This window comes from Spinacia oleracea, chromosome 2 (assembly GCF_020520425.1).
Source record: "Spinacia oleracea cultivar Varoflay chromosome 2, BTI_SOV_V1, whole genome shotgun sequence".
NCBI classification, from domain to species: domain Eukaryota; kingdom Viridiplantae; phylum Streptophyta; class Magnoliopsida; order Caryophyllales; family Amaranthaceae; genus Spinacia; species Spinacia oleracea.
This window is the reverse complement of record NC_079488.1, coordinates 11896367-11968455: the sequence shown is the minus strand read 5'-3', so window position 1 is coordinate 11968455 and position 72089 is coordinate 11896367. Positions and strand designations below refer to the sequence as shown.

At 40.7% G+C, this 72089-nt stretch overlaps 6 protein-coding genes across 6 annotated transcripts; 5 read left to right on the top strand and 1 right to left on the bottom strand.

Moving 5' to 3' along the window:
* The first annotated feature begins 24560 nt into the window (after positions 1 to 24560).
* Positions 24561 to 26861, top strand: LOC110777736 (uncharacterized). Its single transcript, XM_056835680.1, has one exon. It carries the CDS (start codon positions 24561 to 24563, stop codon positions 26859 to 26861), a length of 2301 nt encoding a protein of 766 aa, XP_056691658.1.
* A 565-nt stretch (positions 26862 to 27426) lies between these two features.
* LOC110777735 (uncharacterized) lies at positions 27427 to 28626 on the top strand. The gene has a single exon (XM_056835679.1). The coding sequence runs from the start codon at positions 27427 to 27429 to the stop codon at positions 28624 to 28626; it is 1200 nt and encodes a 399-aa protein (XP_056691657.1).
* An 11515-nt stretch (positions 28627 to 40141) lies between these two features.
* Positions 40142 to 54247, top strand: LOC130467231 (uncharacterized). The gene is made up of 3 exons (XM_056835675.1): positions 40142 to 40353; positions 53502 to 53558; positions 53642 to 54247. Exons 2-3 carry the CDS (start codon positions 53541 to 53543, stop codon positions 54245 to 54247), a joined length of 624 nt encoding a protein of 207 aa, XP_056691653.1. The 5' UTR covers positions 40142 to 40353; positions 53502 to 53540.
* On the top strand, positions 40349 to 41787 carry LOC130467233 (uncharacterized). Its single transcript, XM_056835678.1, has 2 exons — positions 40349 to 40875; positions 41062 to 41787. Exons 1-2 carry the CDS (start codon positions 40696 to 40698, stop codon positions 41785 to 41787), a joined length of 906 nt encoding a protein of 301 aa, XP_056691656.1. The 5' UTR covers positions 40349 to 40695.
* LOC130467232 (uncharacterized) lies at positions 52238 to 53478 on the top strand. Its single transcript, XM_056835677.1, has 2 exons — positions 52238 to 52427; positions 52547 to 53478. Exons 1-2 carry the CDS (start codon positions 52238 to 52240, stop codon positions 53476 to 53478), a joined length of 1122 nt encoding a protein of 373 aa, XP_056691655.1.
* A 1027-nt stretch (positions 54248 to 55274) lies between the features above and the next one.
* On the bottom strand, positions 55275 to 60785 carry LOC130467230 (uncharacterized). Its single transcript, XM_056835674.1, has one exon. It carries the CDS (start codon positions 60783 to 60785, stop codon positions 55275 to 55277), a length of 5511 nt encoding a protein of 1836 aa, XP_056691652.1.
* Positions 60786 to 72089: the final 11304 nt, after the last annotated feature.

Here is a 72089-nt window from a genome sequence, read left to right as displayed (position 1 = left end):
TGCTTTGTCATTTTGCCAAGTAAACATGATTCGCATTTACCATAATCCTCTAAGTCAAATGGTTCTAGAATTCCTTCCCTTTGAAGTCTTTCTAAGCGTTTCAAGTTTATATGGCCTAATCGACAATGCCACAGATAGGTGAGATCTGAATCATCCTTTTTGGCCTTTTTGGTATTTATGTTATATACTTGTTTGTCGTGATCTAATAAATAAAGTCCATTGACTAATCTAGCAGATCCATAAAACATCTCTTTAAAATAAAACGAACAACTATTGTCTTTTATTATAAAGGAAAATCCCTTAGCATCTAAGCAAGAAAATGAAATGATGTTTTTAGTAAGACTTGGAACATGGAAACATTCTTCCAGTTCCAAAACTAGCCCGGAGGGCAACGACAAATAGTAAGTTCCTACAGCTAATGCAGCAATCCGTGCTCCATTTCCCACTCGTAGGTCGACTTCTCCCTTACTTAACTTTCTACTTCTTCTTAGTCCCTGTGGATTGGAACATAAGTGTGAGCCACAACCAGTATCTAATACCCAAGAAGTTGAATTAGCAAGTATACAGTCTATAACGAAAATACCTGAAGATGGAACGACTGTTCCGTTCTTCTGATCTTCCTTTAGCTTCAAGCAATCTCTCTTCCAATGCCCCTTCTTTTTGCAGTAGAAGCATTCGGATTCAGAAGTGGGTTGACTGACCTTCCTCTTTGCAGATTTGGCGCCAGTTTGCTTAGTTGGGCTGGCCTTGTTGCCACCTTTCTTAGCATTCCTCTTCTTTCCAGATTTCTTGAACTTGCCCCCACGCACCATAAGCACATCCTGCTTATCACTTTTGAGCGTCTTTTCAGCGGTCTTCAGCATACCGTGAAGCTCAGTGAGCGTTTTGTCCAGACTATTCATACTGTAGTTCAGTTTGAACTGATCATACCCGCTATGAAGAGAATGGAGGATGGTGTCTATAGCCATTTCCTGAGAAAATTGCTGATCCAGCCGACTCATATTCTCAATGAGTCCAATCATTTTGAGAACATGTGGACTTACGGGCTCGCCTTTCTTAAGCTTGGTCTCAAGAATTTGCCTATGAGTCTCGAATCTTTCGACTCGAGCAAGATCTTGGAACATGTTCTTTAACTCACTGATGATTGTGAAAGCATCTGAGTTGATGAACGTTTTCTGCAGATCCGCACTCATAGTGGCGAGCATTAGACATTTCACATCCTTGTTGGCATCAATCCAACGATTGAGGGCTGCCTGAGTGATCCCGTCGCCTGGAGCTTCGGGCATCGCCTCATCTAGGACATACTCCTTTTCTTCCTGCATAAGAACTATTTGCAAGTTCCTTTGCCAGTCAAGGAAGTTTTTCCCGTTCAACTTCTCCTTTTCGAGAATTGATCGAATGTTGAATGAATTGTTGTTTGCCATATTAAAAACTACAATTGAAAAGAATAAACAAATAAATAACCATTCACAGTTTCTCTTAATAAACTTAAATTCTAGCATACATGCATAATTCAATGTTTATTAAGCATTTTATTCAAGTTATGTGTTCCGGCAGGTGTGAATAAAATGATTCCAAGATCCTAAAATCATTGAAGAACTAAGCACAGTTTGTCGACTTAATCCTAGAACATCTTAGGTAAGCAAAAGCCTTTTGCTAATAGTCTAGAAACTATTCTTGGTTGATAGGTACGTCTAAGAACTTATTAGGTAAACCTATCGAATTTGCCACGACATAAAAGGACTCCTTACTTATATCGTTGAGTTTCACCAAAACTAACATGTACTCACAATTATTTGTGTACCTTGCCCCTTTAGGACCAATAAGTAACACCTCGCTGAGCGAAAACTATTACTAGATTGATGTAAAGGATATCCAAGCAAGTGTATATTTTGGCATGGCACCTTTTAACTCAATTTTTAAGTTTGGAACTTAAGGCTCTTACTATGTTGGTTAGATTTTAAGTGAACTAAAATCCTTAATCATGCAACATAATCAAGCTTTTGATCTCATGCATTTTAAGACATATTTAAAGCAATAAATAACTTAAAACATGCATAAGATATTTGTGATCTAGTATGGCCCGACTTCATCTTGAAGCTTTGACTTCAAAGTCCGTCTTGAAAATCTCCGTGGGAGGCACCATTTTCTTCAAATAGGATAAGCTATAACTAATTACAACTATTTGATGGTTCGCAGACCATATTTGAATTGAAAAATAACTTTGGTACTTTAGACCAATTACATTCAAATTAATGGTACGCAGACCATATTTTCTATCCTATTTGGGCCATACTAGTCACTTCATAACCTGCAAAACAGTACATATACAATATATACCATTCACCCATTCATTATCATGAATGGCCCACATAGCTGGTTAGTAAAACACATTATGCATCACGTAAACATTTGCAGCAATTAATCAAGGGCACCAATAATCTACCAATTATTCAGTCCTTATTAATTCTAATCGAGTTGTTTTAACCTTAAGGATTTGTAGACCTAATCAAGAGTTTATGACTAAAAAGCGCTCCCACTCAAACCAATAAATTCATATGCTTTACTAATTTTAAACATAAAATTGTATTTCTAGTCTAACCGGAAACATACAAATTTAATTAAAATTTAAAGCTCATACAAATTTATAATTGAATCCAAAAATTTAATTTAATTTCAGTCGCATTTAAATTAATTCATGATTTTAATTTTAGTAAAATAATTAGAATAAATTCCATTTATTATAATTATAATATTCAAAATTAAAATCCAAGAAATTAATTCAAATTATTAATTTTAAAATTAATTAAAATTACGTGAACTGAAATTTTCAAATTAAACATTCAAAACGATCTAATCGTAACGCAAACACCCTACGCGTTGCACGCCCATGGGCCGTACGCACACAGCCATTGCTGGCCATGTGCGCGCAGCCCATGCGCTCGTCGCATAGCTGCTGCTGTCCTATCGCAAGCCTCCGCACAGCGCCCCATCGCACGCGAGCTATCGCTCGCAGTGCGCGCGCGAGATCGCTCGCTGGGCGCGCTGGCTCGCTCGCTGGGCGCGCAAGCTCGCTCGCTGCGCGCGCGAGCTCGCTCGCTGGTGCGCGCGAGGCATCGCTCGCTGGCGCGCGAGATCGCTCGCTGGTGCGCGCGAGCCATCGCTCGCTGGCGCGCGAGATCGCTCGCTGCGCGCGCGCGAGCCATCGCTCGCTGGGCGGGCGACGTCGCGCGCTGTGCGCGCGAGTGATGCTGTGCGCAGCGCTCGTGGCACGCGAGCTTGCGCTCGCTGCGCGCGAGGCTGCGCGCACTTGTGCGAGGCAGCGCGCGTTGTGGCGCAGCTCGCTTGCTGCCCACACGCGACTGCCTTGGCTCGCCCTTCGCCCATGCCCATTCGTTCATTGCTCGTGGCACACGACACAAGGCAGGGCTGCTGCCTTGCGCTCGTGCACTACGCCCTTGCTCATTGCATTCGTGCCGCACGGGCGACGAGCTCCCTTGCTCGTCGTCGCATGCCCGCATTATACAACACCCCTTAAGGGTAACACGAAGCGTCCATTGCTTCGTGCGTGCAAGTTATTTGAACGAATCGCATAAAAATTCAAAATTTATATTTAAAATTAATGACAAATTAATAAATATTATTAATTTCATAATTTTAGGGCGAAAAATCGAAAATTTATTATCCAATTGATTTCCGATTGATATGGATTCAAGTCTAGGTCATAAAAATTTAAAATTTATCATAAATTTACAATTTTTTATGGTGGTTTTTAATCATAGGTTTCTAATTAAATTACAATTAATTATGAAAATCAAATTAATTCTAAATTATTCTAATTTTCAACAAATTAATTATAATTACAAATTAGATTGCATAATTAACAAGACTAGGCATTCAAACTTGTTAAACATATGCAGTAGGTCAATCAAAAATTCAAGATTTATCAACAGGAATCGCAAATATTTAATTTAACATCTTAAATTTACGAAATTTTGCATCCGAAAAACTAAAACCTTCGAAAAGTCATAGTTAGGCTTCGAATTTGAGAATTCTGGGTTCGGCAGAAAAATACTATTTTTGTCAAAATTTTAGAATGCCTTTTACATACGGAATTGACACAAAAATCACTCAATTCGGATGAGTAATGAAGAAACTGCCGAAAAACTGCGTACATATAATTAAATAAACGCAATTTGCAATTAATTAACAATTACGAAAATTAATCACCCCTTTTAATTCTTGCAAATTTGTAATATTTAACCATGTTCATGCAATTTAGATTATGAAAATAATAAGGGGCTCGTGATACCACTGTTAGGTTATGATACATATGACATTTACATAAATCATGCGGAAACAACCATTAACCCAGGAAACATATTATTTACACATAATCATATAGCATAATTAGATGCATACTCTTTGTTGCGTGCCTTCCCTAGCTGCGCCCGAACCGAACAAGAACAAGTCTTTTAGGACTCCAAGTGTCGTCCCTCCGTAGATAGTCCACAGCACGTCCGGATCCGCCTTAAGATTGACCAACTAGAATCGCCCTTAAGGTACTAGAAAATTCGGCACTTTTATGAGCAAGATGTGTTTTAATTTTCTCTCAAAAAACTCACTTTTGAATACTTTGAAACTTGTATATAAATTATGACCCCTAGGCCTTTATTTATAGAGTTATGGAAAAGGAATCGTAATCCTAGTAGGATGCGAATTAATTGGAATTAGAATCCTACATGAATTCTATTTAATTAATTTATCCAATTAGGAATAGACATTTAATCATACACTGACTCTTGCAGATTCAGGAATCACGCATGAGCACAAACTCACACACACACGGCAGCCACAAGGACTGCCCATGCGTGCGAGCTGCAGCCCACGCAGCAAGGCCCACGCATCCGTGGCCTTGGCGCGCGCTGGGCTTGTGGCGTGCGTGCTTGCTGGGCGACGGCCTGGCTTCGTGCTGGGCCTTCGTCCGGCAGGCCTCGTCCGATGCTAATTCGTACGATACGCTTCCGATTAAATTTCCATTTCCGGAATCTATTTCCGATACGAACAATATTTAATATTTCCGATTCCGGAATTAATTTCCGTTTCGAACAAATATTTAATATTTCCGTTTCCGGAATTATTTTCCGATTCCGGCAATATTTCCGATTCTGACAATATTTCCGTTTCCGGCAATATTTCCGATTCTGGTAATATTTCCATTTCCAATAATATTTTCCGATACGTACCATGTTTCCGTTTCCGGCAACATCTACGACTTGGATAATATTCATATTTCCGATACGATCCATATTTCCGTTTCCGGCAATATCATCGTTTCCGGAGTATTCATTTCTTGCCTGTGACGATCTTAGCTCCCACTGAAACCAAGATCCGTCGGTTCCGAATATTCATAGATGGAGTATTTAATGCCATTAAATACTTGATCCGTTTACGTACTATTTGTGTGACCCTACGGGTTCAGTCAAGAGTAAGCTGTGGATTAATATCATTAATTCCACTTGAACTGAAGCGGCCTCTAGCTAGGCATTCAGCTCACTTGATCTCACTGAATTATTAACTTGTTTAATTAATACTGAACCGCATTTATTAGACTTAACATAGAATGCATACTTGGACCAAGGGCATTATTTCCTTCAGTTGGAACATACACTTTTTCACACTTTAAGAAAAAAGGAATCAAACTTCTTTAATATAAATGTAAAAATGAAAAGGGGTGCTATTATTTTATTTGGTGCTTGAGAGGTTATAGTTAATAAATAGAGTAAAGTGAGGATAAAATGTTAAATCATATACAAAGAGCTATCCATTTATTGTGCGTTGTAATTTTTCCGTTTTTGGAAAGTTCTGCAAATAAAAAAATAGATAGATAAAATACTATATTATATATTTTAAAAAAAATTGAGATTCTTATATTATAAGTACTACGTAGTCGGAGTACGTATAATTTTGTTATGGTCATATTATAAGTACTACGGAGTCGGAGGACGTATAATATAATAATAGTCAGATTATAATTTCACCAACATTATACTTTCTCCGTTCCATAATGTTTCTCATATTTAATATTCATATAATTAAATTTAAAAATGGTGACTATAATTAGTAGTATAAATAAAAGAAAAAATATTAACTTGTGAGAAATCATTGGATTCATGTAAATTTTCTAAATATTAAATTTTTATAATTTTTACTAATGCGAAATTAAAACTATTAATGATCAAAGTAGTGCATTGGAGACCGCAAATAATGAAAAAGTGAGGAACATTATTATAGAACGGATAGACTCCTACGCACTGTATACAGAATGCATTCATATATACCCATTTGAAACAAACACCTAAATTTTAGTACATCAAATTTGGTCATAACTTTATTTTAAGGAAAATTAAGAAAAATATAATTTTTAAACAACCTGATAAATATGTATTCTAGTACGAAGTATGTATATTTCATAAATTAATTTATCATAAGTTTTTGTTAAATATCTTATTATTTACCGTATTAAGTATATTATTTTGGTACTGTACACATATCTTTAAGTAATATTTTCCATAATACTTTTGTGATAGACAATAGAAGTCAATAATATCTTTAAGTTAAATAGTTTCTTTAATTTAATAAATAGATATTATTTTATACCGTATATTAAAAAATATAGATTGTGTAATCTATATACTAATAAGTTTGATCATAAGTTTTTGTTAAATATCTTATTAGTTACCGTATAGAAGTTGTGAAATAATAATTATTTTATTTTGATACTGTACATATATCTTGTCTGTAATATTTTCCATAATATTTTTGTGATAGACAATAGAAGTCAATTATAATATCTTTAAGTTAATTAAATACTTTATTTAATTTAGTAAATAGATATTATTTATACAGTGTATTCAATAATATAGATTGGATAATCTATATACGATATACATTTAGGGAGTACTTAAAAATAAAAAGTAACATTATAAATGACACGTGTCATCACCACATCGAGATACCCTCTCTTAGTCTCTTTTAGTTAATACTCTATATATACGTAGTAGATAGATAAATAGATAGGTACTCCCTCCGTTTCGAAATAATAGGGACACTTTAAATTTTGACACTATTCACAAATTTCAGTTTGACTATCATTTGTCATTTATGAGTAATGAAAAATATAGTCGTGTGAGATCCTGTTTGATTCGTATCGATATGTACTTTCGGAATATCAACTTTTTATAATTTTCACGATTACAAAATTAAAGATATTAATCTCCAAATATTTACATTTGCAAAAGTGAAAAGGTAAATTATCCCCATTATTTCGAAACAGAGGGAGTACATAATAATGTCTTCTACTCTTTAGCATATTTCCACAATTACTGATATAAATTTTGGGATTACTAAAAAAAAAAGGAGATATGACACGTGTCAGCTTAAGTAGTGTATGATAACTTAAGTAATACGTAGTATATATATGTATGCTATATTTCGTAGAATATTAATTGTAAATGATAATTTATTTAATGCACCATATTTACATACGTTTACATAAGCACATGAATAGAATATTATTTATGCATATTTTTTACATTTTCTATTTTTATTTAGTATTTTTAGGATGTTTTATTATCAACCGAATCCTTAAAATTTACATTGGCAAACAATAATATATTCTATAGTGCATATTTTCCTTAAATAAGACAAAATAAATTTAGCCTAATAATTATTTTAAAAAAAAATTAATTATTAGGCTAAATTTATTTTGTCTTATTTATGAATGACATTTGTCATTACCACATTGATTTTCTTTCTTTTAGTATAATATATAGATAAATTCGTCCCAATTTAATGGTCACATTAACTTTTCACAAAGTTTTATACGATAAGTAGGTTTTGGCTTATCTATTATATTTAAACACAAAAGTATTTTAATTGAATGAGAGAATAAGAGAGACCTTAATTTATGATAGTGAAAAGAGAGATTTAATTATATTAGTGAGTTCATGCCATAAAAAAAGTATGAAAAATAAATTGGGCGGTCGAAAAAAGAAAGTGTGACGATGAAATTGGCATAAAAGGAGTAGTAAAAAAATGTTGATATGTTTATAATGAATAAGATGAAGGATAATCAAGGTCCAATCTAAAATCCATCACCGTCTCATCACCCGCGTGAAATACACTGTTTAACCATATCACCCACCAAATTTTCCTCCATCCTCGCTCGGCCATGAGACGAATCCGCGGGGGGATTCTCAAAGAAACCTCCCCACAAGCAATCTAACATCCCTATATTTGGTAGATAATTTACTTTATTTTTCAGCTAACTTTTGAATATATTGACATAAGCTTATTACGAGGTATTATAATTGATTATGTTGATAAATAATTATAAAAAGTGACATACATAATTAGGATTTATTGAGTGTTTTCAAATCCAATCAACTTAAACTCGCTCTATCACCAAGGTGGGTACATGATATCCTTAAACCCGCTTATCAACCCCAAAACTCTATTTATTAGTCAATATTAGTCAATCATCTATGTCTATCTTCGTCGTTAGCCCAACCTAAAACCAAACTCGTCCGATCATAAAGTGTGATGCACGGTTTACATATCAAAATGTTAAATTTGCACGAAATTTTATATATAAGTGATATTGCAATCCTTTACAATAACGTATTCAAATTATTTATGTTGTTGCAAACATATTAATATATACTAATTGTATTACAATACTACCACCGCTTTTAAATAGTTGCACAATTTGACTAATTTTTTTTCAGTTTGAGATGAATCTCAACATTAGTTTTAGTCTAAGTTTTTTTAGAAAATTTTATCGTAAGTTATTTTTATTGATTATTTTCTATAAAAAAATTCACATCGTTGTAATGTCAACAAAATCATAGTCTCACAATCTTCGGCTTTAATTTCTAAAATTTTGCAAGGGGTGATGTCAGAAACACCATATATAGTGAATATACAGGTAATACATGAGATATTTATACACATTTTTTATAAGATTTTATGGAAAAGATTATTTGAACATGCATGGAATCTTTTTATCTCAAATGTTATCGATCGCAAGTGTACAAGTTAGATTAGCATATAATGTACTCCTTACATAACATGGAAAAGAGATGAAGTATATGAGTATATAATAAGTGTTCTTTTAATCAAGTTCCTTAAACTATTTTTTTGGCCAAATATTTTTGCAATTTCAAACAATGTTATGTTAAAGATTAGCTGCAACTTGTAGCTAAGATAAAACAATATCATTTTATTTGTAATTTTTCATAATAAGTTTGACTCCTTCTCAAAGTTTTTAATACGTATATATCTGTTATTTGAGTATTCTAATTTTGTAATAAGTAATCATGATTATAATTTTTTCTATAAAAAAATTATTCTTTGACTTTACTTGACTGCAATCATCACTACTATATTAAAAAAAACATGATTTGACTTTACTTGACTGCAATCCTCTCTAATATATACGAAGTATTAGAAAAATCTCACCTTTATATAGTGAAAGTTAACAAAAAAAAAAAAACCTACAACAAAATATTTTACTATTTTTATAGAAATAATCTCATAGAATCATTTATTTCATTATTTTTTAAAATTAAAAGAGAGGTCAATCAATGAGTGACATTTGTCATCACCATATTGATTTCCTCTCTTTTAGTATATTATATAGATTAATGTTCTAGAAAGGGAACCTTCATGTTCTAAAATTGAAATGATGAATATCACCCAATATGAAAATCTGCCACCTAATATATAGAACATATTATTGTCAATTTTAGAATTTCAATAATAATTACTTCAGAAATTATATATGTTCTGAATATATTATCTTAAGTTCTAAAATGTAAACATGTATGTTATGAACAATAAACCTTTATGTTCTAATAGTAACTATTTATGTGTTAAAAAGCAAACAATCAAAAGGTCTTGCGCGCATAAGGTGTACAATAAATTTATTGTACACCAAGATAACTTTTATGCAGTTTTTCGTAACTTTAACCTATTTTTCTGTAACTTTTATATTATAAAATTAAAAAGTGGATAGATAAACATTTTAAAGGGTTAAATGATTAATTTATACATTATTAGTGATTTTGAAGAAATAATTTTTATTCAAATGAAAAAAGTTGTCATTAAAAAATAGATAACTTTTACATATATAAATGTAACTTTTAAGCATTTTGAGCCAACTTTTACTCCGGTGTACAATATTTATTGTACACCCATTGTAAATAAGAATTTGTGGCAAACAATTACAAGTATGTTCTAATGAATTAGATGAAGAAAATTACTTAGATTTTATGTAGTGTGACTTTCTAAATTGATCGAATCTAGGAGTGACTTTTTACTATTTGAAAATTTTAGAACATATTATTATAAAGTTTAGAACATATAATGTGTAGTACATAAATTATAATTTCATAGAGTTAATCATAGCAGTAAATTCATAAACTAATTACAATTTGATTTCAAATCTCCACATGAATTTTCTCAAATAGATGCATACTAAGAAAATAAAATATACTCCATAACTTATAATTGAATATCACATTAAACAATTAGAACATCAAATAGAATTTAAAATTAGTATTTACACCTCAAAAAAGTTGTAGATTACTTACGAATTTGTAGGAGATCTTCTAAAGAAGTATTATTATAAGCCGAATTATATCCAATATCTAGCATTATAAACCGTATTAATATCCAACAACTCCTTTGTATGCATGTAAGTTAATATATATGTGTTGGACTAGCACTTTACTTAGTCAAGACAACTCCACGCTCATACGCCCATGTTTCAGATCCCCAAAGAAATAGATTTCAGAAATAAAAAACTGGGAAGGGAGGAAATCACCAGACCATGTACATGATAAATTCTGAATTTCGAAATTCATTCTGGAAGTTCATAATCAAATAGAAAAGAACAACACAAGTTCATGATCAAGCTCATTACCACATATACTAATATTGTAGCAATCTGCACATTTCACAGTAACACATCCCTATCAAACAAGTAAGAAAAGTTCATTTGTATACCTGGAGAGTCAAAGCACCGGTGTGTTTTGTAGGCCAGATTCACAAAATACGCCCGCGAATAATTAGAGATATCATACCTGACCAACCATCACAAATACATTTATTTGAAAATACTTAAGTTATGTTGAGATAATAATTAGGAAAGCTAAAGTATTTCCTTTCCTTAGTTGACAAAGTAATCAGGTCAGGAAGTTTAGTAGGTTTAGGGATTTGATATTTACTTCCTGGCTAATTGATATGCGTAAGTTTTTGAGTTCTTATAAGTCAAGGATGTCTTCTGTATAAATACCCTTACGAATAATAATATCTTCAAGCTTTTTGCCTCACATATATTTTACATGGTATCTGAGCAAGGTTAATCAAAACCTCGCAAAATTATCCGACATGACTGGTGATGAAGAAACGCCGCCTCTGTTGGAAATAATGCAAAGAAAGAGTATTACCATATTGTGAAAATGTCCCACATTGGTAGAAATGAAAAGGAGGCTTTTCAAGTGGAGTATTTAAAGAAAATGACTTTGTCCCACATGGAAAGAAAACAAGCTTTTCCCTTTGTTTAAATATAGGGAAGTAATGTTTATACTTTGAAGTACTTCCCCAAGTGTTGTGGGCTAGAAGGGGGAATCCCCACGCGCGCTGCCGCCGCCCGTCCGGCCGGTTCGGTTCGTGGCACGTGAACACGTGCGCGGTGGGGCCTCCTTTTTGGGCCAAGTCGTAGCTGACGGTCCAGTCTTTATGAGGCCGGTCAGTTACGTAGCTCACTCCACAATCGTAACGGTCGTATTTATTACGTCCCTTGATTTTCGCTTCCGTTTTAATTACTCAAATCAATTATGATTTTCAGTTATCAAAAGTTTTATTACATGATCAATTCTGATCAGCGGTTACAGGTGCTTTAATTACCCAATTGAATGTTAATTTTCGGTTACAAAATTTTAGTGGCTTTATAATCAGTTTGGGGATCAGTTTTGAAAACACATCGAAAATAAAACTCTCTCTACTCCTATTCTGAGCATTATTGTGAGTTCCATGTTTCTCCTTAGTTGAGTGCACATTTTGGAGAGACGCTGTGTAAAATCTTGGGGGGCAACGCCTTTTCCGATTGCACCATAGTCGGGGCGAATTTTGCTTCTAAGACAGTGTTTCGTAACACGTCACAGCTTTATTTACATCAAATATTCGGCCCACATTTTATTAACATTTTCGGATTTTACAGTCTTATTTCCTACAATTTAGAAGCAAAATTTTCCAACTGTGAAATCTGATTATGGATTCTTCTCTAATCAAAACTCTTCCTGATCTCTCCAAATTGGAACCTCTTGATGGTACCAATTACAAACGATGGGCACAAAAATTACTAATCTTTTTCGAACAATTGGAGGTTGACTATGTTCTGGTTCAAGATTGTCCTCAACGTCCTCTCACCGAGACATCTGATGCTGCCACTGCCATACCAAATGTTGATGAACAGATCGCCAAGTATGAGAAGCACAACAAGTTCGTTAGAGGTCACCTTCTCAGTCATATGGGTAACTCTCTTTTTGATCTTTTCATCAATAACAAATCTGCTAAATCTGTTTGGGAGACCTTGGAAAAGAAATATGGTACAGATGATGCTGGAAAAAAGAAGTATGCTACGGGAAAGTGGCTCCAGTTCAAGATCGTTGATGACAAGCCAATCATGGATCAAGTCCATGAGTACGAGAATCTGGTTGCTGACATTCTGGCAGAAGGTATGAAGATGTGTGAAGTGCTGCAAGCCAATGTTCTGATCGAGAAGCTTCCTGATTCATGGTCCAATTACCGCAATCATCTCAAGCACAAGAAGAAAGATATGTCCCTTGAAGAATTGGTCAGCCACATGAAGATCGAAGAAGCCAACCGGTTGAAGGATAAGGATTCTTCTCCTTATGAACTTTCTGTTAAAGCTAACATTGTGGAATCTTCTTTCCCAAAATCTGACAGGTTTAATAAACAAAACAAGAATTCTGGAAACTTCAAGAAGAAGAATCAGAATTCAAAACAACTTGGTGTTCAAGGCAAGAAAGGTGGAGACTTCAAGAAAAATGGGAAGTCAGAGAAAGGATCTGGTGGTTGTTATGTTTGTGGTAAGTCAGGCCATAAGGCTTGGCAATGCTACAACCGTAAGGATGTTACAAGCAATGGCCAGAAACCGGATCAAACAAAGAATCAAGCTCATGTTGCAGAAGATACTAATGAAATTATTGCTGCTGTAATTTCTGAAATTAATTTAGTTGATAATAAAACTGAATGGATTGTTGATACAGGTGCAACTAAGCACTTTTGTTCAGACAAGGAACTGTTTGCAGAATTCAAAGAAGCTACAGGAGGTGAACAAGTCTTTATGGGAAATTCAAGCAGTTCCGAGGTGCTTGGCAAAGGAAAAATACTCCTAAAGCTGAATTCTGGAAAATCTTTGTCCTTGCAAAATGTACTGTATGTCCCTTCTCTTCGCAGGAACTTAATTTCTGGTGCTCTCCTTAACAAAGCTGGGGTGAAACTTGTTTTTGAGGGTGATAAACTTGTTTTATCTCGTAATGGGGAATTTGTGGGGAAGGGATATTTGTCTGGTGGTTTATTTATTTTGGAGACTATTTCTGTTGTTGAATTTATGAATAAGAATTCTACTTCTGCTTACTTGCTTGAGTCTGTTGACCTTTGGCATGGTAGACTAGGACATGTCAATTATGGTTCTCTAAAACGCTTGCAAACAATGTCTCTAATTCCTAATCTGAATAGTAATGGTCATAATAAGTGTGAAATTTGTGTTGAAGCTAAACATTCTAGAACTCACTTTAAACCAGTTACTTCTAGACAAACTGAATTGCTTGAATTAATTCACTCGGACTTAGCTGATTTTAAAAATACCGAAAGCAGAGGCGGCAAACGGTATTATATCACCTTTGTAGATGACCATTCTAGATATACCAAAGTGTATCTTTTAAAGACCAAAGATGAGGCGGAACAAAAGTTCCTAATTTATAAAGCAGAAGTTGAAAATCAATTAGACCGTAAGATTAAAAGGTTTAGGTCTGATAGAGGAGGTGAGTATGGTACAACCTTTTTAAAGGAACTTTGTGAGAAAAATGGAATTATTCATGAATTTAGTGCTCCCTATACTCCCCAACAAAACGGCATTGCTGAAAGGAAAAATAGAACCCTTAAGGAAATGATGAATGCAATGTTGATTAGTTCTGGCTTACCTGATAACATGTGGGGGGAGGCCGTACTTTCTGCTAATTATGTGTTGAACAAAGTACCCCATAAGAAGTTAGACAAAACCCCTTATGAATTGTGGAAAGGTCATGGACCCAACCTAAAATACTTGAAAGTGTGGGGGTGTTTAGCTAAAGTTGGTTTACCTTCCTTTAAACGGGAAAACATTGGTCCAAAAACTTTTGATGCAGTGTTTGTTGGTTATGCTGAAAATAGTGCAGCTTATAGGTTCATGTGTTTGAGTGATAGGTCAATGTGTGAATCTAGAGATGCTGAATTTTTTGAGCATATTTTCCCTTTAAAGAATAATGTTGTTTCACATAACAATTCCCATGATGCTTCACATGATGTTTCTAATTCTGTTCCATCTTCTTCCTCTATACCTTCATCTTCTCCTATTGTTCAAACTGATGTTGTAGAACCTAGGAAAAGTAAAAGGCGTCGAACTGAAACTAGCTATGGTCCTGACTTTTTGACTGTGTTTTTGTCTGAACTCAATAATGTGGATGAAATAGATGAGTTGGTTGTATTTCTTCACTTGTTTGATGATGAGCCTAAAACCTTTGATGAGGCCATGAGTTCAATTGATGCTAGTTTTTGGAAAGAGGCGGTTAATAGTGAAATAGAATCCATTATGTCTAATCATACTTGGGAATTAGTTGAATTACCTAAAGGTAGTAAAGCCATTGGTTGTAAATGGATTTTTAAAAGGAAAAGAAAAACTGATGGTGCAGTTGACAGGTACAAAGCAAGACTTGTAATTAAAGGTTTCACACAAAAATATGGTGTTGATTTCTTTTATACTTACTCACCAGTAACTAAGATCGCCACTATTCGTGCTTTACTTGCTTTAGCTTCAATTTATAAGTTAATTGTGCATCAAATGGATGTAAAAACTGCTTTCTTGAATGGCGACTTAGAAGAAGAAATTTATATGGTTCAACCTCCTGGTTTTGTAGTTCCAGGACAGGAACATAAAGTTTGTAAGTTAAAGAAGTCTTTATATGGTTTGAAACAAGCTCCAAAACAATGGTACGAAAAGTTTCATAAAACTATTTTAAGTTTTGGATTTATTGTGAACCGTGCTGATGCTTGTGTGTACTCAAAAATGTTTGGTTCTGATTGTGTTATTGTCTGCCTATATGTAGATGACATGTTGATTTTTGGTACACATATTGATGCTATTAATGAAACCAAAAGGTTTCTATCCTCTCAATTTGAAATGAAAGACATGGGTGAAACTGATGTGATCTTGGGTGTTAAAGTCACCAAAACTAGTAATGGTTTCTCTTTGTCTCAATCTCACTATGTGGAAAAAGTGTTAAAGAAATTTAACAGTTTTGATGTTGTGCCAGTTAAAACTCCTTATGATTCTAGCATACACTTGAAAAAGAATAAGGGCAATAGTGTGTCTCAATCTGAATATGCTAAAATAATTGGGAGTTTAATGTTTCTCATGAATTACACTCGGCCTGACATAGCCTATGCAGTTAGTAGACTTAGTCGATATACCCATAACCCCGGTAGAGACCATTGGAATGCTCTTAGGAGGTTGTTAAAATACCTTAGGGGCACGATGGATTGGGGTTTGCATTATGTTGGATTTCCTGCTGTTTTAGAAGGTTATTGTGATGCAAACTGGGTATCTGATAATGATGAGGTAAGTTCCACTAGTGGATATGTTTTTACTTTATGTGGAGCAGCTATCTCTTGGAAGTCTTCTAAACAGACTTGTATTGCCCGGTCAACTATGGAGTCCGAATTTATTGCATTGGACTTGGCCGGGCAAGAGGCGGAGTGGTTGAGAAATTTATTGGCCGATATTCCATTGTGGGGGCGTCCTGCTCCACCTGTATCTCTACATTGTGATTCTCAAGCTGCTATTTGTGTTGCTAAAAACAGCGCTTATAATGGCAAAAAGAGACATATTCATGTGAGGCATGAATCTGTGAGAACACTAATAGAGAGTGGTGTAATTACTATGGAATTTGTGAGATCTGAGAGGAATATAGCAGATCCTTTAACCAAGGGACTAAATAGAAGATTAGTCCTCGATACGTCGAGGGGAATGGGGCTTAAGCCCGTTAGTTGAGAAATTCATGGTGGACACCCGACCTTGTTCACACAAGGTTTCTTGTGGTCTAACGAAGCCATGGAAAGACTCATTCTTGTACACTTCCCATTCCTATGACTTGTACATATTTATCATAAGGTTAAGCTTTGTAGCTTTCAATGAAACTCATATCCCAGAATCTGGGTGGTCCTAATGAGAAGGACTTGATGAGTTCACCGTATGTGTATTGAGAGGTTGAGCAATAACTCTTAATGATTTCATATCCCAGGATATGGGTGGTCTATGTGATAGACTTGATGAAATCACCTACTTGAGTGTGAAGGTTTGGCCACCTTCTATGAAAAACTTGGGCTAGTTTTTCTAGAGCACTCATAAGCATCCCAAGTATAATGGTCGTTGTTGATTGTCTATCGCGGAACTCATAATAATCTAAGGTATGGTATGTGTTATTGGGTTTTATTTCTTGGTTGGGATAGTTCCAGATTTGTTCACTTTCTCAATAAAGGGATTGCCTAATCTTCACTATGTGTTGGTTCAATCGAAAGACACCAACATTTAAGTATCAAACCTTCCATAAAAATGCTCAGAATTCTTTTTCTTGTTTTTCAAATGGGTCTTTGCATTTGTGGGGGATTGTTGGAAATAATGCAAAGAAAGAGTATTACCATATTGTGAAAATGTCCCACATTGGTAGAAATGAAAAGGAGGCTTTTCAAGTGGAGTATTTAAAGAAAATGACTTTGTCCCACATGGAAAGAAAACAAGCTTTTCCCTTTGTTTAAATATAGGGAAGTAATGTTTATACTTTGAAGTACTTCCCCAAGTGTTGTGGGCTAGAAGGGGGAATCCCCACGCGCGCCGCCGCCGCCCGTCCGGCCGGTTCACGTGCCACGTGCGCGGTGGGGCCTCCTTTTTGGGCCAAGTCGTAGCTGACGGTCCAGTCTTTATGAGGCCGGTCAGTTACGTAGCTCACTCCACAATCGTAACGGTCGTATTTATTACGTCCCTTGATTTTCGCTTCCGTTTTAATTACTCAAATCAATTATGATTTTCAGTTATCAAAAGTTTTATTACATGATCAATTCTGATCAGCGGTTACAGGTGCTTTAATTACCCAATTGAATGTTAATTTTCGGTTACAAAATTTTAGTGGCTTTATAATCAGTTTGGGGATCAGTTTTGAAAACACATCGAAAATAAAACTCTCTCTACTCCTATTCTGAGCATTATTGTGAGTTCCATGTTTCTCCTTAGTTGAGTGCACATTTTGGAGAGACGCTGTGTAAAATCTTGGGGGGCAACGCCTTTTCCGATTGCACCATAGTCGGGGCGAATTTTGCTTCTAAGACAGTGTTTCGTAACACGTCACAGCTTTATTTACATCAAATATTCGGCCCACATTTTATTAACATTTTCGGATTTTACAGTCTTATTTCCTACAGCCTCCTCCACCAAAAATAGAACCCAATTCACCTTTTTTTCTTGGCTCACAAGATCGTCCGGGAGACTTTATCACCCCTAACAGACTTCGTAACGACAACTACGATGACTGGGCCTCTGATATACAGACGGCATTGGAAGCACGTCGCAAGTTCGAGTTCCTTGACGGCACAATAAACGGGCCAACGCCTCCCTGCACTCAGTCCGATTGGACCACCATTAATGCGATGCTTGTTTCATGGATAACAAACACCATCGACCCCGAGGTAAAATCTAATCTTTCTAAATTTCAAGAGGCTAAACGATTGTGGGATCATCTAAAGAAGCGTTTTCCCGTAACTAATGGCCCTAGAATACAACAAATAAAATCATCTATTGCTAGGTGTGAGCAAACGAAAACAATGACAGTAACCACTTATTACGGAAAATTGAACGCTTTATGGGAAGAATTATCTAATCATGAGCCAATTATTGCCTGCAATTGTTGTTCTAAATGTGTTGCTGCAGACTTACATGAAAAACGTCGTGAAACGGCACGGTTACATGAATTCTTGATGGGGTTATACTCTGAATTTTATGCCCAATTGCGTACCAGTATTTTGTCCACAGACCCATTGCCATCTCTTGATCGTGCTTATCAACTCGTTGTTCAAGACGAGCAAGTACGGCTAGCCAAAGGCATACCAGAGGAGAAACCCGCAGATGCTCTCGGGTTTGCAATTCGCACCAACACAGGTGTAGGAAGGGGAAAGGGAAGACCCGAAAGGCCTGTTTGTACTCACTGCAAGAAACCGGGACATGAAGCATCCAATTGTTGGACTATTGTGTGTAGTCACTGCAAGAAACATGGTCACGAAGTGAGTAGTTGTTATGAGATTGTGGGCTTTCCAGAAAATTGGCAAGACAATGCTGGACGTGGAAGCAGACATCATCAATCAAGTGGACGTGGACGAGGGACCCCTCGTGCCAACGTTGCTGTGTGTACACCAATAGGTAGTAGTAGTAGTAGTACTCCTAATCAATTGTTCACAGAGGACCAATGGAAAGCTATTGCAAGCTTGTTTGGAAATACAAAAACGCCAGACAATCGTTTAAGTGGTAAGTTTGATAATACATCATGGATTATTGACACTGGGGCTACACATCATGTTACCGGGAAAAAGTCTTGGTTAATTGATGTAGTGAGGAATTGTGAATGTCACGTTGGCCTTCCTAACGGTGAAACTGTTCTTGCAACTCAAGAGGGTTCTATTCGTCTTTCTGACAAAATTACTCTTAAAAACGTTCTCTATGTGCCAAAATTAAATTGCAATTTACTTTCGGTTTCACAATTGACTAATGATTTACAGTGCAATGTTCAATTTAATTTTTATATGTGTGCTATACAGGACCAAACCAAGGAGCTGATTGGAACGGGATTTAGGAAAGACGGACTTTACTACTTCGGAGAAGCTGATTCGGTGCAACATGTGTCTGTGAATGGAGCAACATCAGAATTGGAGTTGTGGCACAAACGGATGGGGCACCCCTCAGAGAAAGTGGTGAAGTTACTTCCTCCTATTAGTAGTCATAAGGGTATTTTAAATAAGGCATGTGAAGTTTGTTTTCGTGCCAAACATCCTAGGGACAAATTTCCTTTAAGTGAGAATAAGGCCAGTAGAATTTTTGAGAAAATACATTGTGATTTGTGGGGCTCTTACAAGCATACTTCTTCTTGTGGAGCTCGTTATTTTTTAACTATAGTGGATGATTTTTCTCGAGCGGTGTGGATTTATTTGTTGATTGATAAAACAGAAGTATTTCGAATGTTTATGTCTTTTATTGCTATGGTTGAAAGACAATTTTCTCAAAAGATCAAGATAGTTCAAAGTGATAATGGAACTGAATTCAATTGTTTACTTGATTATTTTTCCGCTACTGGAATTTTGTTTCAAACTTCTTGTGTTGGTACTCCGCAACAAAATAGGAGGGTTGAGAGAAAACACAAGCATATTTTGAATGTGGGAAGGGCATTGAGATTTCAGGCAAAACTACCGATTTATTTTTGGGGAGAATGTGTGCTTGCAGCTGCTCATTTAATAAACCGAACCCCCTCTCCTTTGTTAAACAACAAAACTCCATTTGAAATTTTGTTTGACACACCTCCCTCCTTTGATGCCATTCGTACCTTTGGTTGTCTTTGTTTTGCCCATAACCAAAAAACTAAGGGTGATAAGTTTGCCAGTAAAAGTAGAAAATGCATTTTTTTGGGTTATCCATTTGGCAAAAAGGGGTGGAAATTGTTTGATCTTGACACAAAAGAGTTCTTTGTTTCTCGTGATGTGAAATTCTTTGAAGATGTATTTCCGTTTCTTAGTCCGGAGGATGTTAATATTGTGCCAGAGACTATGCTTCCTACGGGGGTTGATATACATCATGATTTTGATGAACATGCTGTTAATGAAGAGTGGCCACAATATCCACCACATATAATTCATCAAAATAATTCCACCTTAACCCAAACACATGTCCAAGCCCAATTTCATTCTCCAGCCCAAACACAAACATCCATCCCTATTTCTATAGAAATGGATCAGCAAGAAGAGGAAGTGCAGGCCCACTATCCCACAACTATTGTTAGTACAGAGGCTCTTTCACCCACTTTCCTTCCAACTCAACCTTTTTTTTCTGGCCCAGGTACTGAGGTGGCCCAGCCCGAGGAGTTACCCCTTGACACTGTCCCAGCCACGTTGCAAACCCCTTTGGAGCAGCCCGAGGAGTTGGGTCGGGGATTGAGAGAAAAAATTCCTTCCGTCTTGTTACGTGACTTTGTGACTCATACAATTTTTGCTGAAAGTCCGTCTTCCTCCACTCCGTCTCCGAATCACTCCTCAGGTACTCCTTATCCCTTAGCACACTATATAAATTGTGATAATTACTCTGTGAATTATCGAAAGTTTCTTGCAGCTCTTATTTCTTGTAAGGATCCAAAATCTTTCAAGGAAGCAATGAAAGATGAAGGTTGGAGAAAATCCATGCAAGAGGAGATTCGTGCATTGGAAGACAACGATACATGGACCCTAGAAACCCTTCCTCCTGGTAAACGTGCTTTGGGAAGTCAATGGGTGTACATGACTAATTTTTTTTCAAGTGGTGATATTGAACGACTTAAGTCAAGATTGGTTGTCTTAGGCAATCATCAACAAGCTGGCATTGATTATAATGAAACATTTGCCCCAGTTGCAAAAATGACTACTGTACGAGCTTTTCTTGCCATTGCAGCCTCTAAAAATTGGGAGGTTCATCAAATGGATGTTCACAATGCGTTTTTGCACGGCGATCTTGAAGAAGAGGTTTATATGAAACTTCCTCCGGGTTTTGAGAGTCCGGATCCAAACTTGGTTTGTAGATTGCGTAAATCTTTGTACGGGCTAAAACAAGCTCCTAGATGTTGGTTCGCTAAGCTCGTGACGGCATTCAAAGGGTATGGATTTCTACAATCTTACTCTGATTATTCTCTTTTTACATACACTAAGGGCACTATCCAGATTAATGTCCTGGTGTATGTTGATGATCTTATTATTTCTGGGAATGATTCCGCTGCACTTGATACGTTTAAAGCTTATCTCAGTGATTGTTTTAAAATGAAGGATCTTGGTTCATTAAAGTATTTTTTGGGCATTGAGGTCGCCCGTAGTTCCTCAGGATTATTTTTATGTCAGAGAAAGTACACTCTTGACATTATTTCCGAGACAGGCTTGTTAGGGGCTAAACCGAGTGGGTTTCCCATCGAGCAAAATCACAAACTTGGACTCGCAACCGGTGAGTTGCTTGCGGATCCGGAGTCTTACCGACGACTAGTGGGTCGACTCATTTATCTAGCTGTCACTCGTCCTGATTTAGCCTACTCCGTCCACATATTATCACAATTTATGCATGAACCTCGAATAGAGCATTGGGAGGCAGCTTTACGTGTTGTACACTATTTAAAAGGCACGCCGGGACAAGGGATTCTACTAAGTGCTGATAGTGAACTGTCTTTGCAAGGTTGGTGTGATTCTGATTGGGCTGCTTGCCCCATTACTCGCCGGTCTTTGACAGGTTGGCTTGTGTTTCTTGGCCACTCTCCTATCTCTTGGAAGACAAAGAAACAACACACAGTGTCTCGTTCTTCCGCAGAGGCTGAATATCGTTCCATGGCAGCGATTACTTGTGAACTTAAATGGCTCAAGGGGTTGTTGTTAAGCTTAGGTGTACATCACCCTAAAGCAATTCAGTTGTATTGTGACAGTCAATCCGCTATTCATTTGGCCAAATATCCGGTCTTTCATGAACGCACAAAACATATTGAAGTTGATTGTCATTTTGTCCGAGATGCAATAACAGATGGTCTGATTGCTCCGTCATATGTTCCAACATCAACACAGTTGACGGATATTTTTACAAAGGCACTTGGGAAGACACAATTTGATTTTCTTCTTTCCAAGTTGGGCATTTTTGAACCCCATGCTCCAACTTGAGGGAGGGTGTTGAGATAATAATTAGGAAAGCTAAAGTATTTCCTTTCCTTAGTTGACAAAGTAATCAGGTCAGGAAGTTTAGTAGGTTTAGGGATTTGATATTTACTTCCTGGCTAATTGATATGCGTAAGTTTTTGAGTTCTTATAAGTCAAGGATGTCTTCTGTATAAATACCCTTACGAATAATAATATCTTCAAGCTTTTTGCCTCACATATATTTTACAAGTTACAAGACAGTAAGTTCAATAAACTCGCATATTTAATAAAATTTAAAATGTGTTCTAAAACTTATGCCTATATGTTCTAAAACGTATGGTGTAAGTTCTATACCTTATGGCTTATGTTCTAAAACTCATGACATACGTTCTAAATCATAATATCTATGTTCTAAATTTATAATGTCACTTTTTATATAGTTTTAATCAATAACTAATCCAAAAATTAATTACAAAGACTTAAAACATAAACATGTAGTTTGAATTTGTCATGCAATTCATGTATATTTTCTTATTAACTTTTCGGTAGTGATGATTGACCATGTTCTAAAATGTATCTTCCATGTTCTAAAAAGTAGACATTCATGTTCTAAAAAGTAGACATTCGTTAATGGAACCACTAAATTTTTCCATTCAAGCACTTTTTTACCCTCGACCTAAGTTCCTCTATTAGCTCTTTCCTTCAGATAGAGAATGAAACCACTTCACATGTATTAAAATTATGTTCTAAAAGCTAAACAACTATGTTCTAAAGCTAAAGTTCTAAAAACAGGACATTTATTTCGAATCATAACAAATTATAATTTCGTAGCATTAATCATAAAAAAATTAGACATCTGTACGGGGTGTCCTACCGGCACCACCTAGTACCGGCAGAACTCCCCGTATGTAAACTTAACCTGCAGGCAATCTGGTCATTTTAGGTAAATATCCTCAACCGGCATTATTTGCCAGACCCCCTACCGGCATTATCATGAAGACAACCAACCAAGGGTCACTATCAACAGGTCGCTATCTAACCACAAGGGACCTACCAGATCGTACCCTTGGATTGGTCTATATAAGGAGCACCTCATTTATTGCTATGAGGTACACAAACACTTAAACACACTTCTTTCTTACTCTCTAATCATCTCTTATAATCATCTCTTAATCTCTCAGTAATCTTACTTAAGCATCGGAGGGGGGATCCTCGAACCACCCCCGAGGCTAGTTAATCCATTCTGTTGTGCAGATATCAACCGGCAATCTCGACAGGAATCCAGTATCCCACAGTCAGCTGTTCTCATTCCACACCCGGAACAATTGGCGCTAGAAGGAGGGGACCTTATCCCTTGAAACGGTAGAACAGTCAGCATGGATTTCTCACAGAAAGACGGTAAAAAATCAAAGAAAAGTCAAGAAAAAGCAACAACCCCGCAACCGGCGACAACCTCCAAGTTCCAACCCTCACTTCTAAACCCCGCCCATCCGTCACAAGCACAATCAGTTATAAGCCCAGCAACAAAAAACACCTCGATACCGGCACAAAGGGAATTTACAGTGGAGGACGATGATGAGTTAGAAATAGAAAGCCCTGCCAGAGAGCAACCGAAAACTCCGCTGGAGCAGACGCTGCAGCAGCGCCTGTCTCCCCTGTCGGAAGTATTCACGGGAGAGCAATTGAAAACACTGTCAGCGGTGATGGCCGCTTTGTCAGAGCTACCAGCCTCGCAGCAGCCAGGGTCAGTCGGCAGTCTAAGAAAGACCAGGTCGGCAGTTCCCTAGTTACCTGTTAGGGATCTCCTAACCGCCCTGAATCAAGAAAACACCCCAGAAAAAAGAAAGCGCTCGGATCCGGCGGAAACAGAATGGCCTGAAACAGAGCAAGTCCCCATCGCGGAATATGAACGAAGAGCGCCGGTTCTACAGATAGCTAGATGGCAGACAATCCAGCCAAAGGATTCTCCTCTGTGCCGAGAAATCCTAGAAGAAAGGATGGAAAGGATAAAAATCCCGACAGGGAGATACGATGGGACGACGGATCCGGAGGATCACTGCACCACATTCGAACAGCACATGATGCTGTACACTGATTCTGATGCCATGTGGTGCAAAGTATTCCCATCTACACTCCTAGGAGTTGCAGCGAGCTGGTATAAGGGCATAGAGGCACACTCCATATACAGTTTCCGACAGCTGTAGGCGTCGTTTTTGTCACGATTTGTGAGCAAACAGAAGAGAAAGAAATCATCGGGAGAGTTGATGTCGTTCGCTCAAAGAGATAGAGAGCCGTTAAGGGATTATCTCACCCGCTTTAACAACGAGTCAATCACTATTCCCAATTTGCAGCAGGAGGTTGCTGTTCTGGCTCTGATGAGGGGAATGCAAGAGTGCGAATTCAAGAAATATCTCAGCCGGAAGTCATACACCAATCTGGGTGACGTCCTGCACAAGGCCAACGAGTACATCAGGGCGGATGAAATGATGAAGATCTCCAATGTGGTAGTGGCAACCGGCGGAAATGTCGGGTACAATCCAGGCTATAACCCACAGACGGGAAAAGGAGGAAACAATTTTCATCAGAGCAATAATCAGCAAGGGGCAGGCCAGAGAAACCAGAATAACAGAAATGCCAATCCACAAGGACAGAGAAGCCGGCAAGACAGAAGGGAGTCCAGAGGACTCTTTGATAACTACACTCCGCTGAACACACCGCGGACGGCAATTTATAACATAAACAACAAGATGGACGGCTGGAGAAGGCCGCCACCAATGCAGAGCAGGGAAAGGAATGTCAAGAAATTCTGTGACTTCCATAATGAGCACGGCCACCTAACAGAGGACTGCAGAGACCTCAAAGACAACATTGAGGATATGGTCAGAAAGGGGTATTTCTCACAGTATAGGGCGAGGCAAGGAAATGGTAACAACAACTCGGTGGGGGGAAACCCTACCAATTCATACCGGCCACAACAGCAAAATCAACAACAATACCCTAGAATCGAGCAGCCATATCAGCCGCCTAGAATCGAGCAAAAACAGCCGGAAACCAGTGCCAGAGCAGAACAGAGGGATGGCGTGAAAAAACCACCCGTGTATGTAATTTCTGGCGGCCCAGTCCACGGAGGGACAATAAGCGGCGCCAGTAGAAGCTTGGAGGAACACAGGCACATGGTAAACTTTCACAACACAAGAGTGTGGCCTAACCCACCCAGCATACCAGTGATGACGTTCTCGGAATCGGATTGCAGAGGCATCATTTTCCCGCATGATGACCCACTAGTTCTTACAATTGATATAGCAAATGCCGATGTGAACAGAGTACTGGTAGACGGCGGCAGCTCAGCAAACATCATCTTCTGGGAAGCCTTCAAACAATTGCACATACCAGAGGACGAGCTTCAAAGGGTGAACTACCCAGTAATCGGTTTCTCAGGATCTACAGTGTACCCAGAGGGTAGTATAAGGCTGCCGGTGAAAATCGGAGAAGGATCTGAAATGCGAGATCTCATGGTGGATTTCCTAATCATTAAAGTACCAGCGGCCTACAATGTGATCATCGGTCGCCCATTCATACATGACGTGCAGGCGGTAGTCTCCACCTATCACTTGACAATGATATATATGTCGAACCTGGAAAGGCCGGCAAAGATAAGGGGAAGTCAGTTGGCGGCAAAGTCCTGTTACTTGACTGCTTTGAGAACACCGGGAAGAATGGTCCCAGAAGTGAACTTGACTACTGAGCCGGCAAGGCAAGAGGTACACTTGACTACTAAGCCGGCAAGACAGGAACAACTGTCAAAAAGGAAGAGCTGCACAAAAAGGGGTCGAACCGACCTGAACATGGAACACTTTGATGAGAGGCCGGTATCAGCACCAAGACCAATGCCAGATGGTCTGACAGAAAATATCGAGCTGGAGGTTGGAAACATGGATAGAACAGTCGTGATCGGTACAGAAATGGGGAGTGACATGAAGGTTAACCTCATAAGCTTGCTGAGAGAGCACGCGGACATCTTCGCATTCTCGGCGGATGAGATGCCTGGTATCGATCCAGAGATAATGGTTCACCGATTAAACGCCGACAGAAATGTTAGGCCTGTACGGCAGAAAAAACGTAATTTCTCCACGGAAAAAATGACAGCAATACAAGAAGAGGTGGATAAACTGCTGGCGGCAGGTTTCATTGAGCCATGTGACTACCCTGAATGGTTGGCAAACGTAGTAATGGTAAAAAAGTCAAGTGGGTCATGGAGAATGTGCGTAGATTTCACTAACCTTAACAGAGCATGTCCGAAAGATTTCTACCCACTACCACGGATTGATAGGCTGGTAGACTCCACTAGCGGCCATGCAATGCTTAGTTTCCTAGATGCTTTCTCAGGGTATCATCAGGTCAGCCTGCATAAATCAGACAGGAAGAAGGCGGCCTTTATCACGGATGCAGGAGTTTTCTGTTATAAGGCGATGCCATTCGGGTTGAAGAATGCAGGGGCAACGTATCAAAGGCTGGTCGACAAGGTGTTTTCCGACCAAAAAGGCAGAACGTGGAGGTCTATGTAGATGACTCTATCGTAAAAATCCGGAAGGAGGAGGATCATGTTAGCGACCTCCGAGAAACTTTCGAAACTTTGAGAAAATACAGGATGAAATTGAACCCAAAAAAGTGCGTCTTCGGAGTAAGGTCGGGAAAATTCCTGGGTTTCTTGGTCAGCGAGCGTGGCATAGACGCTAACCCCGAAAAAGTAGAAGCAATCATCAATCTGCCGCAACCCAAAAGCGTAAAAGACATACAGCGGCTGACAGGAAAAATGGCCGCCTTAAACAGATTCGTGAGCAAGTCGGCAGATAAGCAAATGCCCTTCTTCACAACCTTGAGGCAAAACAAGAAGTTCAAATGGGGGCCGGCAGAGAAAGAGGCTTTTGAAGCTCTAAAAAGTCACTTAAAGAACCTGCCAACAATAGCAAGGGCAAAAGAGGGCGGCAAATTACAATTGTACATATCGGCGTCGCCAAAAACAGTTGCAGCAGTACTGGTAGCCGAAACACAAACAAAGGGCAGCAGCCGGTATATTTTGTGAGCCATGTGCTAAACGGCCCAGAAAAAAGGTACACGTTGGTGGAAAAAATGGCATATGCAGTCCTCATCGCGGCTAGAAAGTTAAGACCATACTTTGATGCGCATACAATCGAAGTGCTAACAAACTTTCCTCTCGAAAAGGCCATCAGCAAGCTAGATACATCAGGCCGGTTGCTAAAATGGGCAATAGAGTTGTCCGAGTTTGACTTGGAATTCCGGCCAAGAACTGCAATCAAAGCCCAGGCATTGGCGGACTTCATAGTTGAAGCGTCATACCAAGAAGATGAAGTACAAGCTGAAGTATGGGATGTGTCAGTGGATGGTTCAGCTGCACAGACAGGCAGTGGAGCTGGAATAATCATGAAATCGCCAACAGGAGACATTTTTGAGTATGCTATAAAGTTTACGTTCAACGCGTCAAATAACGAGGCAGAATACGAGGCAGCAATTGCCGGCATCCAAATGTGCCTCGCAGCAGATGCCAAAAGAGTAATACTGACAACAGACTCCCAGCTGGTAGCCAGTCAATTCAGCGGAGAATATGAGGCCAAAGAACCTTCAATGGTCAAATACCTGGAGAAGTTGAGGTCGGTGTCGGCTCAGCTAGAGAAATTCAGCATTAATCTGGTACCCCGAGCAGAAAACACACTAGCAGACGCACTATCAAAGTTAGCAAGTTCAAATGTCGCCGACTTGAAAAGAACAGTCATGATGGAAGTCATGAATAAGCGAAGTACGGAGTCGGAGGTAATACGGGTCATGGCCATCACAACTACCTCAGAATGGTACGATAATATCCAAACATACATACAGACTGGAGCCCTACCAGCAGATTTGGCAGAAGCCAAAAAGACAAGAAGGGACTCGGTTTGGTACATCATCCTGTGGGGACGGTTGTACAAAAAGTTATTTAGCCTGCCATTCTTAAGGTGCCTGACAGCATTCGAGTCAGCAAGGCTGATCGAAGAGATGCACGAAGGAACATGTGGGAACCATGCCGGTGGAAAACCCCTTGCCATCATCTGTCAAAGGCAAGGCTATTACTGGCCAACAATGTTAGAATATTGTCGGGCTTATGTAAAAAAGTGCGAGAAATGTCAAAAGTTTTCAGCTGTGATAAACTTGCCGGCCAATGATTTGATGCCCATTCTGAACCCAATCCCATTCGCACAATGGGGAATGGATATTGTTGGACCATTCCCAATGGCGACCGGAGGGCGCAAGTTCTTAATAGTAGCAGTGGACTAATTCACCAAGTGGATAGAAGCAGAGCCGGTAGCAAAAATAACGGCAAACCAGGTGAAAATGTTCATATGGAAAAATATAATAACAAGATTCGGGCTGCCGCAGGCAATAGTTTTTGATCATGGATCACAGTTTGATTGTGCACCCATACAATGCTTCCTGGGATTATACAGAGTAAAGTTAGCTCACTCGTCAGTATGTCACCCACAGAGCAATGGGCAAGCAGAGGCGGCGAATAAGCAAATCCTGGCTGCACTGAAAAAGAAGCTAGAAGACTGTAAAGGCAAATGGGCAGATCTTATGCCAGAAATTCTGTGGTGCAACAGAACTGCTATCAAGGAGGCTACCGGCGAGAGTCCATTTAAATTGAGCTTCGGGTCTGAGGCTGTCATACCGGCAGAAATGGCTCTGCCAACCATGCGAATCCAACATTACGATGAGGAGAGAAACGATCAGCTGCTGCGACATCAGTTGGATTTCATGCCAGAAATCCGCATGAAAGCAGAAGTAAGCTCGGCAGCATATAAAAGCAGAATGAGTAGAGCATACAACAAGAAAGTGAAGCACCGGCCTCTAGGAGTAGGAGACCTGGTACTACGGAGAACGGCGGCAACAGGAAAAGGAAATGCTCAAGGAAAGCTGACAGCCAATTGGGAAGGACCATACCAGATATGGGAGGAAATAGTTCCTGGATCATACCGGTTAATGCAAATGGATGGTACCGCGCTCAAAAACTCCTGGAACGCCAGTACTCTGAGAAAGTACTATGTTTGAAAAACTGTAATGATTATGTATGAGCAGACTGATTGCAATAGCAGTCTGCATTTTGCTGTTATGTATAATTAGGGCGGTCCTCAAATACGGCCAGTCTATAAATGAAGGAAGAAAAAAGCAAAAAACAAACGCGGCACAAATCAACACGCAAAGGTAATGTATGGATGTGATCAGTAACAGTAAAGAAAATAAATGCCGTTTGGGCACTTTACTGTGAAGCGTAGCAGTCCATAATAAAGTTGTTGTGATTAGTAGCTTTGGAGAAAATAAATGCCGTTAAGGGGCACTCCATTGTGAAGCGTAGCATTCAACGAAGTGTATGGATGTGATCAGTAACAGTAAAGAAAATAAATGCCGTTTGGGCACTTTACTGTGAAGCGTAGCAGTCCATAATAAAATTGTTGTGATTAGTAGCTTTGGAGAAAATAAATGCCGTTAAGGGGCACTCCATTGTGAAGCGTAGCATTCAACGAAGTGTATGGATGTGATCAGTAACAGTAAAGAAAATAAATGCCGTTTGGACACTTTACTGTGAAGCGTAGCAGTCCATAATAGGTTGATGCGATTAGTAACTTTGGAGAAAATAAATGCCGGTAAAGGGCACTCCATTGTGAAGCGTAGCATTCAGCGAATTATGTGGATGTGATTAGTAGCCGTAAAGAAAATAAATGCCGTATGGGCACTTTACTGTGAAGCGTAGCAGTCCATAATAAGTTGTTGTAATTAAAAGTGTTAGAGAAAATAAACGCTGTTAAGATGCACTCCATTTCGAAGTATAACAATCATTTCGAAGTGTATCGTTCAACAAGTTAACAATATAGAAAGGCCGACAACAAACAAGAGTTCATGCTAATAAAATGGAAGTATCATACGCAAAATGAAGTAAACATACAATCAAAAACTACTTGTTATAAATGCATGATTACAGCAGAAAAACACTAAAAATCGACAGCCATCACCAAAAAATCTTGCGAAGTGATTAGCTGATCACAAGGCACAAAAGATGTCGGTTAAAAACCGACACCCCTACAATAAAACGATGTTCTAAGATATGTTACATCAACAATAAGTGCCCTAACAGCATCTGGCAAAAAGTCAAAAGCCAACCGCCTAAACTAAAAAACCCTAACATGAATGAGGCCGGCTGGGAAAAGTAGAGGATCCGCAAGAAGAGGAGGGTGATGACTGCCAAGACCGTCAAACGGCATGCTCATCACCAGACCAGTAGGCATCTTCTGGAACTTGCAAGGGGGGCAAGGTTCTTTGATTGGCATTGCAAATCACAGCCTCGGGTAGCTCCTGAGGCTCAAAGCCGGTAGCAACCTTGTACAGCTGTTTCTCCTCATACCCATCCTCAAATTCTTGCCACCCATCCTCATCCAGCTTCTTCACATGGAAAACGACCCGATGAGCAACGCACCAACCACCGTTATGGCGTAGAGTAAGAATATCATTAAACCAGTCAGACTGGAGAAGCTTATCAACAGCCCTCTTGGCGGCAGTCTTCTTCACCACAGGCAAACTCTGGTTAAGATCAGTCAGCTCCTGAGTCAGACCGTCTGCCCTCTCAGTTTCAGCCTTCAGCTTCGGCTCAACCTCTTCCAGCCTTTGGTTCGCCGCCTCCAAATCCGAAGAAGCACTCTCCAACTTCTTCTCGTTAATCTTCAAAGCAGATTCAGCCGCCTCAGCCCGCTTCTTCAGCTCGGCAATATCAATGCTATTCTGCGTCAGCTGCATCTGGTTCCAACGATAGACATAATACAAATCCATGCTGGATTGAACAGCCTAAGAAACAAAACAAAAAAGCAAGTGAGTAATCAAAAATAGCCGGATAGAAAGTTGTAGCAAACTAAGCAAGAAATACCTTGTACAAATCGTTGAAATGCTGAGCAGCAGGGGCGTCAATCTGACCCTGTGGCCTGTCAGCATGAGTTATCAGATCCCGAAAAGCACGGTAGCCCAAATCCCCACCGTCCTTAGCAGAATCGGTCGCCACCGACTCCCCACACAACAGATCAATGTTTGGGTAGAACTGATCGGTGGGTTCGCCGCCAGAAGACCCGAACCATGATTTCATTGCTTCCGGGATCTTAAAGGGGGTATCCTCAATCCAACCGCCGGTACGAAGCGGCAGATGATAATTCAGTCGAGAATCACCAGATCGATTCTCACTACGACTAACAGGAGGCATACTAGAATTACCCCCTGTCACTGCGGCCGACGTGGCACAGTGCTGAAACGGAGCCTCATTCTCGCCGCCACCACCTTCCACGTCCAAAATCTCAATGGACGGCTGCGGAGACGGGTGAACCACAACAGCAGAATCAGCCGTCTTTTTGAAAACATCGTCAGCAGGGATTTCGTATTGGTCAACAGCAGCTGAAACATCATCGCCGCCAGCGGCCTTGGACTTCTTAGTGGGGTCAGAACGCCCACTAGTAAGTGACAACCTCTTTCGAGTCTTCCCACCACGGCCGGTTGGATTAGATTGCATAGTGGGCGGTTGCACAGTTTTTGGAATAGAGACAGACGAAGATTTGGTTTTAGAACCGCCGGCAACACGATTCTTTGCAATAGTAGCAGTTGAGCGACGGGAGGAGGCCCGTGTGGAGTACGTTGATATGGTGTCGTACTTTCCCTTAGGTGGCGGAGGCTGCGCGCACACAGTTCTCCAATTCTCGTCAAATCCGAGAATTTCTCTATCTAATGTTTTAGTACCTGCAAAGACAACGACTCAATTAAAACCGGCAAAAAACTTATGCCATACACAAAGCTATAAATAGCAATAATAAGTACATCCCATTCAGCTAAAAATATGTTTACCAAAGCAGTGGGTGTTGCAAAGGCCGACAGCGGACAAGGGCTGATTACCCAAAATATAATAGGCATTAGGGAGCCAATTCCGATTAACAGCCTGCTTTTTGCTGAGGCCGACATCTAAAATGTCACACGCCAAATAATCAAAAGCCTTTCTCTCCCGCCGGCCCAAACCACGCTGGTTATACTGCTCCATTCGAGGCCGGGGTTTAGTAAAAGTCCGTCGGAGTAAAAAGCCGTCAGGAACTTGAACGAAGTAAAAGCGATCCTGCCAATCTTTACAGCTCGACAAAGGAGGATGCACAGTCTTTCTCTTCGTTGCGCTATACGCCGACATCCACCCCGTCTCTCCATCCTTCTTCAACCATAACAGCCGCTTGAATAGATTCAACGTCAGCGGCCATTGTTTAAACAAACACAACCAGGCATATGAGATAACATTTCTGATGGTAGTAGGCGTAACTTGGGCCAAGCAGACATTCCAAGCCCGGAATATTTTCTCAACAAAAGGGTGCAGAGGAAAGCGAAGCCCAAAATCGAAATGCTTCGCATACACAGCAATATGGCCGGGAGGACAGTCAAATATAGTTGCACCTTCATCCGGCACTACCAGCTTATACTCAGCCGGCAATCCAAGAAAAGTCCCTCCATGAACCACATGATTCTTCTTTATGATCAGATCGCGCCAAGACGTCAAAATCGCGGTTGTACGAGGAAGACTTTTTAAGGGAGGGAGTTCTTCTTTCCTATGAACATCCGTGGAGTCGTCGGTAAAATAAGGCTGCTCTTTAGCCTCATCCGCAAGAACTTCAGCGACTATCACGTCGGCCGGATCGTCATCATCTGAACCAATACCATCGTCTCCAATGTCTGCGTCATTCCTACCAGAAACGCCAGCATCTTCACCATCATCACCCCTATGATCATCAACATCCTTGCCGGCGGAATCCTCGAAGATGGAATCACCATCGGAGTATTCGCCGGTAGCCATATCAATATCATCATTAACAGGCTCTTTACCAGGGCGGCGGCCACTAGTGCTAGCCGGTTGTTCGGAAGCCATCCTATCAGCCTGACCAAAAGAAACACCGAAGTTGCCAGTATTAGTTCCATACTGCCCGTGGCCACTGCCGGCGGAATCCAAGAATTCCCGGTAATCACGAATATAATACCGCACCGAAAGGGGAGAAACATCTAAAGCAGGCTCAGAAGCCGGAATAGGATGCTCATGAGACCTCATTTCCCGTATCATTCGAGCCCGCAGATGATGTAGGGCATAACAACGCTCTCTCTCAGCCTGATTCAAACCCTCGTCATAAACCTCACGAATGGCAGTCCGTCTTAAATTAGATTGAGAGTACGGCTCCTCCCGGGCCCAACTACAATTACTCTCTTGAGGAACACTCCAACCGGTAAACCCAGAAGGCTGAGAAGAAGGGTTGTCCCCACCCAAATTTTTGGTCATTTTGTTTTTAAGGCGGCGGATAATTAAAAAATTTGACACCACAGAAATGCAAAAACAAAAATATATGTATAGCAAAGAGTAGAAAAATAGAGGAGGGGGTACCTACTGTTTTTCTGGAGTTTGAAATACAAATGAAGCACGCGAAAGAGAAAAACAGGGAGAACCTACAAAAAACACAGAAACGAAAGAAAATCAAGCACAAAAATAAAAGAGAGGAAGAAAAACCCGAAATTCGGTAACAACGAAAATGGAGGCTAATAAACCTTGGAAAATTCAAACCACAACAACAGCAAAAGCTTGAGAATCAAACAGCAACAAAGTTCAGCGAAAAACCCCAGGGGAAGAGAGAGAGAAAGGTCGGAAGTTCAAGAAAAAAGTGGGTGAAATAAAAAATATCGAAGAGGTTAAGGCCTTTTATGGGTCAAAGGGGGGTATGCAAAACGTCACGACCCGTAAGTCAAGCAGTTAAAAGGTCAGTGACACTCAAAATCAACGACCCAGATTAAGCGCACCAAATAACACTCGGGATGAAGGCCACGTGGGAGAACGTGGGTAACAATCTCCCGCCACTTGCAAGATAAAAATTCAAATAATGCCTAGTCACCCACAGCATCTTCAAGGTGGCTAGTCGTCCAAATCTTTTTTCAAGGGGGCTAGTCGTCCAAACCTTTTACAAGGGGGCTAGTCGTCAAAATCCTTTTTCAAGGGGGCTAGTCGTCCAAATCTTTTTTCAAGGGGGCTAGTCGTCCAAACTTTTTTCAAGGGGGCTAGTCGTCCAAATCTTTTTTCAAGGGGGCTAGTCGTCCAAACCTTTTACAAGGGGGCTAGTCGTCAAAATCCTTTTACAAGGGGGCTAGTCGTCAAAATCTTTTTTCAAGGGGGCTAGTCGTCCAAACCTTTTACAAGGGGGCTAGTCGTCAAAATCTTTTTTCAAGGGGGCTAGTCGTCAAAATCTTTTTTCCAAAGGACCTAGCAACAAAGTTCCTCATTCAGAGCGAAGGCAGTCGACAAACTGTTCGCGGTCTTTTCTCAGAAACACTCGCAACACAGTCAGCGCCCGCGCTTCACTCTGAGGGGGCTAGTTGTACCACCAGGTATCAAAATAATACTTATTTTTTCCCATTAAACTCAGAGCAAGCGCAACAATTGTCATATATGCGCTTACTCTGAGGGGGCTAGTTGTACGGGGTGTCCTACCGGCACCACCTAGTACCGGCGGAACTCCCCGTATGTAAACGTAACCTGCAGGTAATCTGGTCATCTTAGGTAAATATCCTCAACCGGCATTATTTGCCAGACCCCCTACCGGCATTATCATGAAGACAACCAACCAAGGGTCACTATCAACAGGTCGCTATCTAACCACAAGGGACCTACCAGATCGTACCCTTGGATTGGTCTATATAAGGAGCACCTCATTTATTGCTATGAGGTACATAAACACTTAAACACACTTCTTTCTTACTCTCTAATCATCTCTTAATCATCTCTTAATCTCTCAGTAATCTTACTTAAGCATCGGAGGGGGGATCCTCGAACCACCCCCGAGGCTAGTTAATCCATTCTGTTGTGTAGATATCAACCGGCAATCTCGACAGGAATCCAGTATCCCACAGTCAGCTGTTCTCATTCCACACCCGGAACAACATCAATTACAGGTATTTCGAATCTCCAAGTGAATTCCTCAATCAGATGCAAACTAATAAACTAATAAAATAGAACATGATTTTTGAATAATTGAACATCACAGAACATCAAAATAATTTAAATTAGTACTTAAAACTCAAAAATTATGTAGATTACTTACGAATTAGTTTGTATAAGAAGATCTTCTTGAGGAGGAGTATCAAACTCAAAATTAGGATCATAAATTCCAAACCAAAAAAATCTGAAAATTCACAAACTAATTCAGAAATTCAGAAAATAATCCCAAAAAATTCAGAAAAAATAAAATCACCTAAACGAACATCACACTACAATTAGAACATTAAATCTACTAGATTGATTACGAAATTTCTAGATTTTCTTATTCATAACTGGCTTTTGTTTCTTCAACTCGCGCATCATCGCTTTGCCTTAGAAGAATTTCCTTCAAATCAAATTTGAACACAAATTAACTCAAATTCAGTGCAAAAAACAACTACAATAGTTCGAATTTGAATAATATTACTTACTTTCTTTCGTAGGTTTATTTTCTCGGATTATTTTGTTTCTTCTCCTTGATTCATCTCCATTTTTGTATCGAACTCAAAAAATAGAATTTCTAGGTTAGAGAATTGGGATGAATTCAAGAATTTGTTGAATAATTTATGAAGAATTGGCGAGAAATTGATAAAAACAGGCTCGAAATCTGTTAAAATTGGGGTAAAAACGAAAATGTCGTGGTTTTTGAAGAGAGAGAAAATGGTGAGAGAGAAATGAATTTAGAGAGAGAAACTTCGGTTATTAGAAGATCGAGTTAATTTGATGAGAATGTAGATTTAATCATAGCCGTAAGATCTAACCTAATCCTACGGATTAAAAGGTGTTCTTATTGATAGAAGTGTTCTTATGTTCTTACCGGATCCCTCCCCTATATATATTATTTTTGTTTTTTATTTCATTAATTGAACTTCGTTTGATTAAGTCGAAATTCTTTAAAAACCTCTGCCCTCTTTAAAATATCATAGACAGTTTCTGTAGGTTGAGCACCCTTTTCAAGAAAATCTAGAATAGCAGGAACATTTAAATAAGTTTGACTTTTTATCGGATCATAAAAACCCACTTTCTGCAAGTCTCTTCCCTCTCTTCGGGACCGAACATCAATTGCAACGATTCGATAGACGGCTCATTGGGATAGATTAGATCAACAATACCCCCCTGGAAACGTATAGAAGGTTTTCTCCTCGTACGGCTCGAGAAAAATGATTCAAAGTTAGGCCTATATATAAACTCTAATGCCTAATCAATTAAGTCCATAAAATCATCAAATGAATTAGACTAAGAATTAAGTCCTTTTCATTTCTTTATTTCCTAAAATTTAATCATTTGTATACTCATAACTCAAGTTGAATAGCTTTCAACTAGCTCAAAGGAAAATCCTTTTGCATTTCATTTATTGAGCAGTCTCAAATACCCTTTTGTCTCGTTTAGAATCGATTTGAATTCGGGATTCTGACCTAAATCCAATTGTTACGACAATTAACCATTAAAAGGGTATTTTCTTGTTCCGGAATCTTTATCTTTTTTTTTTGAATCACTGGGTTTAGACATTACTTCGTTGATTTTTTATACTTTCAAAAATAGCAGCAACATGCCTTTTTGTTTTTTCGTTCTATCAAAGAATAGAATCATACCGACGTCGGATTCCCGACGATATATATAATTATTGTTTTATCGAAAAGAGTTAATCAATTCCAACAAAGGATTTTCCTTTGGGGTTTGAAACTTGTTTTATTTTGATCCTTTCGATTTCTCTGTCAAAGATATACTTACGAAGTTGTTCCAACTTATTGATTGACACTAACCCTAGACCCTTCTCTTTTCCCTTGAGAAATAGCTCAATACTTTAGTTCCTCGAGCTCCATCATGTACTATTTCCATTACACCCCAACAAAAAATACAATGCGGGTTCGAGTGGAACAGAACAAAGGATGTCGAGTCAAGAGCATCCTTTACTAGAGAATGATGGATATAAGAATCCACAACGGATCATGTCCTTCAAGTCGCACGTTGCTTTCTACCACATCGTTTCAAACGAAGTTTTACCATAACATTCCTCAAATTTGGAACCGGTATGCGGTTGATTCAATTATGTAATCATGAATAGTCATTAGTTCAGTCAGGACAGTCAATACACGGATATCGAATATAGCTTAAGTTATTATAAGATATTTTTAGTAATGTTCACTTTTTTGCAATAAAGGCGACATCCCTAAGAAATACAAATCCCTGTTTATTTTTGAGCTCAACTTTTAATTTAATAAATGAAGAGTAAAAAAATAACTACTTTACTTCTATATTATATATGCATATATAAGGAATGTATCTTCTTCTATGATTAAAGACACCTTTTTTGGAATTCAAATTAATGTAATCTAGAAACCCATCTTGGCGAAATCTCCAGAAACAGAAAAATGAAATCTTAAATTACTAAATTACATATGCTCTGGGACGGAAGGATTCCAACCTCCGAATAGCGGGATCAAAACCCGACGCCTTACCACTTGGCCACGCCCCACTTAGATTTCTATTGTACACTAATAAACACTAATATTGTTATTGATTGTTCGTCAATTCCAGTCCAAATAGCGAAAAAATAAATTCGATTCTGTTGTTAATATTTTGACACGTGTAGGTATAGAATTCAAATGAATTTATTGATCATTACATAGAATTCCATTAAGATATTGTATGAAAGTAGAATTTCTTCTATTCTCAATGGGGAGTAGAAGGTTTTTCGATTGAGTGAGTAAGTTCAAAAAAAAAAAAGGAGTTTTTCTTCATTTTTTCTTTATATCAATAACTCAATCAAAATGCAATAAAAAAAAATGTCTGTTATGCTTAATATCTTTAGTTTGATCTGTCTTAATTCTGCCCTTTATTCGAGTAGTTTTTTCTTCGGCAAATTACCTGAGGCCTACGCTTTTTTGAGTCCAATCTTTATACACAAATTCTTATTTACAAGGGGTACACAATAAATATTGTACACCAAAGTAAAAGTTGACTCAAAATACATTAAAGTTACCCTTATATATGTAAAAGTTATCTATTTTTTCGTGATAAACTTTTTTAATTTTAATAAAAAAATTTATTCAAAATCATTAATAATGTATAAAAATTAATCATTTAACCTTTTAAAATGTTAATCTATCAAAACAAATTTCATAATATAAAGTTAATCAAAACATAGTAAAAGTTACAAAAAACTAGGTAAAAGTTATTTTGGTGTACGATAAAGTTATTGTACACCTTGTGCGCGCAAGACCTTTTGATCTTTATATATATATATATATATATATATATATATATATATATATATATATATATATATATATATATATATATATATATATATATATATATATATATATATATATATATATATATATATATATATATATATATATATATATATATATATATATATATATATATATATGTTTAGGCTCACGTGAGAAGTGTATTTAAGGTGAGAAGCGTGAGAAGTATCATTAACCCTTGGATTAACTAAATCTGACGGACGATAATATACTCGTCTCATTATTAGCAAGTGTTTGTATGTTTAGAAACATTTAATTACCGGCCCATCAACGAGTCTCACTCTTATCACGTGGCCATGTTGGCCCATGTACTTTCAATTACTCTAGAAACTATCTATTTTCTCTCTCCTCTCTTTTTCTCCTTCCCCTGTCTTCCTTGTGAAATTCATGCTGCTATAATGCAAAATTGGAAATGTGGAGCACAATTCTAAACAAACCCATAAATCAATCGCACAAAGAGGTGAAGCAAGCTTTCTCTCTCCTTCCTAGGTTCAACCATTTTTATACTACGGTGTAGCAGTAAACAATATGCCAATATGCATTATTGAGGTCTGCTCTTCCAGTGTTGTTATTTAGTTCTCTTTCTCTCACCTCTACAATATACCCAGAAAGAAGAGATACATTGAGTTTTTGTTAGAGATACATTCAGTTTCCATACGAGATACATTGATTGCCAAGTACAGATACTGTTCCGGTATGATTTGGGAACGGTTGGAGATGTCTTGCTGGTTGAGTGCTACTGTTATCCTGTTGATATCCTGCGCAGATAACAAAGATGAACTAGCCTCGAGGGTGATTCGAGGATCCCCCCTCCGATGCTAAAGTCAGATATGATGAGTGATAAGTATTTTGGTTTTAGTGGAAATGATTGTGTTTGCGTACCTTTTGTCATAAATGAAGCCCATATATATAGGCGCGGGTCGGGCGTACGGACAAATGGGTCCTACCCGATTGATAGCGACCCGTTGACCTCTTGGTTTGGTCACGTGCCTCCCCCCTACCGGCTTGTAAGAGATGCTGGTAGGGAATAATAACTGCCGTTAAGGATTAATAATAACTGGTCACGTGCCTCCTTAACAGTTTGGCCATGCTACCAGCCAGCTGGTAGCATACCCGTACAACTAGCCCCCTCAGAGTGAGCATATCTGTCTTGACTGATGTGCTTGCTCTGAAAATAGTGCTCTCCCTACAACTAGCCCCCTCAGACTGCGCGCTTTCCGCGAAATGCTGGTGTGTTTATGTGTTAAGTGCTGATTAGCTTTCTCGTAGTGAATACCACCTGTAATTTCGCTGAAACTAAGCAGATAGGGTGTCCTGCTCCCTCTTACCGATATGCTCCTTTGGGGATGCTTGGACGCTGACTAGTCCCTTTGAGATTTTGGATGCTGACTAGCCCCCTTGAGATTTTGGATGCTGACTAGCCCCCTTGAGGTTTTGGATGCTGACTAGCCCCCTTGAGATTTTGGATGCTGACTAGCCCCCTTGAGGTTTTGGATGCTGACTAGCCCCCTTGAGGTTTTGGATGCTGACTAGCCCCCTTGAGGTTTTGGATGCTGACTAGCCCCCTTGAGGTTTTGGATTTTTTTAGGAAGTATTTTGAATTTGTACCGCTTAAATTTATTCCACGTGTGATGCATCTGCGTGCTATGCGACGCGTGTCGCTTTATCATTTTATTTCAATGGCTGAGATTTGCTCTGTCCCTTCAACTGCCTTTAACTGTCAAATCGCCCGTTTTCCTCGATTTTTGACTATTTAACTTTCTTTTCTTAAAACGTCAAAACACTTTCGCTCTTTTCTTCAAACTTTTCTCTCTCTTTCTCAAATCTTCTCCTTTGTTCCTGCGAGTTATTTTTTCGGCGTTGTTTCTGTTGCTGACTGCGGTGCTTGCGGAAGTGTTGTACCTCGGTTCTGGGCTGCTAAATTTCCGTTGTGCGAGAAGGTATAGTCTTTTTTGTTTTTGTTTCTTCCTTCGTATAGGTTTATATTTGGGTGTAATGTCGAGTGAGCGAGATAGTGATAATGTGTTGAGTGGGGCTGGGTATGACGATGTTGACCCTGCGTCTACCTCTGAGGATGTCAATTTTGAGGATGATGATAAGCCGTCTGCCTCTGACTATTTTGAGCCGTCTTACGAGGATGCTGCAAAGGAATTACAGGCTCACATGCGCAAACAGGTACGAGCCGACATTCGTCATGATTTGAATTTAGTAGATAATTGCGAAACAATCCCGGCAGTGGATGCTCCCTCTATTGCCCTTGAGTACGAACTTCGATCATGGACGCAATTTATGGACCCTGCCGGTAAAGGATATGGTGACTATGGCACTAATTTTGGCAATGTTGTTGTGTCTCTCAACCAGGATGCCGTCAGGGGTGCCCATCTAGAGGACGTGGCTGGTGGGAGCCGTCAGATGGATGAAGGGGAGGTTAGCAGTCGTGCTAACGATGTTGCGGGGTCCGATAACTCCGCCGGTAGCGTTGGGGGAGATGATGAGGATGCAGGGGATTCAATTTTGGAGTCTGATGATGATATTGGCCGGTTGTGGGATGATGGTGAAGACGTGACCTCTCTGTGTGAGCAGGTTTTGAGAGAAGGGGATCTGGATGTGGAACCAGATTCCGATACGGAGGAGATGAGCTACAGGGTTGAGAGTCCTCCTCCTGCTGGTAGTGCCGTTTACAAAGCTAAAATAATCAAATCTTTCCGTGATAGGGCTATCAAAGACGACCATCCGCGCTGGGCCAAAGAGTATTTGAAACTGCCCAAAGGGTACCGTCTCGTGATTCCTGCTGAGGGGAGTGTGATTTTGGATTGTCCTCCTGATCATATCGGCGTGTATGCCCATCATCTAGATTTCGGCCTCCGATTTCCTCTTCATCCTTTTATAGAGAAGGTATTCCGGGCTTGGAATGTATGGTTGGCGCAGGTAACGCCTCAGGTAGTGAGGAATGTTGTGGCTTTTACCTGGCTGCTATCTTTTAAACAATGGCCCCAAACCATTAATCTGTTTAGGCGGCTGATTTGGTTGAAAAGTACAAGAAGAAGTCTGGATGGTGGTCTTTTTACACCAAGGCAAGCAAAATGACAGTCAACCCCAAGCTGTCTAGCTGTAAAGATTGGGAAAAGAAGTTCTACTGGTTGAGAGTGCCTTCTGATTGTTAGGTTATGATACATATGACATTACATAAATCATGCGGAAACAACCATTAACCCAGGACAACATATTATTTACACATAATCATATAGCATAATTTAGATGCATACTCTTTGTTGCGTGCCCTCCCTAGCTGCGCCCGAACCGAACAAGAACAAGTCTTTTAGGACTCCAAGTGTCGTCCCTCCGTAGATAGTCCACAGCACGTCCGGATCCGCCTTAAGATTGACCAACTAGAATCGCCCTTAAGGTACTAGAAAATTTCGGCACTTTTGAGCAAGATGTGTGTTTGATTTTCTCTCAAAAAACTCACTTTTGAATACTTTTAAACTTGTGTATAAATTATGACCCCTAGGCCTTTATTTATAGAGTTATGGAAAAGGAATCGTAATCCTAGTAGGATACGAATTAATTGAAATTAGAATCCTACATGAATTCTATTTAATTAATTTATCCAATTAGGAATAGTAATTTAATCATACACTGACTCTTGCAGATTCAGGAATCACGCATGAGCACAAACTCACACACACACGGCAGCCACAAGGGCTGCCCATGCGCGTGCGAGCAGCAGCCCACGCAGCACGGCCCACGCATCCGTGGCCCTTGGCGCGCGCTGGGCTTGTGGCGTGCGTGCTTGCTGGGCGATGGCCCCGGCTTCGTGCTGGGCCTTCGTCCGGCAAGCCTCGTCCGATGCTAATTCGTACGATACGCTTCCGATTAAATTTCCATTTCCGGAATCTATTTCCGATACGAACAATATTTAATATTTCCGATTCCGGAATTAATTTCCGTTTCGAACAAATATTTAATATTTCCGTTTCCGGAATTATTTTCCGATTCCGGCAATATTTCCGATTCTGACAATATTTCCGTTTCCGGCAATATTTCCGATTCTGGTAATATTTCCATTTCCAATAATATTTTCCGATACGTACCATGTTTCCGTTTCCGGCAACATCTACGACTTGGATAATATTCATATTTCCGATACGATCCATATTTCCGTTTCCGGCAATATCATCGTTTCCGGAGTATTCATTTCTTGCCTGTGACGATCTTAGCTCCCACTGAAACCAAGATCCGTCGGTTCCGAATATTCATAGATGGAGTATTTAATGCCATTAAATACTTGATCCGTTTACGTACTATTTGTGTGACCCTACGGGTTCAGTCAAGAGTAAGCTGTGGATTAATATCATTAATTCCACTTGAACTGAAGCTGCCTCTAGCTAGGCATTCAGCTCACTTGATCTCACTGAATTATTAACTTGTTAATTAATACTGAACCGCATTTATTAGACTTAACATAGAATGCATACTTGGACCAAGGGCATTATTTCCTTCAGTCTTCCACTTGTCCTTAGGGACAAGTGTGCATTTCCTAATTCCTTTGTCGCTCGATGCTTGCTCTTGAACATAAGGTAAGAGTTGTCATCCTTATTATGTCCAGAGGTGTTTCTCGGTTTCAGAGTTCAACTGATCAAATAAACAGATAATCATAGCCTATGATTCATCCGAGCACGGCCATGCATTTCACAGTTTCTAGCTCTCCGAGTGGCCTTGTACAACTTTTAAGCATCTCATCCCGATTTATGGGAGGACAATCCCAATCTTGCGATCTTGAGATTAGACTTCGTTTGATAGGTGATTACCTGAGCGTTGCCTTTATAGCCTCCTTTTACGGTGCGACGGTTGGTCAACGTCAAAGCAACCAGTTCTCAAACAAGTAATCTCAAATCACTCAGGTATTGAGGATTTAGTGTCTAATAATTTAATGAAATTTACTTATGACAGACTTTCATCTCTTACAGTAAAGTTTCATAGGTCTTGTCCGATACTAGTCTTCCCAAAGTAAGTATCTATGCAAATGATTATGACATTGCCATGTCCACATAGTTCAAGAAACAGAACTACTAGTCATCTTGCATTCTAATCGTCTAACGTTTTCTATGCGTCCAATTTTATAGAAAACTCCGATTAGGGACCATTTTCAACCTTTGACATTCAAGTTCACTTGATAGACATTTCTTAGTCACAGGACTGGTCCTGACAGTCTATCTTGAATATTTCGTCAAATTTGAAGGGACTCATCATTTAATACTAAACCAAGATTAAATGGAATATGAAAATACATTTCATATATGATAAATGTTCAACCCCAATGTTTTACAACCATGGGCCTCAAACCCATTTTCTAAAACAATTCATGGAATTCAAAGCTATGCTTGATTTCCAGTGCGACAATGTGAGTGTTGCTTCTCACTTGTTGCATAGGTTTTAGTTATCATGCTTTGCCAATCTTAACATCCTTTTCATCGAATGTTCTTTGAGATATGATGATAAGATCTTTTCGAGTTTGTTTATTATGTGATCTAGTCTTTCTTACTACATTAGTGGTTCTACGCATTTTGCAATGAAGAACCATTAAGTTAGCAGACGTTTTTCTTGCTTCAAGAGTGGTTCCACGCATTTTTCAATGAAGAACCATCAAGCCAGCAGATAGGTGATCTACCCAAGTTCAGTGAAGAACTTTAAACAACCCTGTTTTATTGCTTCTTAGGCAATAATTACTTTTACTTCAACTGCATAGGTTGCTAGTGATGCTTTGTTTGGATTTACCTATCCAAGCAGTTCATAGATATGTGGAAGACTCTCCAACTATATCTTAGAACATAGAAATTAATATTTTAATTTCCCACGCAACAACTCATGGTCTCCAATCCATGTTGCCATTTCAAAACACGATGCTCTATAGCTCGTCCTTATCAATGGTTAACTCCAAAGGGTCTTGCTTGATCCTTTGCCAGTGTTTATGCGCGTAGCATCAATATTTAGCGTATCTTTATTTCCTTGAATCAAGAACTATTCCTATGTACCTTTTCAAGTACCATAAGTATTCTTGGTCTCAATCTAGTTGATCTTCACTTAGATCAATAGAGATTGGTATATGTTCGTCATGCCTTAAAGTCATACGATACGTTTTTGGCGATCCTCATATTATATCATACATGATAAATTCTTTTGCAGAATAATTCCCAATTGAATTCTATTCATGTAACTTTAGCTCATTCAATTTTAGTAGATACTGAATCCAGCTAAATTCTTTGACATATAATATAGGTTAAGAATCTCATTTAGACTCTTTGATGTTTAACTTAGTAAATGCTTATACATAGTTCAAACATTCTTTACTTAGATTTATTCACATGGGTCGAATATCTCCAATGGAGACTTTCGTGTTTGATTTAGTAAATGCCATTACTTAATCCAAAACAATATCATAAGATTTCTGTAAATAGATCTTAATACCCAGTATGTACTAAGTTTCGCCATGGTCCATTATTGATGAATAATTTCAAATCTAAGTCATTAGCATTTGAATGTTATTTCACAATAGAGAGATATGTGTGTGATACACATAGGACCAAATAAGTTTTTATGTACTCCCACTAAACTTCTTATATATCTATAAGAATCATGTACATTTTATGAAACTAAAATACTTATTAGCTTCACTAAAATACAGTTCCAACTCCCAATTGCTTGCTTAAATCTGTACTTAGATTTTATAAGCTAGCTTTCTCTTTCAAGCATTTATTTGGATCCACAAATCGTATGACATACCATGTACATAGTTTATTCCAACATTTGATTGAGGAATACGTTTTGTCATCCAATTGCTATATGTACCAATATGCAATCATTGCTTGAATTATAGACTTGAGCATTACGATTATGCATGAGGTTTCAACACAATTTACACCATGAATTTGCTTGTAACCTTTAGCAACTAATCTAGCTTTGTGTGTGAACACAATTCCATGTTTGATGGTTTTTATCCTTAAAACAAACTTGCAACCAATAGGTGTGAACCCATTCTTGCAAATCAACAAAATTTCAATTTTGTCATCAAAACATTGAGTATGTTTTATGGCCTCTAACCATTTAAAACATTTGAGTCTATATATGGCCTCTAACCATTTTAGGGAATCTAGGTTTCGTCATAGCTTTCTTACAAGTCACAAACTCATTAATCTACATGATAATAGTTTGACTGCAAGTTGTAGGTTTCTTCACTATTTAATAGAAGAATCTCATAGTTTCATTGACCTGATCTCTATGTTTCTTTACTATCTAATAGAAGAATCTCATAGTTTCAGTGACTTGAATTCTATGCCTACTTGGGTATAGAACATCAAACATTAGAATATCAATAGCCACTTGAAAGTCCTTTGAATATTCTGTTCTCTTTGAAGCACTTGTAAAGTCTTCTAAGAGATATCTATTCTTTAAAGCCACTTCTAAAGTCCTTAAAGAATAAGTTCGGATTTTCTGAAGTACTTCGAAAAGCCTCCGGAATGTCCGTTTATGTTTGTTGTTCGCCTCGAAAACTTTCGAGGTCTATTTTCTCCCACTTGTCATTTTGGAAACGAATCTCCAAAAGGACATTATTTCGAGCAAACAAACATTATGTTCTCAAAAATTCGTGGTAGAAACAATACCCTTGTGTCTCATTTGAATAAATCACAATGAAACATATATCTAGACTTGGGCCTTAGTTTGTTGAATAACAAACACTAAGCTCCCACTGAGTTTAGCAACTCTTTAGATATAAAATTGAAAAGATATCCTGAAATTACTTTTCAATAGCTTTGACGAATTTGGTTTAGTTTGGTGGTAGTTGAGCATTTTGTTTTAGAAATTATAGGAAAAGTTTTTTATGATCCATCATTGATCGAATCAAGTACTAATTGACTTCGATTATTCCAACTAAGATATGCCATATCTTATGGACCTAGATTGTGAAATTACAACACACAATCATTGATGATCATATTTGGTCTCAAGTAATCATCAACATGATCTAACCTAGATCTTTATGATTTCTTGCCAAGTGGATTTTATACTTCTGAATCTTTGAACTAGCCAAACAGATTCAACTTATATCACATTTGAGTAAATAAACCTACATTCACTCAAATCCATGCGAAATAATAAAGTCATAAAATCTTTCTTTAGCTTTGAACTCTATTGTCTAGGCGTTCTAACAATAGTTCACATCTTTTGTTACTTTCAACAAGTAAGACTAGCTTGTCTTAAGTTGATCTAGAAATCAACCAACTTTCAAAAGTCCATTAAAATAGAGTTTTTGAATGTTAACTTGTTGATATGGTCTAAGCAACAATGCCAAAGATTAGTGGAACTCAAATCAAGGGGTTGATTTGAACCTTAGTAAAGTTCTTTAAAGAGTTGTTTGTTTTAATCAAGCATATTGACTCAACCTGTAATTGACCATTTCATTCAAATAAACAAACAAACATTGTTTTTGTTCTTCTGAATGTGAGTCTTTCTGTGTTTGAAGCAGAAATTTAGGTATGCTGATTATGGAATAAAATAGCCATTTAGTTCCAGCCTTTGAAAGGACTTAAAACAAACTAGATGACCCTACAACTAATGTAGCATTTCCATGCTTCATTTCCCACTTGTAGGTCATTAGTGTATCCTAGCTTCATTTGTTTGAGTTATTACCGAAGTAAGAACCTCAAGCGGTATATGATACCAAAGAAGTTTGATTGCTAGGTCACTTCTCTTTAAACTTATAGGTAGAACCGGAATCGTAAATTCCTTTCATTTGTTCCTTTGTTTTCCTATTTCTTGTACTCTTTCTTATAGTCTTAAGAATTGAATTCTTTAGTGTTGACTTTTATACTTTGTTAGACATGTCCAATGTCACCCCAACAAGGTTCTTTACCATTTATGTTGAATATTTTGTTTCAACTAGATGATCTTACCAGAAGCTTCTAAAGTTCTCTAAGCATTGATCTATTCGAATGTCTAGGGACTAGACTCATTCGAGAATTAAATGGAAAAAGATATTAGGTTGTTAACCATTGGTAAAGCTGAGCGTGTTAAACTCAATGCTTCATGATCTCAAAACTACAGTGTATTTTGAATTCACAAGCACCAATTGGTTTGCCATTCGATTTTGATATTCGAAAACAACCATAAAAGTCGCTATAAGAAACGTACATTTTAAATTGCTCACTTTCTCTCTTTTCCGTGAATCGTTCTTGGATTCACTACCAATCGAGGAAATTTACTGTTACCTTTCTAAAAGGATTTATTGCAGTGCAAGATATTTAATTATAAACAATAATTAAAACATACATTGAAGCATGCAAAGTCTAAACATTTATCATGAATAATAACTTGAAAATAAAAGCAATCATGCAATTTAAACAAGTCATTAGCATTTTATTCGAATTATGTGTTCCGGCAGGTGTGAATAAAATGATTCCAAGATCCTAAAATCATTGAAGAACTAAGCACAGTTTGTCGACTTAATCCTAGAACATCTTAGGTAAGCAAAAGCCTTTTGCTAATAGTCTAGAAACTATTCTTGGTTGATAGGTACGTCTAAGAACTTATTAGGTAAACCTATCGAATTTGCCACGACATAAAAGGACTCCTTACTTATATCGTTGAGTTTCACCAAAACTAACATGTACTCACAATTATTTGTGTACCTTGCCCCTTTAGGACCAATAAGTAACACCTCGCTGAGCGAAAACTATTACTAGATTGATGTAAAGGATATCCAAGCAAGTGTATATTTTGGCATGGCACCTTTTAACTCAATTTTTAAGTTTGGAACTTAAGGCTCTTACTATGTTGGTTAGATTTTAAGTGAACTAAAATCCTTAATCATGCAACATAATCAAGCTTTTGATCTCATGCATTTTAAGACATATTTAAAAGCAATAAATAACTTAAAACATGCATAAGATATTTGTGATCTAGTATGGCCCGACTTCATCTTGAAGCTTTGACTTCAAAGTCCGTCTTGAAAATCTCCGTGGGAGGCACCATTTTCTTCAAATAGGATAAGCTATAACTAATTACAACTATTTGATGGTACGCAGACCATATTTGAATTGAAAAATAACTTTGGTGCTTTAGACCAATTACATTCAAATTAATGGTACGCAGACCATATTTTCTATCCTATTTGGGCCATACTAGTCACTTCATAACCTGCAAAACAGTACATATACAATATATACCATCCACCCATTCATTATCATGAATGGCCCACATAGCTGGTTAGTAAAACACATTATGCATCACGTAAACATTTGCAGCAATTAATCAAGGGCACCAATAATCTACCAATTATTCAGTCCTTATTAATTCTAATCGAGTTGTTTTAACCTTAAGGATTTGTAGACCTAATCAAGAGTTTATGACTAAAAAGCGCTCCCACTTAAACCAATAAATTCATATGCTTTACTAATTTTAAACATAAAATTGTATTTCTAGTCTAACCGGAAACATACAAATTTAATTAAAATTTAAAGCTCATATAAATTTATAATTGAATCCAAAAATTTAATTTAATTTCAGTCGCATTTAAATTAATTCATCATTTTAATTTTAGTAAAATAATTAGAATAAATTCCATTTATTATAATTATAATATTCAAAATTAAAATCCAAGAAATTAATTCAAATTATTAATTTTAAAATTAATTAAAATTACGTGAACTGAAATTTTCAAATTAAACATTCAAAACGATCTAATCGTAACGCAAACACCCTACGCGTTGCACGCCCATGGGCCGTACGCACACAGCCATTGCTGGCCATGTGCGCGCAGCCCATGCGCTCGTCGCATAGCTGCTGCTGTCTCATCGCAAGCCTCCGCACAGCGCCCCATCGCACGCGAGCTATCGCTCGCAGTGCGCGCGCGAGATCGCTCGCTGGGCGCGCTGGCTCGCTCGCTGTGCGCGCGAGCCATCGCTCGCTGGGGCGCGACATCGCTCGCTGGGCGGGCGACATCGCGCGCTGTGCGCGCGAGCCATCGCTCGCTGGGGCGCGACATCGCTCGCTGGGCGAGCGACATCGCGCGCTGTGCGCGCGAGTAGTGCTGGGCGCAGCGCTCGTGGCACGCGAGCTTGCGCTCGCTGCGCGCGAGGCTGCGCGCACTTGTGCGAGGCAGCGCGCGTTGTGGCGCAGCTCGCTTGCTGCCCACACGCGACTGCCTTGGCTCGCCCCTCGCCCATGCCCATTCGTCATTGCTCGTGGCACACGACACAAGGCAGGGCTGCTGCCTTGTGCTCGTGCACTACGCCCTTGCTCATTGCATTCGTGCCGCACGGGCGACGAGCTCCCTTGCTCGTCGTCGCATGCCCGCATTATACAACACCCCTTAAGGGTAACACGAAGCGTCCATTGCTTCGTGCGTGCAAGTTTTTGAACGAATCGCATAAAAATTTAAAATTTATATTTAAAATTAATGACAAATTAATAAATAATATTAATTTCATAATTTTAGGGCGAAAAATCGAAAATTTATTATCCAATTGATTTCCGATTGATATGGATTCAAGTCTAGGTCATAAAAATTTAAAATTTATCGTAAATTTACAATTTTTATGGTGGTTTTTAATCATAGGTTTCTAATTAAATTACAATTAATTATGAAAATCAAATTAATTCTAAATTATTCTAATTTTCAACAAATTAATCATAATTACAAATTAGATTGCATAATTAACAAGACTAGGCATTCAAACTTGTTAAACATATGCAGTAGGTCAATCAAAAATTCAAGATTTATCAACAAGAATCGCAAATATTTAATTTAACATCTTAAATTTACGAAATTTTGCATTCGAAAAACTAAAACCTTCGAAAAGTCATAGTTAGGCTTCGAATTTGAGAATTCTTGGTTCGGCAGAAAAATACTACTTTTGTCAAAATTGTAGAATGCCTTTTACATGCGGAATTGACACAAAAATCACTCAATTCGGATGAGTAACGAAGAAACTGCCGAAAAACTGCGTACGTATAATTAAATAAACGCAATTTGCAATTAATTAACAATTACGAAAATTAATCACCCCTTTTAATTCTTGCAAATTTGTAATATTTAACCATGTTCATGCAATTTAGATTATGAAAATAATAAGGGGCTCGTGATACCACTGTTAGGTTATGATACATATGACATTACATAAATCATGCGGAAACAACCATTAACCCAGGACAACATATTATTTACACATAATCATATAGCATAATTTAGATGCATACTCTTTGTTGCGTGCCCTCCCTAGCTGCGCCCGAACCGAACAAGAACAAGTCTTTTAGGACTCCAAGTGTCGTCCCTCCGTAGATAGTCCACAGCACGTCCGGATCCGCCTTAAGATTGACCAACTAGAATCGCCCTTAAGGTACTAGAAAATTTCGGCACTTTTGAGCAAGATGTGTGTTTGATTTTCTCTCAAAAAACTCACTTTTGAATACTTTTAAACTTGTGTATAAATTATGACCCCTAGGCCTTTATTTATAGAGTTATGGAAAAGGAATCGTAATCCTAGTAGGATACGAATTAATTGAAATTAGAATCCTACATGAATTCTATTTAATTAATTTATCCAATTAGGAATAGTAATTTAATCATACACTGACTCTTGCAGATTCAGGAATCACGCATGAGCACAAACTCACACACACACGGCAGCCACAAGGGCTGCCCATGCGCGTGCGAGCAGCAGCCCACGCAGCACGGCCCACGCATCCGTGGCCCTTGGCGCGCGCTGGGCTTGTGGCGTGCGTGCTTGCTGGGCGATGGCCCCGGCTTCGTGCTGGGCCTTCGTCCGGCAAGCCTCGTCCGATGCTAATTCGTACGATACGCTTCCGATTAAATTTCCATTTCCGGAATCTATTTCCGATACGAACAATATTTAATATTTCCGATTCCGGAATTAATTTCCGTTTCGAACAAATATTTAATATTTCCGTTTCCGGAATTATTTTCCGATTCCGGCAATATTTCCGATTCTGACAATATTTCCGTTTCCGGCAATATTTCCGATTCTGGTAATATTTCCATTTCCAATAATATTTTCCGATACGTACCATGTTTCCGTTTCCGGCAACATCTACGACTTGGATAATATTCATATTTCCGATACGATCCATATTTCCGTTTCCGGCAATATCATCGTTTCCGGAGTATTCATTTCTTGCCTGTGACGATCTTAGCTCCCACTGAAACCAAGATCCGTCGGTTCCGAATATTCATAGATGGAGTATTTAATGCCATTAAATACTTGATCCGTTTACGTACTATTTGTGTGACCCTACGGGTTCAGTCAAGAGTAAGCTGTGGATTAATATCATTAATTCCACTTGAACTGAAGCGGCCTCTAGCTAGGCATTCAGCTCACTTGATCTCACTGAATTATTAACTTGTTAATTAATACTGAACCGCATTTATTAGACTTAACATAGAATGCATACTTGGACCAAGGGCATTATTTCCTTCACTGATTTCCCCATTCGGACTCGCTTTCATCTCCCCCGTCCTCATATGAACCATTACCCCATTCGGGAGTTGGGTTTCAGGGAGAAAAGGGCCCACCAGTTTGTGTCTTGTTTGCATGTTGACACCGGTTTGCAGAAGTCTGTGACCGTTCCTAAGTACTGGTTGCCTCTTGCTAAGTATATTTTGGGAAATGGGCCGCTGTCTGCAGTTGGCTTGTGCCACACCCATACTCTTGGTATGGTCGTGGGGCTGATAGCTATATCCCCCTCTTATGTTGTTTAAGTATGCTTTTCTTGTTTTGTACGCATTGTTGTTTGTCTGTGTTTAAATCTTTTGTTTGTTTTTTCTTACCAGGTCTGCATACTCTCAACTTTGCTATTCTCGGTTTGGGCAAAGACGGTCGTCCTACTACCAACAACCCTCCCAATCCGAAAGGTGTGTTTTCTACTCTGTCGACCTACGCAACCCAAGCCAACAAAAAGCGTGGTTCGACTCGGGAGGAGGTTGCGAGTGAGTCTCCTGCTAAGAAGACAAAAAGATTAAGCTCCATACCAGCTCCCAAACCACTTTCCATCCGTGCGCCTACTGGAGTTGTTTTCAAAACGACTCATACTGCTCCTGACAACCCTGCTCCAAGACCTGTCTTCAAGACCGTCCATACTGCTCCTGACATGGCTGGAGGTTTTAAAAGTTTGGATTGCGGTCGTGGTGCTGCCCTTACTGGCAGGCGTCCTCGCGATCGTAACCAACCCTTCACTCGGGTGAATCGGTCTCGAGTGGACGGTACTACGCAGCCTGCCCCTGATAAGTCTCAGCAGAAGTCTCCTGAGAAAGGTTTTGAATCAGCTGCCGATGTGAACATCGCAGGCCAAGGGGGTGATGCTGTTGCGGATGTTGAGCCGATAGCCCAACCAGACTTGATGGTTGTGGATCTTATGACTCCAACCCGTCAGAACCAAGAGCAAGAGGTAAATGATACTGATGTTGCTGGTATGGGCCAGAAGACTCCTCCTCTCATGCCTCCTACTCTTCATACTTCTTTCGGGTATGTTCGCCCTAGCCAGAGTGCTGGTACCAGCTCTGGTCTGAACATGGGTGTCTTTGTCCGTCCTGGGGAGTGGATTGAGAAGACTCCGATTTGCCTATCCCCCAGGAAGATGAAGTACTTTGAGGTTCCTCCTGGTGAGCCTGATGAACCCTGGAACCCTAAAATCGATCTTCTTCGTGGTGAGTCGATACTCACCGACGACTGCAAGGGGGTGGTTGTATGGGTTGGAGGGCTTTGAAGGATCTGGCTACTCCTCGCGACAATCCTGCTGCTGAGATTGACGCGCCGGCTGCCCAACATATGAATGATATGCTCAAGGTATGGAATCGGTGTTGTTTTTATGGTATGCTTTTTGTATATACATGCAATCGGTGTTGTTTTTGACGAATTGTCTTTTGTAGGCCTGCAACTCTGCTGTGGAGCTTGTGAAGCTGTACCTCTGCTACCAGGAGCAGAATGAAGACCTTCAGAAAAGGCAGGCTGATCTGGAGAAGCAGGTGAGTGACGCCAAGCAAGATCTGGACCAAAAAACTTCTGAGCTGAAAAGGGTGAAACAACGCAACGAAGAGTCGGAGAATGTTGCGAACAAGCTGGAGGCAGAGGAGGCCAAGAACAAAGAGCTGTCTGAGAAGTTGCTGGAGGCGGATGAGAAGGCCAAAGCTGCTTACAAGACCGGTGCTCGGGATGGTGCCTTGCGATTTTCTCGGTCCAAGACCTATAGTAAGCGTATCACGGATAGTCATAACGGTGGCTGGTTTGCTGCCCACCGTTGTGGCGTTCATGGTATTGGCCTTACCAAGGAGGACTGTGAGGATATTGAGTATGCTTTCCTGGTGGAGGAAAAGCACAAGGTACCAACCGGTTTGGAGTCACAGATCATTCCGGAGGAGATCATTCAGAATGCTGACCCCTTGACTCTCCCTCCCATTGAGCTGAAGGAAGAAGACTACCTGGATCCTGCCCTGCTGTCTTCCAGTACCAACCAGACGGATTATCAACAAGTTTGAAGGTGCGGGCAGTCATCACCGGTATCATCCTGTGGTTCATCTGGCGTTGCTGCTTTTAAAGATTAGTTTATTTTTTTTAGACGCACTTTTGGTATCAGCTGTTTGTGGCACTTTTTGCCCTGGGATATTTTATGTTTTGTTTTTGTAAACTTTACCTTGTGCCATTTTTGATCAGCTAACAAATGTCAGTTTTGGTGTTGGCTGTCGAATTTGCTTTATTCAGATGGTGTTGCTCTTATGCTTATGATATTGTGTTGTTTGTTTTATTTTTCTATTTTATGCTTGCCCTTATTTATGCAATTGTGCTGTTTGAATCTGGTACTTTACCCCGAGTCAGCAAGCTGATAGTAGCCTTGCTGACTTACTTTAAGGGTTTTGAATCATGATGTTTGACTATACATTACCCCGAGTCAGCAAGCTGATAGTAGCCTTGCTGACCTACTTTAAGGGTTTGATTCGTATCACCCCGAGTCAGCAAGCTGATAGTAGCCTTGCTGACCTACTTTAAGGGTTTGAATCACGATTTTTGATTATACATTACCCCGAGTCAGCAAGCTGATAGTAGCCTTGCTGACCTACTTTAAGGGTTTGAATCACGATTTTTGATTATACATTACCCCGAGTCAGCAAGCTGATAGTAGCCTTGCTGACCTACTTTAAGGGTTTGATTCGTATCACCCCGAGTCAGCAAGCTGATAGTAGCCTTGCTGACCTACTTTAAGGGTTTGAATCACGATTTTTTGATTATACATTACCCCGAGTCAGCAAGCTGATAGTAGCCTTGCTGACCTACTTTAAGGGTTTGATTCGTATCACCCCGAGTCAGCAAGCTGATAGTAGCCTTGCTGACCTACTTTAAGGGTTTGAATCACGATTTTTTGATTATACATTACCCCGAGTCAGCAAGCTGATAGTAGCCTTGCTGACCTACTTTAAGGGTTTGATTCTTCTGCTTTGAATTCCTCGACTTTCTTTCATTTCATGGACCATAACAGGCCTGGCTCAATCGGCCTTTTTGGGTTAGTGACTACACATAAAACTTTCTAAGGACGCTGGCGTTCCATGAATTTTTTAGTGCTGTTCCACCCATATCCATCAGCCTAAAAGCTCCTGGTACGATTTCTTCCCATATCTGATAAGGCCCCTCCCAGTTTGGGGTTAACTTCCCTTGGACCTTTGCCTTGCCTGTAGCTGCAGTTCTGCGGAGCACCAGGTCTCCTACTTCAAGTTGTCTGTGTTTTACTCTTTTGTTGTAGGCATTGCTTATGCGCTGCTTGTAAGCCGCCGATCTGATTTCTGCTCTGAGTCTGATCTCTGGTAGAAGATCCAGCTCCTGCTTTAACAGTTTACCGTTCTTGTTTTCTTCATAATGCTGGATCCTGAATGTAGGTAACCCTACTTCTGCTGGTATCACTGCTTCTGATCCGAAACATAGACGGAATGGGCTCTCTCCCGTTGCTTCCTTAACGGTGGTTCTATTTCCCCAAAGTATCTCTGGAACAATATCGGCCCAACCAGCCTTATAGTCGTCTAGCTTCTTTCTCATTGCTGCCAGTATCTGTTTGTTGGCAGCTTCTGCCTGTCCATTGCTTTGGGGATGACAAACAGAAGAGTAGGCAAACTTGACTTTGTACGTACTCAAAAAACTTTGAACTGGTGAGCAATCAAACTGTACCCCATGGTCCATCACGATTGCCATTGGTAATCCGAACCTGGTGATTATACCTTTCCATATGAACTTTTTGACCTGATTTGCAGTTATCTTTGCCAACGGCTCTGCTTCTATCCACTTGGTGAAATAATCGACTGCCACTATCAGATATTTTCTTCCACCGGATGCCGTTGTGAATGGTCCCAGAATGTCCATTCCCCACTGGGCGAACGGTATTGGATTTAGGATTGGCATGAGATCGTTTGCAGGACGATTAATGACTGCTGAAAAAACTTGACATTTTTCACATTTCTTGACGTACTTTTGTGCGTCTGTTAGCATTGTCGGCCAGTAGTATCCTTGCCTTTGGCATTTCAGTGCAAGGGTTTTTCCTCCCTGATGATTTCCACACACTCCTTCATGTACTTCTTCTATCAGTCGTGCCGATTCGTATGCTGATATGCATCGTAACAGAGGCAAGCTAAAACCCCGTTTGTAGAGTTGGCCTCTGATGATTACGAACCAGCATGAGTTTCTAATCAACCTTCTTGCTTCCGTTTTTTCTGCAGGCAGGGTTCCATCTCTCTTGTATGCCCACAAGGTGTCATACCATTCAGGTTGGCTCGTGATTACCATGACCTGATTTGCCAATACTTCAGTGCTCCTTCGGTGCATGACCTCCATCATTACTGATTTTACCAGAGCACTTGAGCTGGCCAGTTTTGACAGGGAGTCTGCCAACATGTTCTCTGATCGGGGTACTAATTTTATTTCGAAGCTTTCCAACTGTGCCGCTGACTGTTTAAGCTTTTCGGCGTATCGTTTCATGGATTCTTCCTTCGTTTCATATTCTCCTGAGAACTGGTTTGCTACCAGCTGTGAGTCGGTTGTAAGCCTGAGCCTACGAGCACCAGCTGCCGTGCAGATCTGTATGCCAGCGATTGCGGCCTCGTATTCTGCCTCGTTGTTTGATGCCTGGAAAGAGAACTTAATAGCATACTCGAACTGGTCTCCTTCCGGTGAGGTAACTATTACCCCCGCTCCTGACCCTGATTTGGTGACCGAGCCGTCAACTGCTACTTCCCATATTCCTTCCTTTATTTCCTCCTCCTGGTATGATGCTTCGACTATGAAGTCAGACAGTGCTTGGGCCTTTATAGCCATTCTGGGCCGATATTCCATGTGAAACTCTGATAGTTCAATCGCCCATTTTAGGAGTCTACCTGATGTGTCCATTTTTTGCATTGCTTTTTCCAGTGGGTAGTTTGTGAGGACTTGGATCCCGTGTGCATCAAAGTAAGGTCTCAACTTTCTGGCTGCAATCAACACTGCCAACCCCAATTTTTCTATCAAGGAGTACCTCGTTTCTGCTTCTTGCAGGATGTGGCTGGCAAAGTACACCGGTATCTGTGTTTTATCTTTCTCTATGATCAGAACTGCTGCTACTGTGTGTTGAGAAGCAGATATGTATAGCTGCAGCGTGTCCCCTTCCTCTGGTCGAGCTATTGTGGGTAGGACTTGCAGGTGCCGTTTTACTGCCTCAAAGGCTGCTCTTTCTGTTTCTCCCCACTTGAATTTCTTGTTTTGTTTTAACACGTTGAAAAAGGGCAACGCCCTATCTGCTGATTTGCTAATGAACCGAGTCAATGCAGCCATTCTTCCTGTTAACTTTTGCACGTCTTTTATGCAACCGGGTTCTGGTAGATTCATAATTGCATCTACCTTATCTGGATTGGCATCGATTCCCCTTTCGCTTACTAGGAAACCCAGGAACTTTCCTGATCGGACCCCGAATACACATTTCTTGGGGTTTAACTTCATCCTGAACCTCCTCAGAGTTTCGAAAGTTTCTCTCAAGTCGTCGATGTGGTCACTGGCCAATCGGCTTTTAACTATTGAGTCATCCACATACACCTCTATGTTCCTCCCTTTCTGGGAAGCAAATACCCTATCCACCAACTTCTGGTAGGTTGCTCCTGCATTCTTCAACCCAAATGGCATAGCCTTATAGCTGTATACCCCTGAATCTGTGATGAAGGCGGCCTTCTTTCTATCGGCTTTACACAAGCTGACTTGGTGATACCCTGAGAAGGCATCCAGGAAACTCAAAAGAGCGTGGCCACTTGTTGAATCTACCAGCCTATCGATTCGTGGCAATGGATAGCAGTCCTTGGGGCACGCCCCATTCAGATTGGTAAAATCTACGCACATTCGCCAACTGCCATTTGACTTTTTTACCATGACTACGTTGGCCAACCATTCGGGGTAATCACAAACTTCTATGAACCCTGCTTCCAGCAGCTTTTCCACTTCTTCTTTTATTGCAGCATTTTTTTCACTGGAGAAATTTCTCTTCTTTTGCTTTACCGGCCTGACTGACTTGTCTACATTCAGATGATGCACTATGATGTCTGGGCTGATACCGGGCATTTCATCTGCCGAGAAGGCAAAGACATCTCCATTTTCTCGTAACAGGCCGATGAGATTGACCTGCTGATCTGCCTCCATATCGGCACCTATTCGTACCGTTCTTTCTGGAACTCCTTCTACTAATTCAATTTCCCGAGTTTCTCCATCTGCAGCTGGCCTTGGGATGCAAACCGGCCTTTCATCAAAATTTTCCATGCTCAAGTCCCCTCTCTTTCTTTTGGTTGGCATGTTTGCTTCTCGGGCAAGGTTGGTTTTCGGCACCATCCTTCCTGGTGCCTTTATCGCTGTCAGATAACACGATCTGGCAGTCTCCTGACTGCCATGTACCCTTTCTGTTCTTTCCAGATTTGAGAGATATATCATGGTCAAATGATATGTGGACACCACCGCCTGTGCGTCATTAATGAATGGTCGACCAATTATTACGTTATACGCTGCTGGTACTTTTATCACCAAAAAGTCGACCATTAAGTCTCTGGCTGATGATCCTCTACCTACTTGAACCGGTAGACGGATACTGCCTTCTGGATAGACGCTGGCTCCAGAGAATCCGATAACGGGATAGCTCACCCTTGTTAACTCTCCGTGATCTATGTTCAGCTGGGTGAAAGCTTCCCAGAATATGATGTTCGCAGAGCTGCCTCCATCAATCAGGCATCTCTTGACGGGGAAGTTTGCTATCTCGAGTTCCAATACCAGCGGGTCATCATGGGGATATATAATGCCGCGACAATCGTCCGAGGTGAACGTGATGACCGGTAGGGGGATTGGTTCCGGCCATTTCCTTGCGCTATGGTAACTCACCAAATGCCTGTGCTCCTCTAGATTTCTTATTGCCCCGCTGACTGTACCTCCATGCACGGGCCCTCCAGAGATCACCCAAACCGTGGGTCTTTTTCCCCTGTCGGCCCCATCCTTGCCTGTTTCCGGTAATGACCGGATTTCTTGCCGGGATGGTGGTGCCTGTTCAATCCTACCAGTGGGCTGTGCATACCCTGGCTGAGTAGGTGTATATGGGGCATGACTATGTGAACTGCCCTGCCTGTTATTTCCTCCCTGGCCTTCCTGTCGAACCCTGTACTGGGATAGGTATCCCCTTCTTACCAGCTCTTCGATGTTATCCTTGAGCTCTTTGCAATGCTCCGTGTAATGACCATGATCATTATGAAAAGCACAAAAGTTCTTATTGTTACCTGGGGCATCCATCGGTAACGGTTTTCTCCACGCTGCCGATTTATTTACTGCGTAGATAGTGGCCCTGGCGGTGTTCAGGGGAGTGTACACCTGGTAAGCCCCTACCGGCTGTTGTCTGTTCGGATATCCTCCTCTCTGCTGATGGCCCTCCTTTCTACCGTTATCTTTCCGGTAATTGTGCTGCTGTATGGGAACATGATCCTTCTTGGCCGATTGTACTGCCTGATTTCCCCCCATGGGTGATATTAGCATCAGCTCATCACTCCTGATATACTCGTTTGCTTTTCTCAAGGCCTCCCCCAGCGAGGTAAATGACTTTCTTCCCAGGTACCTTTTGAACTCGCATTCCTGCATCCCTCTCAACAGAGCCAAGACGGCTATTTCTTGCTGTAAATCTGGTATTGTGATGGATTCGTTGTTAAAACGAGTAAGGTATTCTCTCAGCGGCTCCTTCGGCCTTTGTGAGATTGACATCAGCTCTCCAGATGTTTTCTTTCGTTCAACCTTGCTAATGAACCGCCTCACAAAGTCCTCTTGGATATGCCGAAAACTGAATATCGATCCGGCCGGCAACTTCTTATACCAATCGGCTGCCACCCCTGATAATGTGGTTTGGAACACTTTGCACCACATGGCATCTGAGTCGGAATACAGCATCATGTGTTGTTCGAAAGCGGTGGAGTGATTTTCGGGGTCTGTGGTTCCGTTGTATTTGCACGTCGGCATCTTTACTTTCTCCATAGGTTGCTCCAGTATACCCCTGCAGAGTGGGGAGTCTTTGGGGTGTATGGTTCGCCTCATCGGCTCCTGGTGAGGTAGATATCCTTCATATCTATTCCAACCTGGTTGTGGAGACTGTACGATGTATTCTTCGTGATACGGTGTCGATTCCCTACCAGCAGGAAACGACCCTTCTTGCTCTGACACCGACTCCCGGCGTCTAGTGGACCTTTCTCTGCGCCGAGAGCTATGCCTTTTTCTTCTACCCGGATTTTCACTCTGTACAAGTATTGGTTCAGGTTGTGCTGGCAGTACCACTTCATGCTCTAGGGTTTCGTAGAGATTTCTAACCGGCATCACACCCGGGCGGTTGCCGGTAACCACGATCTGATTTCCCTCCGTCCTCCTTGAGGACAGTTCAGCCATTGCTTTCATGACGGCCGACGCCGTCAGCAGCTGTTGTGGTGTGAACCTTTGGGACAACGCCGAGAGGTTGCTCTGAATCTGTGGGGGTGATGGGGAATCTTGTGCCCTTTCTTCCATGGACGTTTCGTCCTCTATGATCACGTCGTTCGGGTCTTCAAAACCCGGGGGGCAATGCTTATCTGTGACTTGAGTGTTTTTGGGGGAGGATCTGTAAGTGGTGTGACTTGGCTGGTTGAGACAGGTAAGAGAGAAGGTTTGACTGCGGGTTGTGCTACTGATGTTGGTGTGATCACTGCTGATTGTTGGAGATTGTTGTTTTTCTAGGTTTTTTGTTGTTGGTATCCATGGTGGCTGATTTACTTGACAAGGTTGGGAGATCCCCTCCTTCTAGCGCCAATTGTTCCGGTATGATTTGGGAACGGTTGGAGATGTCTTGCTGGTTGAGTGCTACTGTTATCCTGTTGATATCCTGCGCAGATAACAAAGATGAACTAGCCTCGAGGGTGATTCGAGGATCCCCTCCGATGCTAAAGTCAGATATGATGAGTGATAAGTATTTTGGTTTTAGTGGAAATGATTGTGTTTGCGTACCTTTTGTCATAAATGAAGCCCATATATATAGGCGCGGGTCGGGCGTACGGACAAATGGGTCCTACCCGATTGATAGCGACCCGTTGACCTCTTGGTTTGGTCACGTGCCTCCCCCCTACCGGCTTGTAAGAGATGCTGGTAGGGAATAATAACTGCCGTTAAGGATTAATAATAACTGGTCACGTGCCTCCTTAACAGTTTGGCGATGCTACCAGCCAGCTGGTAGCATACCCGTACAGATACATTCAGTTTCCATACGAGATACATTGACTTGTCTCTTCCCGATTCGATAAAAACAGAGCTCCTCTCTCCTCCCGTCTTTTTTTATTTTCATTCTTTCTGAAATCTCTCAGTTTTCTTTGAGATGCTCATTCCCTAAAATTAATTTGCTCGTCGATGTCGGAAAAATTGAGCTTGAGATCAACATAATTAAAACTTGATCTACCCGTATTATCAATTTGATGTGCCTATAGCTCAAGTGTAAACAGCAATTGCAAAATTAGTTGGGGTGATTACAGTAGTAGACAATAGTTGTAGGTAAGTTTGGATGTATTTGTAGGGTAGCACCAATGTATTTGTACTGTAATTGTGATGTATCTCAAAATTAATTTCGATGTATTTATACCGTAATTGTGATGTATCTGCCCTGGATGACTTTAGGAGGAGCATGGGAACTTGTGATTAATTGATTATACAGAAGTAGTATTAATTATGGACAAGTAATAATAATGAAAAAAGGAATTATTTGATAGTGTATCATCTGAGGTTCTTCTGTATTGGAGATGAGGAGGATGAAGTTGGAGTGAGAAAGAGGACTTGGGGTTTTTATTATTCCGTAGCTCAGAAGTGATGTACCTGTAGTTCTATTTTGATGTATTTGCATATGTTATTTGATGTACCTGAGTAATGAGTATATGCGTTCTTCTTCCAGAAATTGAACGATTAAAGATTGACTTATGGCAGATTATTGTTGATAGAGAAAAAGGGGGAGACATGAAGAGATAAGAAAAATCAATACTGCATGTGGGATCGAAGAGGACAAGTTGGTCCTGCAAGTTGTTAACATTTACCGAAAAGATCATACTTCACACTTATAAGACCCATGGAGTAAACCAATTAGTTCTTGGCATAGTGGTTAAGACTGAGGGTTTGTGCACGATAAATCTCAGACTCTCAGGTTCGAATCCCCTGTCCCATTTGTAATTTGTATTTCCCTGTGACTTAATGGAAAATTAAACTTGTTTGTTTGGAATAGTAGATCGATGACTAGAACAACTAATTAAGAAAGTAATTAAGAGTATTCTTCTACTGTTCTAGCTAGCATAGGTTTTGAGTTTCGAGTTTTTCAGTACTTTCCTTGCTAATGCTACCTTAGTAATGCGGTTCTCAATATCTATCTTAAATTCCAATATCTATCTTAAACTAGCCAGTATAATATCTATCTTAAATTATTATTATTATTATTATTATTATTATTATTATTATTATTATTATTATTATTATTATTATTATTATTATTATGGGAAACCACCAAAACGTTACAAGCTTAACAAGCTACAAAGATCAAGTAAACTACAAGAAGTTGGTGGGGAGCCGAGATACAATCTGGGCCCCCACTCCTCTAGCTATGGCGAACCCGATCCTGCTGAAAATGTGGGCAGCTGCCCGTGCCCCTATGTCTTGAGCCCTGGAGTACGTCTGGACCCGCTTCAGCAACGAAACAGCCCCTTTCTCTAACTCCCCAAAAGAAGAGAAGGAAAAAGGAAAGAAACCGTAACCCAAAGCCCTACAACGTGCCGCATACTTAGCCTGCTTCCGCTGCGCAGCAACCGCCACAACCCGACCCGGAACGAAGTCTGACAACCCAGATTGCGTCATAGGTGAAGATCCAGTCAAGTCAACACACACATCTACACCGCCATCCCAAGAATAAAGCAATATATCTGCAGGACGAAGAGCTCCATCACTCTCACTAGTCAGCCCAACATCAACCTCCTTTCGAGCAGAAATCCCCGACCGATAGCAAATATCCAAAAGGGTATCACGAACAACATTATGTCGATGTTTGATATCCACGATCCCAGCACAAGACACGGCATGATCCCCATAAATATCTCCATCGAAAACCCGAGAGCAAGCAGAACACGGCGTCGAATCAGAGAACAACGGAATACCCAACCGATAGCAAAGAACCGAACGATAAGTCTTACCGTTCATAGTCTGGCCTAAACCCGAGATGGGGACTGCCCGCAACCAAGCTGAGGAGTGATCCCCCTGCTGGGATTTCCAAAGGGCAACATGACGCGAAGATAAGGAGTAGGCGGATACCGCATCAGCAGTAACCTTCGTGAAATATATGTCTGCCAATTTCTTCATGAGAGTGGGGGCAGCGATTTCACTAGGGCTACTCATAAGGTCGCTCTCCACGGTCCTATTGAAAAGACCAAGAGCATCATCAAAGGCCGACCCCGGACCATCAACACCTGAAAGCCGAAGAAGCGAATCCTGCAAACCAGAAGACTGCAAACGGGATGCAAGAAAAGCATAATGCCGAACATCACCAGCTGAATAAACACCCAATCCTCCATACGAATAAGGCAAGGTAGCAAGACGCCATTGCCAGTCACCGAACCCAGGTCCCGAAGCAGTCACGATACGCTCTAAAGAAGCCCGAAGAGCCACATCAAAAGATACTTGGGCCGCTTCAAAAAGATGAGGTGGACAAGTGCGCATAGCAAAATAGAGTTTAGAAACTCCAGTGCACGCACGAAGAAGCAACAACTCACACTGGGGATCATTAAGCTTAGCTACAGCATCCATCAACACAACAGTCTTCGACACCCGTCGCGAAACCAACTCCTTACAAAAAGAGGAATCCGTACTGACTGGACCACCAAGCAACTTAACACCAAGCGCGGGACGAGCAATACCAGTAGGAAAGACACCCTCTAGACGACTGCGTGGGTCCTCCGAAGGCCAGAAAACCTCTGTCTTCTCAACATTAACATGGAGACCTAAATGAGGACCCTCCTCCAAAATCAACTCCAAGACCTTTCCAACCACCAAACTGTCACCAACGATAGTGCCATCATCCAAGTACCACGCCTGCAGAGATAGATCAAAAGAGTCCCTGATTCGACACACCAATGGATGTAGAACCAAAGAAAATAGCAAAGGGCCGAGAGGATCCCCTTGCTGCACACCTTGACAAGACCACAAGGTATGCTCCCCATAATACAACCGTGCTGGAGAAGAGTAGCAGAATTCAACCCAACGCGAAAGAGCAGGACAATGTAGCCGAACCTCACGCAACAAAGCCGAACGATCAACCAAATTGAATGCATTCTGAAAATCCACCAATAACATAGAGAGGCCAACATCGGCCCCACGAGCCTCAACCAAACGATTGACAGCATGGAGAATAGCCTCACCACCTGCTGGAACCCCAACTCCAAACTGAAGCCCCCCAAAGTAGTTCCCTAAACGCGGACCAATCATAGCAGCCCCAACCTTAGAAACAAGACGCCTCCAAATAGTGCCCACAGCAATAGGCCGAATACCACCACCCGGCTTAACAAGTGGCGTAAGAGGAACACTAGCAATATATCCACCAAGCTCAGCAGGACACTTTCCAGCAAGAAAGAGATTAACTACCTGAGTGATAGAGTCCACCAACTCATCAGAAACAGCTACAGCAGCACCACCCAAGCAATCCAAAAGGTGTTGAGCACGCAAGCCATCTCTACCGCACGAAGTACCACGCGGAAAGCCCCTAATCTGCTCCAACACAACAGCGGAGGAAGCAGTAAGGTGATGATCAACTGGGATATCCGGAAAGGTAGGTTCCGGAACTGAAGGGTGCTTTGCTTGCAAATCAGCAAGAGTAGCATCATTGTAAGGGGCAAGACCTGAGGACGAAAGAACTCTAACGGCAGCCGTGTAGTGACCGTCAGAAATTTTTCTCTTGCATTGCTTAATATTACGCTCCGCCAAATCATGGTCGTCGTCAACATCCAATAGAGGGGGAGACACGCTAGCCAATGTGTCCATAACAAGCTGCTCAGAACCACCAGGCACACCCCAAGAACGAATAGCAGCGGTGATACTCTCTTCCTGACGACGACGCCTAACACCGGATGAACACTCACGATTACTCCGCGGAGAAAAAGTCGTGAGGACACAAAGAGGTAACACGAGCAACTGAACCCAACAAGCGATGTCATCTGATCTGCAAATCACCTTATCAAGCGCCCCTTTCAGAACCCGCGAAAAACCCAAACGACATTTGGGAGGGATGGATTTCACAGAACGCAACCGCTTAGACAACAAAGAGTCTAGAAGAGCAACATCAAAAGAAAAATGATGTTCCCGAGGCGCATCAGAAGAAGGCAGCTCGGAAGTAGGAGCTAGGGGTTTTTGAATACCATAGAGAATAAAACGGGGAATACCATCCCCAGAATCAGGAGGGTCCACAAAAACAGTACTAGAACCACTGCCATGTCGACACCTAGTACGATGAGTATGAGTCTTGTAACAATCTCCACATAGCCAAATTCCCATACGACGAAAGGTCACCTCAGCCGAAGTAAAAACCTGCAAATTGGTAGTAAGGGAATGACGGGTAGCATCCCGCACACCAAAGCAACAGTGACGATCCCGTAAGTGAGTGATCAGAGAACTCCTCACCAAACCACGCCCACCTCCATCCTGGCACCCGCTAAGACCCACAAAAGGGCAATGAAACTTCTCCACAGAAGCCGCCATATCAAAGCACTTCAACCGCACAGAATCTGAAACGGAACTCACCGAAACTTCCAAACTGCCGAAAACTGACACTGACCACCACGCAATAACCACCACACTAAACACCAAACCGCCTGATGATCGCACAGAAACAGCCCAAAACTACGCCAATACCACCACGCCGGAATACCTGTTGCTTGTCAACTACTTGTCTTCGAACAAATAACCAGAAAATATAGCCCAATTCACACCCCTACTGCTCACGAAACTAGAAACTCTTCCAAGGATGTCGGCCAAAAGAAGTAGTGTGCCAACACAACAACACAATAGGACAAAATAGGCAACAAGACAAAACAAACCTCAAGCACCAAAAACTGCACCCACACGCTCACACCACACTGCCACAGAACCGACGAACACAAAGCCACCACAAAGCCAGCAAACCGATCAACAACAAAATGTGGGCACAACCCCAAGATCAACACTCAATCACCCTTGTTGTTGCTTGCGAAATTGCAAGTAATTAGCCAGCAGAAACTCACAAAAACTGCGACATTCGAAGGCCCTTGTACACCAAAATTTCAGACAGTTTCACGCCGATAAATGAAGCTCTTACCCCCTGAACACGAATGTGAGACTCCCGGAGATCGACGAACCGTCGTTGTACCTGAATTTGCAAACTGAATTTCGATACCTGCAACCAATTCGCAATTTCACACCCAACAATAAACTTCTCTCGCCCTCTCGAATTGCCTTCAAACTCGCTGGAATCTAGTATCCCTGTTGCCGGAACTGAACAACCCTTTTTACCGTCGGGACCTGCGCCACCTAAACCTTCGCTTGAACCCCTATGTTACGCTTGAGAAACGTACCTGAAACAGACCGGAATTGCAAGAAAAACTTCACCGAGAAACTGCACCAAAAACTTGCACCAATAACCTCCGTGGGACCGCTGAACGCCGATAAACTGCCGAGGAACCACCGCCTGAACCGCCGAGAAAAACTAGCTGTCGCCGGTGAAGTTGTCGTGGAACACCATCGTGCCCTAATCACCCTAGTAGAGAGAAAATTATTATTATTATTATTATTATTATTATTATTATTATTATTATTATTATTATTATTATATCAAATGCTAACAAAGTCAAACATTTTACAAATGATTAGTGGGCAACCGAGATACAATCTGGGCCCCCACTCCTCTAGCTATAGCAAAACCTATCCTGGTGAAAATATGAGCAGCAGCACGAGCCCTAATGTCTTGTGTCCTAGAAAAACTTATGAATCCGCTTCAACAACGCCACAGCATCCTTATCCAGCTCGCCCAAAGAAGAGAAAGAGAATGGAAGAAATCCATAACCAATGGCCCTGCAACGTGCTTCGTACTTGGCCCGCTTCCGAACAGCCGCATCAGTCACAACCCGGCCTGGGGCAAAGCCAGACAACCCAGACTGTGTCAGAGGAGAAGATCCCGTCAAGTCGACACACACATCACAGCCCCGATCCCAAGAGTAGAGCAACACGTCTGCTGGTCGGAGAGCTCCATCGTTCCCCCCAGAGAGACCAATATCAACCTCTTTCCGCGCCGAGATCCCAGACCGATAACAAACATCAACAAGGGTATCCCGAACCACATTATGCCGATGTTTAATACCCACGATGCCAACACATGACACCACATGATCACCAAAGATGTCTCCCGCAAAAACCCTGGAGCAAGCAGAACATGGCACCGTAACAGAGAACAAAGGAACCCCCAACCGGTAACACAACACACATCGATAAGCCTTAGCATTCATCGTCTGTCCCAAACCTGATATGGGGACCGCACGAAGCCAAGCAGAGGTGTGATCTCCCTGCTGCGATTTCCACAACGCCAACTGCCGAGACGATAAAGGAAGGTGGATTCTGCAGTTGGAGTAACCTTTGTGAAATATATATCTGCCAATTTCTTCATAAGTTTTGGGGCAGCGACCTCACTAGGGTTACTCAGAATGTCATACTCCACCGTTCCACTAAATAGACTCAACACATCTTCAAATGCCCGACCAGGACCAACAATATCAGCATGCCGTAGAAGATGTGTCTGCAAACCCAAAGACTGCAACCTAGAGGCAAGAAAAGCATAATGCCGAACATCACCCGCGGAATAAACACCAAATCCGCCAAAAGAAAAAGGTAAGGTAGCAAGTCGCCACTGCCAATCGCCAAAGCCAGGCCCCGAAGCAGTAACAATACGCTCCAAAGAAGATCTAAGAGCCTCATCGAAAGTGCGTTGCGCAGCCTCAAAAATACCAGGAGGACAAGTACGCAAAGCAAAGTAGAGTTTAGAAACTCTGGTACATGCCCTAAGCAACAACAACTCACACTGAGGATCATCAAGCTGAGCAACCTTATCCATAAGCCCAATGGTCCTGATTACCCTCTGCATCACAAGCTCACCACTAAAAACAGGATTGGAACTAGCGGGACCACCAAGCAACTTAACACCATGCAAAGGACGAGCAATATCAGGGGGAAACACTCCCACAAGCCTGCTACGAGGGTCCTCAGTAGGCCAGAAAACTGACAGGCTAAATCGCACTCCTATCAAAGATAAACCTAACGTTCACCAACTAAAAATATAGCAAGGGAAGCAGGGATCGTATCCACAGGGAAACAATGTTCTTTCTACTATTAATTAACTAATCTAGACTACTGGTAACAAAGAATTGGATTGGTTTGTATATTAAGCTAAGGCAAATAATCAAACTGGAATATAACAATATTAAGGGAATCTAGGGCAGCGGTTCACCACAAATGCAGACCGGGATCGGACAACGGACAATATCAATTAATTAACAATCATAACTAGGAAAACATGCATCTCTCGAATCTTATGAATTCCTTAGGATAGAACAACTAGCGGGCTCTCGCTACGTACTAGAAATAATTCCTATCTAATAGCCACAGACCAAAAACATCAGATTTATACCTCTCGGCGCATAATCTAAGGTAAATCAAACTCAAATCAAAATAGTCCGGCCGAACAGAATTGACGAGCAATGATAATAAGCTATAGAAATTATAATCAATCAATCAAATAATCAAGTCCACATATAATCCCAATCATGCATTCATGGATCCCCTAAACCCTAGAAATTAAACTACTCACTCATGATAACTAATAACAAAGCGATTAACATAATGGAAAACATGATCAAAGCAATAGAATAAATTAAAGTAAGAAGCAATACCTAATTCTCCAACAATGGAAATTGAAAGCTTGTATTTTTATATCAATCGAACTAAGTGTTTGAATTAATGTAGAGAGGAAATAAAACTTAGAAAAATAAACTAAGGGTTTAGTGCTGGAAAATAAGATGTCCCTAAAAAATAAAACAAGTTTGCTTAAATAGTTTTGCCAAAATAAGGCCTAAAAACGGAAGTAAAAACGCGAAAAACTGCTGTAGGTTGGCGTCGCCCGATCGGGCGACGCTTCGCCCGATCGGGCGAATCACTCGATAGTCGGCCCGATCGGTCCAAAATCCGCCCGATCGGGCGGATTGCGAAATCTCCACAAAGCCTCCAGATTGACCGCCCGATCCGGATCGGGCGAGCTGCGCCCGATCGGGCGCGCGTTGATGAACTTGGCTTGCTTATAATTCCGCCCGATGGTTGCATTTCGCCCTCAGCTTCCAGGGCGATTTGCAATCTTCAATGTATCTCGCCCGTATCGCCAAGTCTAACTCCCGGGGCTCAACCATAAGCATCTAAGGCTCCCGAAAGTCGACGATGGAAGTCCCGAACTTCTCGGACTCATCTAGTGGCCTTGATCAACAATGAAACGGGTCTAAAACGACCAATTTCTCATAATCAAACCTGAAACTCAAGGCACACTCAATAGCACACATTAGTACTAGAAACGGCTCCTAAGAGCACGTTTGATACATAAAAGTACTAAGGGACGGGGGTAAAAACTCTATATAAAACGCATATATCAAAAACCTCGGTCTTCTCCACATTAAGATGTAACCCGAGACAAGGCCCGTCCTCCATAATCAGCTGCAAAACCTTCCCCACCACCAAGGTATCACCAATAATAGTGCCGTCATCCAAATACCATGCCTGAAGACATACATCAAACGCGTCCCTGATTTTACAAACCAGGGGTTGTAAAACCAAAGCAAAGAGCAGAGGATCAAGGGGATCACCCTGCTGCACACCCTGAGACGACCATAACGTATGCTCCCCATAATACAATCTGGCTGGGGTAGAGTAGCAGAATTCAACCCACCGCGAAATGCCCGGACAACGAAGACGAACTTCACACAACATGGCCGCTCGATCAACTAAATTGAAGGCATTTTGAAAATCCACCAGCAACATCGAAAGACCCACATCAGAACCCCGATCCTCAATCAACCTGTTCACAGCATGAAGAATTGCCTCACCACCCGCAGAGACCCCAACACCAAATTGAAGACCATCAAAATAACTTCCCAAAGACGGACCAACCATAACAACACCAACCTTCGAAACCAGGCGTCGCCAAACAGTACCAACAACAATAGGACGAATACCACCACTGGGCTTGACGAGAGGGGTGAGGGGAGCACTAGCAACATACTCACCCAAACCCATAGGGCATTTCCCAGCTAAAAATAGATTAACCACCCCAGAAATGGAGTCAACTAACTCATCAGAAACATCCACAGCAGCCCCACTCAAGCAATCCATAAGGTGCTGAGCTCGTAAACCGTCCCTCCCACAAGATGTGCCACGTGGAAAACTCCTAATCCGGTCCAAAACAACAGCAGAAGTAGCCATGAGCTGATGATCATCAACATGAATATCAGGCAAGGACGGAGCTGGAAACGAAGGGTGTTTCGGCTGCAAAACCGCAAGAGTTGCCTCATTATAAGGCGCAACTCCAGAAGAAGAAAGAACACGAACTGCAGCAGTGTAATGACCATCACCAATCTTCCTACGACACTGCTTGATATTACGCTCTGCTAAATCAAGACCCTCAACAGCGTCCATCGAAGTAGGGGATCCAGATGCCAAAGCTTCCCGCAAAAGAAGCATATCACCACCCGGCTCACTCCAACTACGAATAGCATTAACAATGCTCTCCTCCTGTCGTTGTCGCCTTACTGCAGACGAGCACTCACGATTACTTCTCGGACTAAAGGTTTTAAGGATACATAGAGGCAACACGAGAAGTTTAACCCAATTAGAGACATCCTCAGGCCTGCAAATAACCCTATCTAGCGCGCCTCTCAAAACCCGGGAAAAACCCAAACGACATTTAGGAGGGATGGATTTCACTGTGCAAAGCCGTTTAGAAAACAATCTATCAAGAAGAGTGACGGTAAAACCACAATCCTGTTCTTGCACCGCCGTATCCATTCGAACATCAGAAGCAAGAGACGGTTTAGAAAAACCGTAGAGCACGAACTGAACAACACCATCCTCAACAATAGGCGGGGCCACAAAATCAGAACCATGACGACATTTAGCACGTAAAGCATGCGTCTTAAAACAATCCCCACAAAGCCAAATCTCCATACGACGGAAGGTCAACTCAGCTTCAGAAAAAATAGCCAAGTCAATGGTTAGAGAGTGTCGTGTGACCGCTTGAGCATCACCCTTACAATGACGATCACGAAGATGAGTGATCAAAGAGCTCTTAGTAAGCTCATTTTCACCACAGTCTTGACACCCACTAAGACCCACGGACAGTGAAAACGCACCACACCATTAGGCATTATAGTAGCCCGTGGTAGCACAACCAGAACGGCCACAAAGCAACAACAATGCACCAACAACAAACACAAAGAAATATGCTATCGTTGCATGCAGTAGAAGTCAATGAATATAATTGTTCATGAAACAATCACAGCAGCACACCAAACAAAATAGGACAAAACCGGGAAAAAGACCAAACAATTTCAACAACAATACCACAACAACACTGTACCCACAACGAAGCCAGCAACACAACCGCAACACCACCTCGCCACGGCCAACACCACACACGAACACTTAACACCAACACCAACACCAACAACCCACGTCGCCACTGACTCTACGCCACAACCCCTG

Excerpts from the sequence above, each read along its gene's own strand:
- LOC110777736 (XM_056835680.1), top strand. The coding sequence starts at position 24,561 with ATGTCGTTCGCTCAAAGAGATAGAGAGCCGTTAAGGGATTATCTCACC.
- LOC110777735 (XM_056835679.1), top strand. The coding sequence starts at position 27,427 with ATGGCATATGCAGTCCTCATCGCGGCTAGAAAGTTAAGACCATACTTT.
- LOC130467233 (XM_056835678.1), top strand. The coding sequence starts at position 40,696 with ATGTCGAGTGAGCGAGATAGTGATAATGTGTTGAGTGGGGCTGGGTAT. Across the intron at positions 40,876-41,061 it reads AGGCTCACATGCGCAAACAG|GATGCCGTCAGGGGTGCCCA; the intron begins GTACGAGCCGAC and ends TCTCTCAACCAG.
- LOC130467232 (XM_056835677.1), top strand. The coding sequence starts at position 52,238 with ATGAACCATTACCCCATTCGGGAGTTGGGTTTCAGGGAGAAAAGGGCC. Across the intron at positions 52,428-52,546 it reads GTGCCACACCCATACTCTTG|GTCTGCATACTCTCAACTTT; the intron begins GTATGGTCGTGG and ends TTTTCTTACCAG.
- LOC130467230 (XM_056835674.1), bottom strand. The coding sequence starts at position 60,785 with ATGGAAGAAAGGGCACAAGATTCCCCATCACCCCCACAGATTCAGAGC.